Raw genomic sequence first — 72,089 nt, 5'->3', positions numbered from 1 at the left:
CTCTTTGCATGAGGAGGTCAAAGTATTGGAGTTTCAGCTTTAGCATCAGTCCTTCCAAAGAACACCTAGGACTGATTTCCTTTAGAATGGACTGGTTGGATCTCCTTTCAGTCCAAGGGACTCTCAAGAGTCTTCTCCAATACCACAGTTCAAAAGCATCAATTTTTTGGCACTCAGATTTCTTCACAGTCCAACTCTCACATCCATACATGATCACTGGAAAAACCATAGACTCAACTAGATGGACATTTGTTGTAAAATAATGTCTCTGCTTCTGAATATGCTATCTAGGTTGGTCATAACTTTCTTTCCAAGGAGAAAATGTCTTTTAATTTCATGGCTGCAATCACCATCTGCAGTGATTTTGGAGCCCAGAAAAATAAAGTCTGTCACTGTTTCCACTGTTTCCCCATCTATTTCCCATGAAGTGATGGGACCGGATGCCATGATCTTCATTTTCTGAATGTTGAGCTTTAATCCAACTTTTTCACTCTACACTTTCACTTTCATAAAGAGGCTTTGTAGTTCCTTTTCACTTTCTGCCATAAGAGTGGTGTCATCTGCATATCTGAGGTTGTTGATATTTCTCCTGGCAATCTTGATTTCAGCTTGTGCTTCTTCCAGCCCAGCATTTCTCATGATGTACTCTGTGTGTAAGTTAAATAAGCAGAGTGACAATATACAGTCTTGACGTACTCCTTTTCCTATTTGGAACCAGTCTGTTGTTTCATGTCCAGTTCTAACTGTTGTTTCATGACCTGCATACAGGTTTCTCAAAAGGCAAGTCAGGTGGTCTGGTATTCCCATCTCTTTCAGAATTTTCCACAGTTTATTGTGATCCACACAGTCAAAGGATTTGGCACAGTCAATCAAGCAGAAATAGATGTTTTTCTGGAATTCTCTTGCTTTTTCCATGATCCAGTGGAAGTTGGCAGTTTGATCTCTGGTTCCTCTGCCTTTTCTAAAACCAGCTTGAACATCTGGAAGTTCATGGTTCACATATTGCTGAAGCCTGGCTTGGAGAATTTTCAGCATTTGTTTACTAGTGTGTGAGTGAGTGCAGTTGTGCGGTAGTTTGAGCATTCTTTGGCATTGCCTTTCTTTGGGATTGGAATGAAAACTGACCTTTTCCAGTCCTGTGGCCACTGCTGAGTTTTCCAAATTTGCTGGCATATTGAGTGTAACACTTTCACAGCATCATCTTTCAGGATTTGAAATAGCTCAACTGGAATTCCATCACCTCCACTAGCTTTGTTCATAGTGATGCTTCCTAAGGTCCACTTGACTTCACATTCCAACGTGTCTGGCTCTGGGTGAGTGGTCACACCATCATGATTATCTGGGTCATGAAGATCTTTTTTGTACAGTTCTTCTGTGTATTCTTGCCACCTTTTCTTAATATCTTCTGCTTCTGTTAGGTCCAGACCATTTCTGTCCTTTATTGAGCCCCTCTTTGCATGAAATATTCCCTTGGTATCTCTAATTTTCTTAAAGAGATCTCTAGTCTTTCCCATTCTATTGTTTTCCTCTATTTCTTTGCATTGATCGCTGAGGAAGTTTTTCTTATCTTTTCTTGCTATTCTTTGGAACTCTGCATTCAGATGCTTATATCTTTCCTTTTCTCTTTGCTTTTTGCTTCTCTTCTTTTCACGTCTATTTGTAAGGCCTCCTCAGACGCCATTTTGCTTTTTTGCATTTATTTTCCATGGAGATGTCTTGATCCCTGTCTCCTGTACAATGTAATGAACCCCCGTCCATAGTTCATCCTGCACTCTATCTATCAGATCTAGTCCCTTAAATCTATTTCTCACTTCGACTATATAGTCATAAGGGATTTGATTTAGGTCATACCTGAATGGTCTAGTGGTTTGCTCTACTTTCTTCAATTTGAGTCTGAATTTGGCAATAAGGAGTTCATGACCTGAGCCACAGTCAGCTACCAGTCTTGTTTTGGCTGACTGTATAGAGCGTCTCCATCTTTGGCTGCACAGAATATAATCAATGTGATTTCAGTGTTGCCCATCTGGTGATGTCCGTATGTAGAGTCTTCTCTTGTGTTGTTGGAAGAGGGTGTTTGCATTCTCTTGGCAAAACTCTATTAGCCTTTCCCTGCTTCATTCCGTATTCCAAGGCCAAATTTGCCTGTTACTCCAGGTGTTTCTTGACTTCCTACTTTTGCATTCCATTCCCCTATAATGAAAAGGACATCTCTTTTGTGTGTTAGTTCTAAAAGATCTTGTAGGTCTTCATAGAACCGTTCAACTTCAGCTTCTTCAGCATTACTGGTTGGGGCATAGACTTGGATTAATGTGATATTGAATGGATTGCCTTGGAAATGAACAGAGATCATTCTGTCATTTTTGAGATTTCATCCAAGTACTGCATTTTGGACTCTCTTGTTGACCATGATGGCTACTCCATGTCTTCTATGGGTTTCCTGCCCACAGTAGTAGATATAATGGTCATCTGAGTTAAATTCCCCCATTCCAGTCCTTTTTAGTTTGCTGAATCCCAGAATGTCCACATTCACTCTTGTCATCTCCTGTTTGACCACTTCCAATTTGCCTTGATTCATGGACCTAACATTCCAAGTTCCTATGTAATATTGCTCTTTACAGCAACAGACCTTGCTTCTGTCACCAGTCACATCCACCACTGGGTATTGTTTTTGCTTTGGCTCCATCCCTTCATTCTTTCTGAAGTTATTTCTCCACTGCTCTCCAGTAGCATATTGGGCACCTACCGACCTGGGGAGTTTTCTTTCAATATCGCATCGTTTTGCCTTTTCATGCTGTTCATGGGGTTCTCAAGGCAAGAATACTGATGTGGTTTACCCTTCCCTTCTCCACATTCTGTCTGACCTCTCCACAATGACCCGCCCGACTTGTGTGGCCCCATAGAACATGGCTTAGTTTCATTGAGTTAGACTGGCTGTGGTCCGTTTGATCAGATTGACTAGTTTTCTGTGATTATGGTTCCAGTGTATCTGACCCTGATGCCCTCTCCCAACACTTATCGTCTTACTTGGGTTTCTTTTACCTTGGATGTGGGGTATCTCTTCACAGCTGCTCCAGCAAAGCGCAGCCACTGCTCCTTACCTTGGACGAGGAGTGTCTCCTCACTGCTGCCCCTCTGACCTTGAACGTGGAGTGGCTCCTCTCAGCCCTCCTGTGCCCATGCAGCCACTGCTCCTTGGACATGGGGTAGCTCCTGCCGGCCGCCATCCCTGGCCTCGGACGTGGGGTAGCTCCTCTCTGCCGCACTTCTGCAAGGTCCGTCACAGCCAGTGCACTTCTAAATAATTAGCTGGCAGCTAATTCTAAATAATCCTTGAAAATTGTTACATGATGCTATTTATTGTGATCTTTGAAAGCTTAAAACATTTAAAAACCCTGAAAACACAATGACTTAACTTTGATAAAAAGTTTATTTTTCTTTCCCATAATATCATGGCCAGACTAAACTGGTAGAACAGCTAGGTGGAACTTGGGTTCTTTCTAACTTGTTGCTTTGTAATTCTCTGAAGCATTGCCTTCATCTACCTTTAAATATCTAGGTTACTAGCTTGTTCATATTTTAGAATTTGAGAAAGAAAATGAAACTAAGTCAAGGGAAAATTATTGTATGTATATGTGTATGCATTTGAGTTAAGAGTTAGTCCATTCATTTTGAAGATCACTTTGTCTAATTTCCCATGAAGTCTGACGTTCATCTCATAGCCATATCTAGCCAAATGAGAAAAAATAATCTCTAACTGTATGCTCTATATCCAGAAACAAGGAGAGAGTAATTATTGACTAATTTTTGAAGAAGTGTAATATAGGGGATAAATGTGGGTACATGGGAACTGTAAAGAATTTCATGGCTGAGAAAAATAGAAAAACAGAAGTAGAAAAGTAATAGACAAATTTAACTACCCTATAAGTCTGTAGTATTAAAATACTAACATTGTCAGAGTGGTTAAAAAAACTTGTGTAAGATATAGATAGTTAAAAGTAAAAAATGAACTGTATCTTGATCTGGATGGTGATTGTATAGTTCTATCATATGTAATCATTTATTGAGCTCTTACCTTAAAATTAGTAGACACTGGGCACTTCACTCTGTGACAGTTACATAGAAAAGGATCTACATTCACCATTTCTGGATTGCTTAAAACTTGCGTATTTCAAGGAAATACTTACCTTCAAGGGTTGACCTTCAACCCACTCTGCGAGATTGCTCTGAGTCCTTGAAATATTCTGCCTGATAGAGTTTTCACCTGCTTGAAGCCTTGCACCATGAAGTATTTACAAAGAGTACTTTTTTTTTTTTTGGTATGCCTGGGGCTTTGGGCCATGCTCTATCAGTTTGACCAAATAAGTTTACCGCACAACGTGATTTATGGTGAATGCCAGTCTTTTCTCTGGGGTTTAGTATGGGATGTTTAGAACCTGAGAGCTAAGCTCAGTCATATGATGGTGCTTCAAAATATGGTGGTGGTGGTTTAGTCACTAACTTGTGTCTGACTCTTGTGACTCCAGGGACTGTAGCATGCCAGGCTCCTTTGTCCAGGGGATTTTCCAGGCAAGAATACTGGAGTGGACTGCAATTTACTTCTCCAGGGGACCTTCCTGACCAAGGAATCAAACCCAGGTCTCCTGCACTGCAGGCAGATCCTTTACCGACTGAGCCATGAGGGGAGCCCTGGATATATGCCCCACTCCCAATAAAAAATAACCCTGGACAGTAAGGCTTGGTTAACCTTCTTTGATTGACAACAATTTGCATGTGTTGTTCAATATTGTTGGGAGAATTGAGTGTGTTTCTGTGTAACTCCCACGATACAGCAGGAAGCTTGTTCCTTCTTTCTCTTGGGCTTTGACCATGTGCTTTTTTCCTTAGCAGATTTTAGTCTGCATCTTTTTTCCCCAATAGCTTCTTACTGTGAGTATAAGGACTTTTTTTGAGTTCCGTATGTCTTTCTAGCATATCAAGGGTGAAGTTGGACTTTTTAGTGAAAAGATGAGAAAAAAAAAAGGAAGAAAAAAAGAGAGAGTTTCAGAAGTTAGAGAATTAAAGAGGAAAGCAGTTTATTTATATATTTACATAAAGCATTGTTAAAACAAGTGAAATTATACCTTTATGGAATCTATTGTTCTGATAGGTCTTCAGTTCAGTTCAGTCACTCAGTCATGCCTGACTCTTTGCGACCCCATGGACTGCAGCATGCCAGGGTTCCATCTCCATCACCAACTCCCAGAGCTTACTCAAAATCATGTCCATTGTATAGGTGGTGCCATCCAACCATCTCATCCTCTGTCATCCCCTTTTCCTCCCACCTTCAATCTTCTCCAGCATCAGGGTCTTTATAAATGAGTCAGCTCTTCGCATCAGGTGGCAGAAGTATTGGAATTTCAGCTTCAGCATCAGTCCTTCCAATGAATATTCAGGACTGATGTCTTTTTTTTTTTTAATTTTTTTTAAAATTTTTATTTTTGCTTTATTTTACTTTACAATACTGTATTGGTTTTGCCTTACATTGAAATGGACTGGTTGGATCTCCTTGCAGTCCAAGGGACTCTCAAGAGTCTTCTCCAACACCACAGTTCAAAAGCATCAATTCTTTGGCCCTCAGCTTTCTTTATAGTCCAACTCTCACATCCATACATGACCACAGGAAAAACAATAGCTTTGACCAGATGACCTTTGATAGCAAGTAATGTCTCTGCTTTTTAATATGCTGTCTTGGTTGGTCATAACTTTTCTTCCAAGGAGAAAGCATCTTTTAATTTCATGGCTGCAGTCACCATCTGCAGTGATTTTGGAGTCCCCCAAAATAAAGTCTGTCACTGTTTCCACCATTTCCCCATCTATTTGCCATGAAGTGATGGTACCAGATGCCATGATCTTAGTTTTCTGAATGTTGATCTTTAAGTCAACTTTTTCACTCTCCTTTTTCACTTTCATCAAGAGGTTCTTTAGTTCTTCTTCACTTTCTGCCATAAGGGTGGTGTCATCTGCATATCTGAGGTTATTGATGTTTCTCCCGGCAACCTGATTCCAGCTTGTGCTTCATCCAGCCTAGTGTTTCTCATGATGTACTCTGCATATAAGTTAAATAGCCAGAGTGACAATATACAGCCTTGATGTGCCCCTTTTCCTATTTGGAACCAGTCTGTTGTTCCATGTCCAGTTCCAACCGTTGCTTCCTGACCTGCATTTATGTTTCTCAAGAGGCAGGTCAGGTGGTCTGGTATGCCATTCTCTTTAAGAATTTTCCAGTTTGTTGTGTTCCACAAAGTCAAAGACTTTGGCATAGTCAGTAAAGCAGAAGTAGATATTTTTCTGGAACTCTCTTGCTTTTTCTGTGATCCAACGGATGTTTCCAATTTGATCTCTGGTTCCTCGGACTTTTCTAAAACCAGCTTGAACATCTGGAAGTTCACAGTTCAAGTACTGTTGTAGCCTGGCTTGGAGAATTTTGAGCATTACTTTATTAGTGTGTGATATTAGTGAAATTGTGCGGTGGTTTGAGCATTCTTTGATATTGCCTTTCTTTGGGATTGGAATGAAAACTGACCTTTTCCAGTCTTGTGGCCACTGTGGAGTTTTCCAGATTTGCTGGCATATTGAGTGCAGCACTTTCACAGAATCATCGTTTAGGCTTCAAATAGCTCAACTTGAATTTTATCACCTCCACTAGCTTTGTTCATAGTGATCCTTCCAAGGCCCACTTGACTTTGCATTCCAGGATGTCTGGCCTAGGTTGCTGATCACACCATCATGATTATCTGTGTTGTCAAGATCTTTTTTGTACAGTTCTTCTGTGTATTCTTGCCACCTTTTATTATCTTCTGCTTCTGTCAGGTCCATATCATTTCTGTCCTTTGTTGAGCCCATCTTTGCATGAAATGTTCCTTTGGTATCTCAAGTTTTCTTGAAGAGATCTCTAGTCTTTCCCATTCTATTGTTTTCCTCTACTTCTTTGCCTTGATCGCTGAGGAAGGCTTTCTTATCTTTCCTTGCCATTCTTTGGAATTCTGCATTCAAATGGGTGTATCATTCCTTTTCTCCTTCGATTTTCACTTCTCTTTTATTCACAGCTATTCGTAAGGCCTCCTCAGACAGTCATTTTGCCTTTCTACATTCTTTTCCTTGGTGGTGGTCTCAATTTCTGCCTTCTGTACAATGTCTCGAACCTCCATCCATTGTTCTTCAGGCACTCCGTCTATCAGATCTAGTCCCTTAAATATATTTCTCACTTCAGCTGTATAATTGTAAGGGATTTGATTTAGGTCATAACTGAATGATCTAGTGGGTTTCCCTAGTTTCTTCTAGTAAAGTCTGCATTTGGCAATAAGGAGTTCACAGTCTGAGCCACAGTCAGCTCCCAGTCTTGTTTTTGCTGACTGTATAGAGCTTCTCCATCTTTGGCTTCAAGGAATATAATCAATCTGATTTCGATATTGACCATCTGGTGATGTCCATGTGTAGAGTCATCTCTTGTGTTGTTGGAGGAGGGTGTTTGCTATGACCAGTGCATTCTCTTGGCAAAACTCTATTAGCCTTCCCCTGCTTCATTCTGTACTCCAAGGCCAAATTTGCCTGTACTCCAGGTATCACTTGACTTCTTACTTTTGCATTCCAGTCCCCTATAATGAAAAGGACTGCTTTTTTGGGTGTTAGTCCTAGAAGGTGTTGTACATCTTCATAGAACTGTTTAACTTCAGCTTCTTCAGCATTACTGGTTGGGGCATAGACTTGGATTAATGTGATATTGAGCGCTTTGCGTTGGAAACGAACAGAGATCATTCTGTCATTTTTGAGATTGCATCCAAGTACTGCATTTCGGACTCTTTTGTTGACCATGATGGCTACTTCATGTCTTCTAAGGGATTCCTGCCTACAGTAGTAGATATAATGGTCATCTGAGTTAAATTCTCCCATTTCAGTCCAATTTAATTTGTTTATTCCTACAATGTTGACATTCACTCTTGCCATCTCCTGTTTGACCACTTCCAATTTGCCTTGATTCATGAACCTAACTTTTCAGGTTCTTATGCAATATTGCTGTTTACAGAGTCAGACTTTACTTCCATCACCAGTCACATCCTCAACTGGGTGTTGTTTTTGCTTTGAATCCATCCCTTCATTCTTTCTGGAGTTATTTCTCCACTGCTCTCCAGTAGCATATTGGGCAACTAGTGATCTGGGGAGTTCCTCTTTCAGTATCCTATAATTTTGCTTTTTCATACTGTTCATGGGGTTCTCAAGGTAAGAATACTGAAGCAGTTTGCCATTCCCTTCTCCAGCGGACCACATTTTGTCAGATCTCTCCACCATAGGGTTAATGACAAAAGAAAGGATATGAGCCATGTTCTTAAGTGGTTTAGAAAGGAAGAAATAAATTCCGAAGGACAAAAGATAATGAGTCATAATTAAAAAGATTGATTTAGAGTTTGCATATTAGATTTCATTTATGGAAATCCCACTTTGTTTTTTTTTCTAGGTACAGAATAGAATTCTATTTGGTTAAAAAAAAAAAAACAGCTATGTGTGTATATATATATAAGTTCAGTTCAATTCAGTCGCTCAGTCATGTCTGACTCTTTGTGATCCCATGAATCACAGCATGCCAGGCCTCCCTGTCCATCACCAACTCCCGGAGTTCATTCAAACTCATGTGCATTGAGTTAGTGATGCCATCCAGCCATCTCATCCTCTGTCGTCCCCTTCTCCTCCTCCCCCCAATCCCTCCCAGCATCATGGTCTTTTCCATGAGTCAACTCTTCACATGACGTGGTCAAAGTACTGAAGTTTCAGCTTCAGCATCAGTCCTTCCAATGAACACCCAGGACTGATTTCCTTCAGAATGGACTGGTTGGATCTCCTTGCAGTCCAAGGGACTCTCAAGAGTCTTCTCCAACACCACAGTTCAAAAGCATCAATTCTTCGGCGCTCAGCTTTCTTCACAGTCCAACTCTTACATCCATACAAGACCACTGAAAAAACCATAGCCTTGACTACACGGATCTTTGTTGGCAAAGTAATATCTCTGCTTTTGAATATGCTATCTAGGTTGGTCATAACTTTCCTTCCAAAGAGTAAGTGTCTTTTAATTCATGGCTGCAATCACCATCTGCAGTGATTTTGGAGCCCAAAAAATAAAGTCTGACACAGTTTCCACTGTTTCCCCCACCTATTTCCCATGAAGTGATTAGACCAGATGCCATGATCTTTGTTTTGTGAATGTTGAGCTTTAAGCCAACTTTTTCACTCTCCTCTTTCACTTTCATCAAGAGACTTTTTAGTTTCTCTTCACTTTCTGCCATAGGGGTCGCGTCATTCTGCATATCTGAGGTTGCTGATATGTTCTGGCAATCTTGATTCCAGCTTGTGTTTCTTCCAGCCCAGCTTATCTCATGATGTGCTCTGCATAGAAGTTAAATAAGCAAGGTGACAATTTACAGCCTTGACGTACTCCTTTTCCTATTTGGAACCAGTCTGTTTTTCCTTGTCTAGTTCTAACTGTTGCTTCCTGACCTGCATATAGGTTTCTCAAGAGGCAGGTCAGGTGGTCTGGGATTCGCATATATATGTGTGTGTATATATATATATATATATATATATATATATATATATATGTATGTATTTATATACCTTTGTCATCTCATATTTATTCTCTTTTTGATGAATGAGAAGTTTTCATTCAGTAAGTATTCATTAAGGGTCACCCATATTGTTATCTTTTCATGCTTTATGTGAATTTAGACCTAGTGCACTTGAGCAGTGACTGTAATAAGAGATCAGACATGGCCCTGGGCATCAAAATTCACTGTCTCTTTGGTTAAATAGACACACAAATACAGACATAACTCTATAATTACATATGAATACTTGACATGCAAATATGTAAGTCTGTAATCAGGAATTTTATTGACACACACACACTCACAATCTACTTCTACCCCCCAAAGCATACTTTACTAGAAAAATAGAACATGGTGCATGTCTATTAGTTCTTTCTGTCTCTTGACAATGTACTGGTGAGGTATAAGTTGTCGCAGGAATGAAACCTATTCATTATCAGTTCCTGACCTGCTAACAAGGAAACTGCACCAATTTCCTTGACCTCATGGCATCTTTCTGTTTTCAACATATGGTGTTTATGATCATGGCAATTTAGATAATAGAAGAGGAGGATATAATTAAGAAAGGGAAGTAATATTTAAATGTTCATATCAGGATAGTATAGAAGGTTACTTGAATCACTTTATCCCCAAATTCAAGTATAAGTATGATAAAAAAACAAAAAATATAATTACACAAAGCTTTTTCAGATACTAATATGCACGTTTCCATAGTTTTCAGAAGTCAGAGTAAACCAGAAACATTATTTTCAAAACTAAAAATTTTCTATATTATCCCATTGCACTACTACATTCTGGGATTGTTCTAGGTAGAAGGGACATAAAATTAAACAAAATAGATATATTTCTACTTTATGCATACTGAAGGAGGCAGAAAACTTAAAAAAAATAAAAAATTATAATACATTATGTGTTACTGCATTAGAAGTATCCTGACCTCCACAGACTGGGAATAATTACAACTATTACTAAAATATGTAGCAGTAAAATAAAACAATTATCAAAAGTAACATAAATAGGACATAAGTCCCCAGGAAATTCTTCAAAAGGCTAAACACTAAAAATGGGGCTCATTTTATGATTATATTCCATTTTTTCATCTTGTCCATATGCTTTATATGTATTTTAAAGGATGAAGGTCAGTAAGCCTTCCCCCGAGAGCTCTGGCTAAGCTCTGTTTGTACATGTCATCAGAGAGGCAATGTTGTCACACAGATGGCCCCCTGGTCTGGCCAGCTTGAAGAAAGTGCCTTTGTGTTCCTAATTAACTAGTGAACAACTGTGCCAATTGCTTTGATACATTCTAAACCTTCTGTTCTCAGACTTTTGATGAGCTGTTTATTCAGGAGCAATACCTGCCTGCTTTATTGGCCCCAGCACACCACTTTTAAAGGGCAGAGCTTTAGTGCGATTGACAAGGATTCCTCAGTTCCGAGGATGAAGATCATCAGGAAGCATTAACCATATTCAGGTAGTCTGCTTTAGATCTCATTGATGAAAGGATAAAGCCTGTGACTACAGAGTGCAAACATTTTCTGGCAGTAACTCAATAGATCCAGAGCTCACGATTCAGTAATAAGCTGCCACACCAACTCCTTCTTTGATTCTGGGAGTTCCCACATCTCTAGCAGTGTTTAAAGAAGCAAGGTTTCTAGGATCTTTACTCAACACTTGAAAGATTAGTAGTAAATTAAATGCTGACATAGAGAGTAAATTAGAACATCAAATGATACCAGGATAATAAATGTTAAAGAGCATGCCAAATTATATTTAGCATACAAAGAAAAGACATGCAAATGAAGCCCAGAGCCCCAGACCACTTTTGTGGAGATAATTGTGTGAGATGTAATGGGAGGGACAGATGTTAGTAGCTTTTTAAAAATGTTCTTGACTAAGTGTAATGTGTAATGTAGACAGGTCATGTGATGAAATAACTATTTTTTTCCACATCAAATTAAAGAACATGGTATTTTTCAAAATTAAAAATTATAAATCCTCAAGCATATTTTTGGAAAGGTTCTTTGCATGTTATAAAGCCTAAGTTCTGCCGCAGGATCAGTGGTTCTATGGTGAAGAAAGGAAAAAAAGAAATAATACAAATGTCCAATTCTAAAACATTTTAAAAGTAGCTAATCTGTTTGATGTTAATAAAGGAGACTATTTAAGTCAAGATATCTCAATCTTGGCACTACTGATATTTGTACTACATAGTTACTTGCTGTGGAAGAGTGTTCTTGCATTGTACTGTATTTAGCAGCATCTGAGGGCTCTACTCATTAGATACAGGAAGGATTCATCCTTATTTTGACAACTAAGATTTATCAGTAATCATGTGTGGATGTGAGAGTTGGACTATAAAGAAAGCTGAGCACTGAAAAATTGATGCTTTTGAACTGTGGTGTTGGAGAAGACTCTTGAGAGTCCGTTGGACTGCAAGGAGATCCAACCAGTCCATTCTAAAGGAAATCAGTCCTGAATATTCATTGGAAGGACTGATGCTAAAGCTAAAAGTCCAATATTTTGGCCACTTGATGGGAAGAACTGACTCATTTAAAAAGATCCTAATGCTGGGAAAGATTGAAGGTGGGAGGAGAATGGGACGACAGAGGATAAGATGGTTGGATGGCATCACCGACTTGATGGACATGAGTTTGAGTTGGTGATGGAAAGGGAAGATTGGTGTGCTGCAGTCCATGAGGTCACAAAGAGTCAGACATGACTGAGTGACTGAACTGAACCGAACTGAACTGAAAGATTGTCTCTAGACATTGTTAACTGCCATCAGGGGTAAAATCAATTTAAGAACCACTAGTTTAGATTAGAACCAACGGACTCTCTGTCTTCTATATAAAGTGGTGTAGAATCATCTCTGCTAGCTTCTATGCTCTAAATATAACTGTAAAATGTATTAATAACTTAATAGATGAACAATGGATGACTCTGAAATGTAGTAAGAGGAAGGGAGATTTATTTGAAAGCTCAGGAGTGGGAGAACAATACAGCGGCATAACTCTTACAAAACTTCATCCAACAGAAGAAGAAAATCCAAGTCCATGCTTCCTGACCTCTGATTGAGAAACTGAAGCTGGGCCACGTAAGCTCATTCCTTGCCAGTACCCAAGGAAAGTCCTCCCAACAACACAAGATTATCCCCATTAAACCAGCAAGGAGGATCTTTGACCCATATGTCACACTAAAAATAAAGGACCAGTGGAAGAGCTCCCCTTCTGTAATAGACCTGAGGCTCCTTCATTCCACCTGCTTTGTGACATTGCAAAGCCAGGGCACACGGAGCACCAGAAAGGAGGGCCTTGCACAACAAGCCCTGACTCAGTACTAAAATGGAGATGACAGGGAATCAAATTTGTGAATTTGAGGACAGATCAGTAATATTTCCCTAAGCTGAACAATCTATAGAAAATAAACTAGAAAACAACAACAGCAACAAGGCATCAGAGCCAGGATCATAGAAGGAGAGGCGAAATAATGTAGGGCTGAAAGAGCATGTGGAGAAATTACGGCTGAAAATCTCCCAAACGTGTTGAAAGACAGAAATCAACACAGTCAAGAGGCTGCGCAAACTTTAAGAGGATAAACTCAAAGAAATCCAGACCAAGACACATCTTAATTAAACTTCTGAAAACAAAAGACAACACAAAACATTTTGAAAGCAATCAGAGAAAAATAACACTTTGTATATGGGGACACTCCAATTCAAATAGCAGCATATTTCTCATCAGAAATCAAGGAGACCATGAGGAAGTACCACAACATGTTTCAAGTGCTGAAAGGACTCTCAACAGTAATTATGTACCTGAAAAACATTTTTTTTCAGATAGCAGACCAAGCCTATATAAGGTTAAGGAAAAGTCTTCACATATAAAGAAAATCATAAAACAATTGAAAGAATTTTAGAGTATCAGGAAAGAACAATAGCATATCATATGTTACAAAAATGTTTAAAAGATAGCACTTAAAATGTTTCCAAGATGACTAATATATCAGAAATAAATACCAAGACTGTTTTTAATACTTTTATAAAACTATCCATCTTTGTGTCCCAGCCTTTGCAGATCTGAAGTAAAAGCAAGAAATAAAACTAGTTATAATGCAGGAAGAGGTACAATTTCTTTTGTGAATTCTCCAGTGAGCCCTGCTTTTCTTTCCCTCCCACAGTTAGAGGCTTCTTGCTCCCCTCTCTTGCTTCTTTTTGTCCTGTTACAACCACTAGCATCCCATTTTCATGAAAAATTGCAAGTTCCTTCCTTGAACATCAGTCCTCATACAGCTATGAGTTATTTCTCTAACTGTGGACTCTCTCTCATAGGCAAATGTTACTGAACATTTTCATTTCAACTGATGCCTCCATTTCCTCCCCTCTCACAATCCATTGCAGTGTAGATTCTTTCCAAGTCATTTCACCAAAACTATATGTACAAGATTACAGTGGATCTCTTGGTTATGAAACTCATGGAACATTCAAGTGACCTTACCTTACTCAAACATTTGTACGCATTTGATATTGCTGACCCATTTCTACTTCATGAAGTCCTTTTGCCTTTGGTTCCCATGATATGATAATCTCCTGATATTATAGATGTACTTCTATATGGGGATATTCTGTGACAGATCTTTTACCTCTGCTTAATTTGCTGTTGGTTTGCAAATGAGCCCCAAAAAAACAGGACAAAAAGAGACTGAGGAAAAAGGCATATCACTCCAAATTGGTAGGTGGCAGGTATAATAAGCAAGGGAACTCACATAGGAGGCTTGTTTTTGAGCAGTCACAAGACAAGTAGATCTCTGCAGCCATCCACCAAATCTTCAAAAAGTTTATATGGAGGTCTTCACTAGTTTCAGTCACATATACCATACAGGTGTTCTCAACAGGTGTTCTCAGCAACACATTGTCATCTCAAGGCTGTGTCTTTGCAGGGAAAAGCCAAGTGTAAAGAACATTCTAAGCATGGAGAGTGTGTGAAGAACATCAAATTGCCCAAGTCCAGCTCTCAGGTCACCTGCATTCTTGTTTTTTCAACTACCTCCTACAGCACTTGTAATTGATAATGTAACTTCAGTTCAATACAAGTCTTTTCTCTTCTCTTTCTGGATAATTTACCTAGACATTATCAATTGATGGTGGAGTTATCAACAAACTCATTTTCTGCACGATCGTTGTCCCAAGCAAAACCTCTCACCAAATTTATTTCTTCAGTTCAGTTCAATTCAGTTGAGTCGCTCACTGGTGTCCGACTCTTTGCAACCCCATGAATCGCAGCATGCTAGGCCTCCCTGTCCATCACCAACTCCCAGAGTCCATTCAAACTCACATCCATTGGGTCAGTGATGCCATCCAGCCATCTCATCCTCTGTCGTCCCCTTCTCTTCCTGCCCCCAATCCCTCCCAGCATCAGAGTCCTTTCCAGTGAGTCAACTCTTCTTATTTTTGGAATAAAATCACATAGACACAACTACCTAAACAGAAACCTGTAAGTAATATTTGGATCTTATTTCTCCTTCTCTATTCAATGAAAAAGTTCTCTGGCTTCAACCTTGATACTTCGGAAATAGGATTCTCCATATTCTCTAATCCATCCCCATAGATCAAGACATTATCTCTACCTGGATTTCAGCAAAAATCTCTTCACTAAGCTGTCTTCACCTATGTTTGACCTCGTCTTCTTATTCATTAGGTTGTTCTTATCCTACAGAGTCAATGCTGTCCCAACATGTAAATAGGATCATGCCATCCTTTGCATTATGCCCTCAAGACATAATAAATAAAATAAACTTTGCATGGTATTCAGTACTTATTAGTAATTATACTCCACTTACATCCACGGTATTTTCTGTTATCTCTCCCCATGCTTAACAGTTATGAAATTCTTTTATAAAGCAAAAAAAGCAATATTTACATCCATTTTATAATCCTATAATGCTTTTAGATCCTGGATGCCTCATACTGAGTTTTACTCTCAAACAGTAGCATATACTCTGTTTAGAACAACACTTTCTCCCCATCAGATACCCTCTGTCCTTTTATTCTGGTTAATTTTCAGTTGCAAAGACACGTACTCTAGGAATTATTTCTCATCTACTATTTTCTTTGTGTCCTCATGGCACTCTACCCTTTCTGCTTCACCAGTCTTAGTTCGTATCAGTGTGAGTAGGAACTACCTTATTATTTGTACTTATCTTCCTATCAATCTTTCAACAGCTCTTTGAAGAGGGACATTGTCTACATTGTATAATATTGTCTCTCAGTCCTTATATTACTTGACACTCGGTAAATTGTGGACATTGCTTTTTTCAGGAATAAATGAAAGATGACAATTCTAGAGTCATAAAGGAAGCTGCAGTGAGAGAAAGAAAATGGGCTTCTTATTTTTATGAGATGATGATGACAAAATGATAACCAACTAAATGGTATCATCACAATTTTGTGAGCAAATATAATCTAGCTGATGTCCAAATTTATTATTACAAAGCCACATAATCAACAAAGTATATATTTATTGTTACTGAATCAATAAAGTGACTTTTTTTCCTGATTTATTTGAGTACCCCTCTTGATATTCACAAAACCTCATGATTAAGACCAAAGAGAGGAGCAGGTGAAACCCAAAGCCTTCAGGGAATCCACATACTACTTATTGCCTTTTAGAATGCCTTTATTATGTCACCAAATAATTCCTATATGACCCTTTCATTAATATTTTCTGAAAGTGTACATTGATGAGAAAATTACAAGTAGTATAAATTCTATGCCTATTATAAGTGATAAATTTTGTTTGGTATTTCATTTACTTGGTCTATTAACCATTATGAAATTATGAAATTGATGTAAATGCTGTTTCTTTTTTTCATTTTAAAAGCGGGAGACTAGAACTCAGAAAAACAAGTTGTTTAAAAATAAACAAACATCTTTTCCAACATAATGGGAGTTATCAAAATTATTAAATCAAAATAATATAAAAATCAAGTTGTCTTGGTATTTAAGGGTCAAGTTTCAACCTATCTGGCCAATGAAATATAAAAGAGACTCTTCATGATACATTTCAAGTACACAGAGAAGTACAGAAAATAATACAGAAAGAATACTGAAAATGGTGGCTAAAACCTGGCTTCTAATCATAGTAATGTGACTTGGGCATTTGAGGAACTAAAAGGCCATTTAATCTTCATCTAATACTTGAAACTTTTCTATATCAAAGAAGTAGGATTTAAACTTGAAAACCACTAAAGAAAGAGGATTTCCTCTCTTACGCTCAGAAAAGTTTTTTTTTAATATACTTTTTTACTTATAATGAAGTGATATGTGACTCTCTTAAACATGTATCTATTAATGACAATCCTTTGAATGCATAACAAGCGTTAAATCCTAGTTTTCTATAAAAAGTTTCTCTCCTACCCTTCTGTCCTCCTCCCCTTCCAACCATGCATTCATATCACACCAAATCATTCTGTTTCTTAACCGTAGGGTTTAAGTTGAGTTGCTATTTAGGGGAATAACAGGGTGCTGTCTCTCCTCTGCCACTCCCTTCCAGGAGAGAGAATGTTAATTTGAAATCTGTCTCACTAGGGTATTTTTCCAGACTTTCACTGAGTCAGACAGCTCCTGAGAAAGTGGAATCAATTGCTGTGAACACAATAGGAACCATAGCAAGTCATGGGTCTTCAGGTGCATAGCTGCAGAGGTGTATTACAAAGCCAGTGCCTTCCAATCTCTTCGTGTCTGCAGGGATTAACTTAGTTTCCAGTAAGATCAGAAAGTAGTATTTCATATTTTGCACTTGAGGCTGTGACTCTGACTGCAGATATAGCCTGAGTGAACTGAATTCAAGAACATTCTAAGTGGATTAGGATTTCTACTCTGACATCAAACCCAGGCACTTCCTGGTGCCTGTATACAGCCATCTTTCTCCTGTGCCAACTCCCAAGTCTGCTACTCTCAAAATGTAAGGGATGGGGCTACTGAGGCCTCCATTAATTGACAGACCAAAAATCTCTCTCACATACATGCCCTTTTCCCTATCTCCTTCTGAGTTTTAGCCTTTTCTCTCTTTAGAAACTCATATATGAGTGTGTGAGACACCCAGTAAACTCAAGCTATATATTCACTGTCAAGGGCAAACGTTGACCATATGCAAATTTAGGAAAGTTACTTAATTTCTCTTCTACTTCAGCTTTAGTATCAATAAAATAAGAATAATAGCTTACTTTCATAGTTGCTATAAGATTAAAAGGCATAGTTGTAAAATATTTAAAATATTACAAGACACAAAATATGTGCCTTGATACTGATGTGTTCAGCGTACCTCCAACAGTCCATAAACTTCCCCATTTTTATCCTGACCACAAAAGAAACTTTGATGCTACCCACACAGCAAGGGTGTGAGACCTGAAACTTCAGAAGGACACCTGAGTCAATTCTGGTAGTCCTGGTCTTGCCTTCCAGTTATTGAGTGACCGAGCTGTTCCTCTTTTCTTGGTATCCTCCTGGTTTGGGTACCAGAAGTTTGGGCATCCAGAGCATCTCTTCGGTCTCAGTGAGACTGGTATGGTTAGTAAACCTCCACTTTATCTACCACCCCATCTAGTTTCCTGAACCCACTCACATCCTCATTTCAATGATCTGTAGGGACTCAAAATTAGTTTAGATTAGAGGACAGCCATCTGGTGTCTTAATGGCCATTGCAAAGACTCAAGGTTAACCTCACAGAGGGCATACTGCTACATTCACAAACTCCTTCACACATTTGCATAGAGTTCTCAGTCTCTCTCTCCCATTGTGGATTCAATGGTTTCAGTGTTGGTTTCTGATGACCTCTGTTTCTTCCTTACTTATTGCATTCTGTGCTTTTAATAGCCTATTCTAAAAATGAACTTCTGTTTTTTTTTTTTTTTTTTTAGTGAGCTTATCCCCCTTTTGGACCCCAAAAACTAAAGTCTGACACTGTTTCCACTGCTTCCCAATCTACTTCCCATGAAGTGATGGGAGCAGATGCCATGATCTTCGTTTTCTGAATGTTGAGCTTTAAGCCAACTTTTTCACTCTCCACTTTCACTTTCATCAAGAGGCTTTTTATTTCCTTTTCACTTTCTGCCATAAGGGTGGTGTCATCTGCATATCTGAGGTTATTGATATTTCTCCCAGCAATCTTGATTCCAGCTTGTGCTTCTTCCAGTCCAGCGTTACTCGTGATGGACTCTGCATATAAGTTAAATAAGCAGGGTGACAATATACAGCCTTGACATACTCCTTTTCCTATTTGGAACCAGTCTGTTGTTCCATGTCCAGTTCTAACTGTTGGTTCCTGACTTGCATATAGGTTTCTCAAGAGGCAGGTCAGGTGGTCTGGTATTCTCATCTCTTTCAGAATTTTCCACAGTTTATTGTGATCCACACAGTCAAAGGCTTTGACATAGTTAATAAAACAGAAATATATGTTTTTCTGTAACTCTCTTGCTTTTTCCATGATCCAGTGGATGTTGGCAATTTGATCTCTGGTTCCTCTGCCTTTTCTAAAACCAGCTTGAACATCTGGAAGTTCATGGTTCATGAAATTAAAAGACGCTTACTCCTTGGAAGAAAAGTTATGACCTACCTAGATAGCATGTTCAAAAGCAGAGACATTACTTTGCCAAAAAAGGTCCATCTAGTCAAGGCTATGGTTTTTCCAGTGGTCAGGTATGGATGTGAGAGTTGGACTGTGAAGAAAGCTGAGTGCTGAAGAATTGATGCTTTTGAACTGTGGTGCTGGAGAAGACTCTTGAGAGTCCCTTGGATTGCAAGAAGATCCAACCAGTCCATTCTGAAGGAGATCAGCCCTGGGATTACTTTGGAGGGAATTATGCTAAAGCTGAAGCTCCAGTACTTTGGCCACCTCATGTGAAGAGTTGACTCATTGGAAAAGACTGTGATGCTTGAAGGGATTGGGGGCAGGAGGAGAAGGGGACGACAGAGGATGAGATGGCTGGATGGCATCACTGACTCGATGGACATGAGTCTGAGTGAACTCTGGGAGTTGGGGATTGACAGGGAGGCCTGGCGTGCTGCAATTCATGGGGTCGCAAAAAGTCAGATACGACTGAGCGACTGAACTGAACTCCCCCTTTTGAACAATGAAGCTAGAGTTGAGTGTAGCCTCATGTTGACTCCTCTGTGGTTTCTTGCAGTGCTTATTAACTTAAGCTGCTGAAACTCATTGTCTTGAAAACTATACAAGCAACACACTTGAACTCAGATCAACTAGATTTCTTTTTTAATCTGTTTACTTACATTAAGCTGCAATTTCTTTTTCTCAGGATTCATTTTACCCTTCCTAATTGTGAGTTCATTTTTGTAAGAAATTGATAATTACCAATATTACTGGGTGCCTATTAGAAGCTAGCATCTGTGATCAGCACCTCCTTTAACACTCAAAATGACTCAATGGGTAAATAGCATCCACCGTTTCAAGCTGGGAAGGAAATATTCAGATGAGAATAGGTACATTCCCCAGGATTATGCAGTTGAAAATTTGAATTTATGTTTTTCAGACCTTAAAGCATCTGTTCTTCTTAACCATTAATAGAAGAAAAATGTAATTGAGCCATTTCTGCCCTGTAAATATTGGGCTATGTATTTGATGCTTACATCTTACGTTCTTATTAATTTGACAAAATACCCATTTGGCAGCACTCTTCCACAATTATTTTGAAAAAGTTTATGTACCAGTTTAAGTGTATCAACTTTGAAGCAACTTTTTAATCCTTCTGAATTCCTTATTTAATTACATCCTGATTCGAGGTCATTTGACTCTTGAAAAGGTTGCCACATGAATATTCAGATAGCTTAAGTATTAATACACTTATCTATATATGTACAAATATCACAATTACATATAAATTCCTCAGAATACATGCATCTTAAATGCATTTAAGAACATCTATATTTTATGTAAATAAAAAACCCTGATCAACATACATTGAGTCACACTATAATTAAGAAGTGTAAACCAAAAATAACATAATTTTAGGTATAAAAGAGTTATTATCAATATTTTTTTATGTTTAATAATGCAAATCGTGGGGATCAATACTTCCAGAAATGGTTTGAATATAAAATGACTTTTTAAAATTCCCAAAATTTCTCATACAAATTTCCCCTAAATTTTGTCCTGTTAACTGAAATTTAGTCTAATCAAGCCCAAACAGCTGAGCACCTTCTGCAGGAACAGAAGCTGAAGAGAGAGTTACCAAAGGTAAGTGAAGCTGATGCGAACCAAAGCCAACAGGTCACCCTGAAATGGGAATGGCAGCCAGTCTACAGAGTGGACACTGGTGTGGAGAGCATTAGGGTGCTCCTTCCCATCAGTAGTGAGTTTCTCTGCGTTACCTGTCAGCCCTTCTCGATTCTGAGTTTAATTTACACGTGATTCACATCTTTGACTTTATGAATCTACTTTGTCATGTCCTAAAATTCTCTAACTGATTTCCTCGTTTCACCAATATTTGATGTGTCCACTGCTTGGACTATGAAGAACCTTTATTTACTCATAATTACTTGCGTTCCCCCATGTTGATAATTATTTTAAAATCTTAAAAAATATTTACCAGTATCCAAGAGTCAAACCTTTTTGTACAAGTAATTTTCCCTCTTAACACAGTCCTGTTTACAAATATGTTGTACCCTTCTATCCTCTTTAAGCATGCTCTTCGTCTAGGCTATGCCTCGGTTCACCATCCTTTTATTCTGCCCTATCTATAGACAAGTTATAAAAGGAGTTTTCTTCACTGTATCACTATCCTTTCTTCGCTTATTTCTTGTTATTAACATCTATTTGATGGAAAGGGCCATTTAGAATTATGATGGATGATTTATTAGTGTGTATACTGGGTACTGCCATTAATGGTAAATATTCTGTTCTACAACTGCATTTTCCAAGTGCTCCCACTACTGTGGTAAGTAGCATCAACCTAAACTAATAGGAAATTAATAAATAAATATAGCGATTTCCCCAAAAGCTATTTTCCCAACTTAAATTTGGACATCTCATGATATTGTCTGCTTTTTTTGAGAAACGATGTTTATAATTTTTTCCCCAAAATGATAGTTTTGACCTACTAACAGGCAAAATTCAAGTTTTGATTGGGTTTTGTTGTTGTTGTAATTATTTATATTCTGCTAAAATTCTTAAATGAACTGAATTCTCTGTACCACAGATAATTCACAGTGGCATACCTTACTTCCTAATGACTCAATTAAAATAGTAACATGAAATAACACAGACAGAAGTAAACTTACTCACTGAGTTTACTTTCAGAATGCTTGCTTTAGTTCTGTCAAAACAAACAAAAGACCCCTCAAAATGGAAATATCATGTCTTTTCTTAAATATTTTCCTGCTTTCATGAACTTGATTTATTTATGTCTGGTTGACCATCACTTTGGATTCAGTTCAGTTGCTCAGTCATGTCTGACTCTGCGACCCCAAGAATCGCAGCACGCCAGGCCTTCCTGTCCATCACCAACTCCCGGAGTCCACTCAAACTCATGTGCATCGAGTCAGTGATGCCATCCAACCATTTCGTTCTCTGCACTTTGGATTACTTTAACTTAATTCTCTTACCTAAGAAATAAGGAATCAAAAAGTATTATGTCCATCACTTCACACATATGGCTAAAATAAGAAAACGTTTAAAAAATCCTTCATCATACTCATATCTATATGGAAATAAGGTATGTTTTGAACTTGTGTTATATTCAGTGTCCCATCTATGAGAGGCTGATACATCTCAACATTTTTTTGAATTTAAGTGTTCTGTGAGTAATAGTTTCCTCCGGGTGTCACAGCAAGTGACCATGAACTAGGTGGCTTAAAACAACAGAAATGTATTCTTTCACAGTCCGGGGGGCCAGAAATCCAAACTCTAAGGAAGAATCTGTTTCTTGCTTCTCTCCTAGCTTCGGCTGATTTCCAGAAGTCTTTACTGAGCTTTGGGTTATAGACACATCACTGATCTCTGCCTCCCATCTTCATATAGCCTCCTTCCCTGTAAGTCTTCATGTGACCTTTATATTAGGACTTCAGGCTCTGGATGTAGGGCCTGCTCTAATCCAGTATTGGATTGCCTAGGGCTTCCCAGGTGGCACAGTGCTAAAGAATCCACCTGCTGATGCAGGGGACACAGGTTCGATCTTTGATCCAGGAAGATCCCACATGCCGGGGTGGGGGAACTAAGACCGAGTGCTGCAACTACTGTGCCCACACTCTAGAGCCCACGCTCCACAGAGGAGCCACCAGAAAGAAAAGCCTGCACACAGCAGCTAGAGAGAAACCCCCACTCTCTGCAACTAGAGAAAGCCTATGCAACAACAAACAGTCACAAATAAAAAAAAAATTAATTTTTTAAAAGAGCTAACACTTTGTTTGCCATCCTCTCTTACATTTCCGCTGACACAGCTAATTAAATGCATATTAAAATGGACTTTGTGTATTAAAATGAAATCTCCATCAGCCTGGGGAAAATACATCTCATGAATGAGACAATGGCATTATTCTTTTAAGACACTGAGGTTGGAATGTTTCTTTCCCACTCAACCATCATGATTATGGTACAAAATTAGGTACTGGATCAACGGAGGTCTCTTAACAGGCAACTGAAAATATGCAGCACTGGCTTTGAGGCTAGGCATTTTTGAAGCAAGGTTTTCGTTTTGTTTTGTTTTAAATCAGAACCTATAAGGATGGTGATGCAATGAAGAGGTGAAAAACCAATGCTAGTAGCCTGAATTTGTTCCTGTTGGTTGCACTTGCCAGGATAATGCAACAAAGATGAGCTCAGAAAAGAACAGTTTTGGAAGCAGAACTTAAGGAAACTAGAGAGAATACAGAGTGGAATGACTGTCTTAATTTGTACTCATCTCCACTTAATATACAGAACTGACAAAGCAGCTGTAAAAATGGCCAATTAAAATTCAGGCTTAAAGACCAGTATCAGAGTATAGTTATTACACCAATTTTAAAAACTCTTAATGGGTATCATTTTCCCAGAAAATTCTTTCAGTTAGAAAAATATGGTTTAGGCAAAAGAAAAAAAAAAATGTCATCTCTCTTATGGAAGCGTGATAGGCTTAAACTTACCTATATTAAATCTAGGGAAAGAGGCATAGTTCCAGAAGATTGGTGTGTCTGTTGACACATGAGACTCAGAAGAATCAAGTAAAAAATTGATTAACTTTTTGAGAAACTGTATGAATCAACAAACCATGGACCTAAGATAATTGTTTTTTTTAGACTTAAAAGTTTGACCACCAAATTCTATGGACAGGAAACAGGCAGAGATGATCCGCTAAAACAAAGTTCATATAATAACAATAAAATACCTAAGCCTTCTGAGGTAAGGTAAAAATTAAATTACCCTAAGAAATTATCAATCAATTTTAGCTATAAATAAAAATGTATCACTGTCTTTTCCAATAAGAAAATGCATAGAATTTTCTGATAGTACCTGATAATCTCCAATTTATATATATATTTCTACCTGTGCTTCCTTGTAACTGGAAAAGCAATTAAGATAATAAGGGGCATAGAATCAAGCCTCTACTGAAATTTAAATCTTTTGTGTTTTTGGATCACTTGCTGCAAGATACACTATGGAAGAAGTTTCTAATATCTTTCAAGATGCAAATTTAGGAGAAATTTATGAAAGGAATTTTTCTTCCAATGTTTTATTAACTGAAGATTAAAGCAGTGTTTTCCATTTTCTAGTTAATGTTTTCTACTATAAAACATTGCTTCTTTTCAAAGCATGCTCTTATTTTAGCAGCAGGTATATTAGATTCTTTCAGGTAGGATATTTACATAAACATGCCCACAACACAAACTTGAATATGTCTTTTCATGTTGCTAAATCTGACTGAATCAGGCTGTGATTCACTCTTCCTCACAGCAGTAGACATAGTAAGAAAACAGAAGACACTGGTGGCGGGGAGGGGTTACAATACACAAAGCTTTATATCGCATTGTAAATAAAATCAGGTAAATCCAATCTTAGAACAATGCATACCAAAGACACAGTGCTAGCTACTCTAGTAAGAGAAAGTAATTTGTAATAAAACAGAAAGCCATGAAGGAAACAAACCTCAAAGAAATAAAAACGAAATATGGTTTATTGTTTAAATAAAAAAATCTGTTCAGACTGCATTTTTGGATGTTCAGGAAACAAGTGAACTAAACACAAGCTATATGTTCTCTTGTCAAAACAGCAGTATGAAATCCATCACTGTTAAATGGGCACCTTGTGCCTGCGACTGCACTTCCGTGAGACTAATAACTGTGAAGAGCGCCTTCTGACATGATTTTAAGCTGAATACGTGATGAGATTGTTATGTCAATTATGAGTAGCTTATAAAGCAACAAATTACTTAGCCATAGGCATGGAAACACATTTGAAAAGCATGTTCAAGAGTTTAAAATATGCTTTAAAATGTATCCAGAAAAAATTCAGAACAAGTTTCGAATGTCTGCAGAACTGAAAAGCAGACTATGTTTAAAATTCCTTACATTTTAAAAGATATTCCTAATGTGTTTTGCCTATAAAAGTAAATATATGTCAATATAAATTTACACATTATATATTATTAATATCATGTGCCTTACATTAATGTCTTTGTCTTTCTATTCAGTTTTTGCCACATAATAATAAAATTGTGAAATTGCTCATACATTAAAAAAATAGAATCAGAAATTATATATATATATAATATATGAAGGTATATATACTATACATATATATATGTGTATATATTTTAGAGTCTTTACCATTGTAGGTCATTGCAAAATACTGAGTGTAGTTGCCTGTGCTATACAGTAGGTCACATGTTTGGTATCTATTTATATATGCGAGTGTGTACATTTTAATCCCAAACTCTTAATTTATCACCTCCCTCCTCCTTTCTCCTTTGGTAGCCTTAAATTTGTTTTCTATGTCTGTCAGTCTATTTCTCTTTTGTAAATAAATTCAATTGTATCTTTTATTTTTTAGATTCCTTGTATAAACAATATCATATGATATTTGTCTTTCTCTGGCTTACTCCATTTAGTATAATAATCTCTAGGCCCATTCATGTTGCTGCAAATGGCATTATTTTATTCCTTTTAATGTCTGGATAATATTCCGTTATGTATATATAGACCATCATTTTTATCCATTCATTTGTTCATGGACATTTAGGTTGCTTCCCAGCATGTCTTGGCTATTGTAAATAAGGCAGCTATGAACACTTTTCAACTTATAGTGTTCTCCAGACACATGCCCAGGAGTGGGATCTTTGGATCATATGGTAATTATTTTTAGTACTTCAGAGAACCTCCCTACCATTCTCCATGTTGGCTGTGCCAGTTTAGAGTCCCATGAACCAGGCACGTTGTTGATTCCTACCATACTATAAGCTCAGTGCTGAGCAGTGGACAATAAAAAAATTATTTATTCCATTGGGGAGTTTACATAGTTATAGCAGCAAAAGACGAGTATGTAAACTAAAGAGTGTGATAACTTGGATTAGAAGAGCATTAGGAAATGACTCAGATTGGGTCTAACCAAGTGGATCTTCAGAGAAGGCTGGAGGGCTAGTAGTCCATTTGCTTGATGGCTCTAACAAACACAAAGAGGTCAGGGAAAAGGGAGCCAGAAGGGAGGGAAGTGCACATAGGGTGAGTTAGTGCAGGTTACCGACTTGGTCAGCTGGGGTGGTAAAGTTGCATGACATGCCTAGGTTTGCTCATTTCAGGGATTTGGACTCAGCATTTGTCCTTAGTTAGGGTTTTTCAAAGTCTCTAGCTCTGCGACATCCCGTCCAGGCCAGCGCTTGTAAGTTCTTTTGATAAGACATAGCAATGATGCATGAGGACCGCAGGAGAGGTAGGAATATGGGCAGGGTGGCAACAGTGTCTGTTTTAAGAATGGGCCCAAATGCACCTACCCTGAAAGAAGAATTAGGCCAGGGGAGAATTTTATGCCTCTGGCAACATAAAAATTAAATAATCTAAGTTTTGAAGGATAGGTAATTAAGAGTTAAGAAGATGAAGCATAAAGACAACTTAAAAAATGTAAATAACATGCAACACGCCACCTTCAGATCTTAGCTTGTTTAAGGGTTTGTGTCTTTCTGCTTTCGTGTTTGCCATGAATGAGGAAGAGAGAAAAGGGAATGATTGTTTTAAACTTTAAGTTAGTCCTTTCTTTGAGATTCTGTTTTAGTTTAGCTAGTTTGCCTGAAAACTATGAGAAGATTGTGATGATTTTAAAAAGAGCTCTGCTTGCATCCTCCATTCACTCTTCTTTTAAAAATGTATTGAAACTTTTCTCTCTGTCAGATGTTGTACTAGGCACTGAAGATAAATTAGTAAACAACATTAGCATTCTTCTGGTCCTTGAGCAATTTGGAGAAAAAATCATATTTTTCAGTGTAACATTATATCTGGTGTGCTAGAAGCTGTTCAAGTTGCAATAGAAAAATGTAAAAGGGGCATCTATACTGGGCTTAGTAGGGTTCCCTAAAATCCATGCCCACCTGGAACCTCAGAATATGACTTTATTTGCAAATATACTCTTCATAGGTGTAATTGGTAAGATGAGGTCATACTGGGTGGTGGGCACAAAGTTCAATGATTGGTGTCCTTCTAAGATGGCCATGTGAAGGCACAGCCATATAGAAGGGAAGAAGACCACGTGAGGATGGGAACAAAGATTGGATTAGTGCCTCTGCTAGTCTAGGAATGTCTAAAATTGCAGGCAGCCAGCAGAAATTAGAAGAAGGTCCTGGGATGTTTCCCCCCTAGAGCCTGTAGACGAACCACAGCCTGGCCAGCACCTAGATTTTGAACTCTCACCTCTAGAAATGTGAAAGAATATATTTCTGCTCTTTTTAAACCACTCATTCTTTAGGACAGTGTTTCCCTAGTGGCTCAGATGGTAAAGAATCCGCCTGCAATTCACGAGACCCAGGTTTGATCCCTGGGTCTGAAAGATCCCGGGGAGAAGGGAATGGCTACCCATTCCAGTTTTATTGCCTAGATAATTCCATGGGCAGAGGACCCTGGTGATCTACAGTCCACGAGTTACAAGAGCTGGGCATGACTGAGCAACTAGCATGTTCACTTTCACCTTTTCACTTGTTAGGACAGCCCGAGGAATCTAATAAAGCATTTAATTCAAACCTCAGAAAAGTTGAAGAGAATGGGTGTTAAAGGGAGAAAATATTTAAGCAAAATAAAGCAGGATGTATAAATATGTAGAGGAGAGGGAGAAAAATTTGCACTCAAATAACAAAAATAGGAAATGAATGCTCAAAATTCTCCAAGCCAGGCTTCAACAGTGGGTGAACCGTGAAAATCCAGATGTTCCAGCTGGATTTAGAAAAGGCAGAGGAACCAGATATCAAATTGCCAACATCCATTGGATCATCAAAAAAGCAAGAGAGTTCAAGAAAAACATCTACTTCTGCTTTATTGATTATGCCAAAGCCTTTGACTGTGTGGATTGCACGAACTGTGGAAAATTCTTCAAGAGATGGGAATACCAGACCACCTTACCTGCTTCCTGAGAAATCTGTATGCAGGTCAAGAAGCAACAGTTAGAACTAGACATGGAACAACAGACTGGTTCCAAATAGGAAAAGGAGTATGTCAAGGCTGTATATTGTCACCCTGCTTATTTAACTTATATGCAGACTATATCATGCGAAATGCTGGGCTGGAGGAAGCACAAGTTGGAATCAAATTTGCCAGGAGAAACGCAGATGACACCACCCTTATGGAAGAAAGTGAGGAACTAAAGAGCCTCTTGAAGAAAGTGAAAGAGGAGAGTGAAAAAGTTGGCTTAAAACTCAACATTCAGAAAACTAAGATCATGATATCTGGTCCTATCACTTCATGGCAAATAGATCAGGAAACAATGGAAACAGTGACAGACTTTTTTTTGGTGGGGGTGTGGAGGGGCGCTCCAAAGATCACTGCAGATGGTGACTGCAGCCATGAAATTAAAAGACACTTGCTCCTTGGAAGAAATGTTATGACCAACCAAAGCAGCATATTAAAAAGCAGAGACGTTACTTTGCCAACAAAGGTACATATAGTCAAAGCTCTGGTTTTTCCTGTATGGATGTATTTTTTTCATGTATGGATGTGAGAACTGGACTCTAAAGAAAGCTGAGTACCAAAGAATTGATGTTTTTGAACTGTGGTTTTGGAGAAGACTCTTGAGAGTCCCTTCCTTGGAATGCAGGGAGATCCAACCAGTCCATCCTAAAGGAAATCAGTCCTGAATATTCATTGGAAGGACTGATGCTGAAGCTGAAACTCCAATACTTTGGCCACCTGATGTGAAGAGCTGACTCACTGGAAAAGACCCTGATGCTGGGAAAGATTGAAGGCGGGAGAAGAAGGGGACGGCAGAGGATGAGATGGTTGGGTGGCATCACCAACTCAATGGACGTGAGTTTGAGCAAACTCTGGGAGTTGGTGATGGACAGGGAGGCCTGGCAAACTGCAGTCCATGGGGTCACAAAGAGTCGGACATGACTGAGAGACTGGACTGAACTGAACTGAAATTGAATTAAGGATTTTAGGACTTTATCTTCAGGGCTAGAAGGAAATATCCAGTAGTCTTAATTTGAGAAACATAAAATTATTCTTGCAACTTATGAAAATTACTGCAAGTGCATTGTGTTTTCCTTAGAAAATAAGCAAATGAAGGACAAATTGGACGGCAGAAATATCAGCCATGATGTTTTGAAAGTCCAAATGGAAAACAATCATTATCTGAACATGCACTTGGGAATAGAGATCCGAGACCAGATTTGATAGTCAACTATTAAATAGAAGGCCTACTATTTGATAACTATTAGGATATTGAGCGTAAAAAACAGAATGAGATCAAGAATGATCACATATCTACTTGATCAACTAGGTGCAGTGATGCCGGGAGCCAGCGTGAGGAATTCCACCCGTGACAAGTTCATGCGGCAGAGCTCTGATGGCAAGGCTAATCAGACCTCAGGTTTTTCCCCTGGAATTTCCTGAGCATTCACCCCCCAAAAATAAGAATCTGACTCCTTCTCCACTCTTCTGACCTTCTCTGGAAAAAAGTCAATTCAGGGCTTTAGTCTTCTGCATTTGAAAGAGTGTTTCAATCCAAAAACCTGGAGGACTCATACAGCTGCGCATGTGATTGTTTGAGGCCTCCTGACCGCAGGAGGCACAGGAAGCTTAAAACCTCCTAGGAATGTAGGGTCTTCCGAGGAGTCAAAATCACTAGAATAGGACTGATTAAAGGTTTCATTTGTTGAGCCAATACTTGCTGCCAAATTTTCATATCCTTTATTTTTAGATATAGTTGGTATATAGAAAAACAAGTAGTAGACCTGGTATTAGCAACACTAGATCTTTGAGTTAAGTACCTTCTTTGTTATAACCCACTGCACCTTTGTTCTATAGATATGTAACTTTAATGCTTTAATGAGATGCAGATTGAAGAAAAACACTTAGGGGAAACGAAATTAACATTCATTAAGGAAGAGAGCCAAAAAGTGTTAACAAGCCTCTTGGCCAGAAGATAATGTAAATCACCTGAGACCTTTTGTATACAAAAAGATATACAGAAAGAGTCTGGGCTGCTAATGCTACATAATTTTGTATTACCCATTGATCTCTATGTATAATCAAAAGTATAAAAGGCCTTGAAGGACAATAGAAGGAGAGTCAGTCGCTGGACTGGTTTCCCCCGTGTCTCCTCTTTACTCTGATTTCAGGCTGAATTCCCATCTGGGGCATGGAGGCTCACTATGTCTACTTACTTGTCCCGGCTTTTAAGATCCGTAAGAGAGAGAGCCCAAGGCGGGGCACTCTCCGATATTCAAACGGGTGCCGGCGGCCTAACGTAGATGGTGCAAGCTCCTTGTCTGGAACTTTATTGGTTTTCCACGTAACCCAAGTTAATCAGCCTCTTCTCTCCACTTAATCTTCCTACTACACTATTTCTTCCTAATCTAATCTTATATTAATAAATAAATAAGTTTTCCTTGCCGACTCTGTCCACCCTTTGAATTCCCTGGATCCACTGGGGCTGGACCCCGGCACAGTGACGTGGGGAGAGTGAGCAGGCATGTGAGGAAAAGCTGATTTTAGGTTTGGACATACTGAGTTGAGGTGTCCGTGGGACACACCAGTGGACATTTTCTGTGAACAGTTGAATATGTGGGTATGAGCGTCAAAGGGAGGTACTGGTGAAATAGAGTTGGAGGGGGAAATTGATCAGAGAAACAATTCAAAGATCAATGCAAGTAACTAAAATGACAAGTGGGGCTTCCCTGGTGGTTCAGTAGTTTACAAAATAAAAACAAACAAACACAATATGCCTGCCAGTGCAGTTCACAAATATCTGAAGGGTCAGAAAGATCCCCTGGAGAAGGCAATGGCAACCCACTCCAGTATTCTTGCCTGGGAAATCCCATGGACAGAGGGGTGTAGCAGGCTACAGACTATGGGATCACAAAAGAGTTGGACACGACTTAGCAACTAAACAACAACAAAAATAATGAAGGGAAAGGATAGTAGTGATGAGGATTCAGATGAGAGGAGGCATTTAAGAGCTACTAATGATGTGAAATATGCAGGATGTAATCGGAGAGAGAAACATTTCTAGAGGGAGGAGGAGAAATACTCCCTTTTATCTTTGAAGAGATTTGAGCATATGTGTACACTTGGAGAAAAGAGCCAGTAAAGAGGAACAAATTAAAAACAAAGCTGAGTGCAATCCATGAGAATTAAGGGACTCAGATCCAGAAAATAGGTTTGCTGTAGAGAATAATTATGAACCAATGAGACATCCTTGATACCAAAATGATTTCTTAAACTAAGATGTAGCATGGATTTGCTAACTGACAGTATATAAATAAGAGATGGCAGGCACCCTCAAGAATATTGTATCTTCATGTGCAAAATCAAAAACCATCACATTTTTCTCTTTAGTTGTGTTTAGAAGGAACCTTTAGCAGCATCATTTAATGACAGAGATGAAGGGTGATGTTGTGAGAGTTGGAAAAAAAATTGCAACAGGGAAAAATGCTTAAATAGTATAAATACTTGTATAAATCTTTCTAATAGCTTTTCTAAAAGCTAGACTGGATGTGTTTTATCACATATTCCTGGGCAACTAGAGGGTTTGACACCCGCAGTAGAGCTGGACTGCCCTTGGTACTCAGAACTTTATTTAGGAAATTTACAGAGATCACCAGGGGCATGGAAGTGGGGCGCACGTGCTACTTTCAAACATCTCCTGTCAAGAAAGAGAAGGAAAATATTTAGGTGAAAATTAGGACACATTTGAAGGTGTGGGATTTCAGAATGAGAAAGAGGGGTGGGATCTGATGGTGTCTAATTTCTCTGTAAGGCAAGAGCCAAGGTTAATTGCTGAGAATAAGGGAGGCAGGGAGTGAATAAGAAGGTTGGTGAATTCTTAAAGCAGCTCATGAGGGTCAAAAAAAGTTGACATAGTGAACATTGCAGAGCAATTTTTGAAGACCTTGTAATAATTCCTTACTGTATTTTATCAGAACTGTAGTAGCACAGGAAACTATACTCAATATTTGTAATAACATATTAGGGAAAAATTCAAAAATTATAGGAATGTGTATTTGTAACTGAGTGACTCTGCTGTATACCTGAAACTGCACATTTAAATCAACTATACTTCAATTTTTTTAAAGTGAAAAAAATATAATAAATCTTAGAAGAAACATAGTTATTGTTTGCTAATACAATATCGATCAAGATTTTTGGTCATTTACATAATTGTTCAGAGAAAACAGCTCAGGAAATGATTAAGAAAAGTGCAGGGCTTCCCTGGTGGTACAGTGGATAAGAATCCACCTGCCAATGCAGGGGACATGGGTTCAATCCCTGATCCGGGAAGTTTCCACACGCTGCTGAGCAGCTGAGTCCATGCACAACTACTGAGGCCATGCCCAGAGCCCACAAGCTCCTGAAGCTCACACACCTAGAGCATGTGCTCCACAGCAAGGGATGCCACCACAGTAAGAAGCCCACTGACCACAAAGGAGAGCAGCCCTGCTCATGGCAACTAGCGAAAGCCCGTGCAGAGCAATGGAGACCTGGTACAACCAAAAATAAATAAATCATTAAAAAGTAAAATGCAGTTTTTCTTTTTCTATTGTTTTCGGCTCTTTTCCTTTGTATCTCTCCTTTAAAAATGTTTTCTTTATTTTTTCACTAAATGTTCACTTTTGTTTTTTGATGTTTTCCCCAATTTTAATTTTCAGCAAGCAGATGCTTTTATCCTTGCAGATTTTACTCTTATTATATTTAAAATTTACATATTTGCCATTTAAAACATCAAATAATACTTCCAGTCCTGTGTGGGAAAGCAGTTATCTTCTATCCTCACCATTCCTACCTTTACTCCCTTGACAGTCAAACACTTCACCTGTTTGAACCATTGCTTCTGGTATTAACCTGTTTAAAGCTGAGACATTAACTTTGTACTTGTAATGTTGCAGGTCAGGATTTAACTGTCTTGAGCCTAGCACTCACAAGTTCATCCCCATCCCCCTGACATAATTCTATGGCATTATTGGTTGCATTAACATTTTTAAAATTAATTTTTTTAATTGAAGGATAGTTGCTTTACAAAATTTTGCTGTTTTCTGTCAAAGCTCAACATGAATCAGCCTTAGGTATACATATATCCCCTCCCTTTTGAACCTCCTTCCCATCTCCTGTCCCATCCCACCCCTCTAAGGTTGATACAGAGCCCCTGTTTTATATAGAATTTATAATATATTGGCTAGGCAACTATTTTTCAGATCATAAAAAGTCTTTTTTTCCTTGTCCAACTTTTTTAAAAATCATTAATGCGTTAATAACCGCCTACCTACTTCCATGGCTGAGTTTTTTACCTACCCTTGCACTAACTCAGAACTGAATTTCTGGTAGAAGCATACATTTCCTCTCAATATGGTAAGTCATCTAGGAATGTGTGTGTGTGTGTGTGTGTGTGTGTGTGTGTGTGTGTGTGTGTGTGTGTGAAAGTCACTCAGCTGTGTCTGACTCTTTGTAAGCCCCATGGACTGTAGCCCACCAGGCTCCTCTGTCCATGAGATTTTCCAGGCAAGAACACTGGAGTGGGTTGCCATTTCCTTCTCTAGGGGATCTTCCCAACCCAGGGATCAAACCCGGATCTCCCGCATTGCAGGCAGATTCTACCATTTGAGCCACCGGGGAAGCCCCATCCAGGAATTTACTAGTTCTATCTGCATGCTTTCATTCTGCTCGTACTTTCCATCTTTCGCTCACAATGTATTGTATGCTTTCTATCGCTGACAGCTCTCATTTGGGATTTCTTTCATAGTCAGCTCAAGGACTCTGTCTCTTTCCTGTTAGCTATTTTTTTTTTTTTAATGAGGTTTTTTTTTTTTTTTTTTTGATGTAGATCATTTTAAAAATCCTTATTGAACTTGTTACAATATTCCTTCTGTTTCATGTTTTTTGTGTTTTCTTGTTTTTTTTTTTTTTTTGGCTGTGAGTCATAAATGATCTTAGCACCCCATCCAGAGATTGAACTCACACTCCCTGCAATGGAAGGTGAAGAGTTAACTGCTGGACCACCAGGGAGTCCCTAGCTATTCTATTTTGGATGCTATCTATTACACCTTCTTTTGGAATATAAACTATAGCTGTAATGAGGCAAAAATTGCACTGGACAAATTTGAACAGGCAAGGAAGACTTAGTTCATGGCTATTATAACAGGGGAGTGAGACCAGAACTCTGAGTTCAATGCTGCTGAAACCAAAGGATGGCAAGTTTTTAAGAGATGGGATGCAGGAAACACAGGCCATCTGTGTTTGCTATTGGCTTTTCCAAAATAAAGTAATTGCTCATACTTTTAATACAGGGGGTAGTTTTGCAACTTGGAGGATGGTGCCTGCCAAAGTTAGGCTCTAACTCTGCCAGGGAAATGAGAGATTAAGACCATGATCTTCCTTGGTGATGGCATTACAAAGGGATGGCTCCCAAGTCCCAGAGAAAGATATGCCTGATTTGTAAATCTGCCCAGGTCTTTTAGAAAGATTTGCATCCCAAAGGAGCAGAGAAATCATTTATATTTCTAAGCCTTCTAAAGTAAATGCTTGAAGGAAAGGAAGCCAGGGACCTGGAGTTAGGAAGAAGCTTGTCTAAGTTTTAGTACTGCCAAGGGGAATGTTAAGGTCTTCTAGGTCAGCTGCCTTAGGAAGGTACTTGGCTGGTCTTTTGAAATATTTTCAAAACTTTTTTGAAATATTATGTTTCTTACACTTGAGTAACTGTTCATTTTGATAAAGAATTTTAGATTGACAGTCATCTTTCCTCATATTTTAAAAGGCTTTGCTCCAGTACCTTCTAGCTGCAACTCAGGAACTAAAAAATTGGATGCTATTCTTATTTTGGATTCTTAATATAGTCACATTATTTTTTCTCTCTGTAAGATCATAGTCTTTTTTTCCTCCTATAATTCTGAAATTTTATTAAAATACATTTTAGAATGGAGTCTCATTTATTATTATCCTTAATGGCATCACATTATCTCTAATTGAAAATTATAGTGAATTAACCAAACCTGGGCTACTTAACAAAGGGTAGAGAAAAGACCATCAGTTTTTATAAATTAAGTTTTATAAAAATAAAAATAATGACTATACTATATTGGTAGGAGAAACTTAAATTGTGGTTGTCATGGTTGAAATAGGTGCAATTCTAGTGAGTGAAAAAAAAAATGCAAGCCCATCATGAGTAAAAAAGTTACTACTTGAAAATCAATAATGACCCTCTGAAGATCTATTAGCATATTATTAGGAGAAGGCAATGGCAACCCACTCCAGTACCCTTGCCTGGAAAATCCCATGAACGGAGAAGCCTGGTGGGCTACAGTCCATGGAGTCACAAAGAGTCGGACATGACTGAGTGACTTCACTTTCACTTTTCACTTTCATGCATTGGAGAAGGAAAAGGCAACCCACTCCAGTGTTCTTGCTTGGAGAATCCCAGGGACAGTGGAGCCTGGTGGGCTGCCGTCCATGGGGTCGCACAGAGTCAGACACAACAGAAGCGACTTAGCAGCAGCAGCAGCTAGACTAAAAATCATATTAAGACAAGAGAACTATATTCAATATTCTGTGACAAATCATAAAAGAAAAAATATTTTAAAAAATAATGCTTATATATGTATAACTGAATCACTTTGTTGTATAGCAAAAATTAATGCAACACTGAAAATCAACTATACTTTGTAAAAAACTGATAAAAAAGACAAGAAGGCTGATATAACTGTTATTGTAACATGAGCAGTGCTACCAATTTGATTCATTTACGCTCACATCACTTTTAGATACTTCCTATGAGTTCACGTTTTTCAATGTAGAAATTCAACATGAAGACAAAATTTGGCTTCTAGATGAACTATCAGGAAGCAAATTTTAAAATTCCTTCCTGTCTACTCCTCTGGTGATCATTTTGCTCTTGTGTACAAAATCACATACAGCATTCTGGGTTTTACTCTTGACTCTGGCAGAAGAGTTGAGGAGATCACTCATCACGCATTGCCCGCCTGGTGAAAGCTGACTGCGTGACATCATTCTCTCCACGGCTGGGGAGGGGAACACCTCGCTTGTCACAGGCTATTGAAAATCATCAGCTTTCATTAGTGGATCCTGACAATGCGGAAGAATGATTCACCTGAAGGAAGCAGAGGGCATAGTATTTCAGAAGTGATCTCTAAAGACTGATTATTTCTTGTCCTTGACACCTTGCCAAGGGCTAGATACATCGAACATTCGGGATGTAATGGAGCCACAAATCACTGGTTGCCTAGAGTCTCACTGGGCCTACCAGAGGATAGCGTGCTTGACTTTAGTTCAGTTTTTATTACACGCTGTGAACTTTTGATGGCTCTGATATGCCTTGTCATTGATTTGTCAAGATTGGATTCTGACAGGGTGTCTGACCTGATCGAAATCAAGAATGCTCTACTGGATCTTGTAGAAATGATGGGAAAGCTTCTGTCATAGGACCCTGGGCAATGGAATACATTTCGTTATGATGCCACTGAAACAACAGAGAGAGTTATTCTAAGAGCAGTTTAGTTAGAGTGAAGGGGTTTACCTTGGACTGCAAAATGTATAATTTAATCATATATTATAAAAATTCAAGAAACATAAGGATGCACGTTATACATTTTGCTAAGGGCTAGTTTTGGTGGTAGAGATTTGTGCAGCCCATACTTATTGCTAAGTGACATTTTGTTGTTTTGCTGCAGTTGATGTAAATGATTTTTTTGGTACAAAAGAGAAATCACAAAAGACTTGTTATCAACGGAGAGATAAGCTCTGCTTTTGTTATTCCAGTATTCAAAGGGCTCACTCGATAATATTTGAAAATCTTTTATGACTGACTCATGAAATGCAGTTTCAGACAAGACAATCTCGCTCCTAAGACTATCGATGATAGTGGTTTACCCTGTGGAGAAAGGATTGTGGATCAAAATGTTTTTTCCTTCTTCAAAGATATTTCCTATTCAGAAAAACTAGTAAACAGGAAGATAAGGGTATTATTTTAGCTACCCTAAATCCTAATCAAAGTAGCAGAGTGCTGGTGGAAAGGAGTAGCCCCAAAGCATGCGGCAGGTTGATTTTGTAATTTTTTCGATAGGAGAGTGCCCACTTGTAGATTAAAAGATGCAGTCCAGCACTACCTGGAAAAGTTGATATTTTGAAGAAGTTAAGAAAACAATCACCTTCAGCCCATGGGTTTAGGAATATTGCAAAGCAAATAAAAACAATCTTTCACGCAGAGTCCTTTAAAGGTAAGAAGAAAAAACCATGGGGCATAAAATGTCATTTTCTTCAAAACTTATCCCTTTCCCCATGTTTCTCTGTCCTACATGTGAAATATTATCAATAAAATAAAAAACAGAGCCCAACAGTAGTTAAAGTGGTAAAAACAGATTTTATTCAGGAACTATGTGACAGGGGAATAGAGACCTCAGTATCAAATTCAATAAAATAACAAGTGGGGATTTATAGTCAGGGAGTGGAAATGGTTGCTTTATGCATGGAGGATTTTTAAAGAGGCATTAACGGCAGGTCAAGGTATTCAAATATCACCTGGGGGATGGTAGAAGATGAGGAATTTGAGCAGATGTCAAAAGTAAGGGATTCTCTCTAGACTAACAATGTAGCTCAGTCGGTAAAGAACCTTCCTGCAATGCAGGAGACCAGGGTTTGACTCCTGGGTTGGGAAGATCCCCTGGAGAAGGAAATTGAAACCCATTCCAGTATTCTTATAGGACTTCCCTGGTGGCTCAGACGGTTGAGCGTCTGTCTACAATGTGGGAGACCTGGGTTCAGTCCCTGGGTTGGGAAGATCCCCTGGAGAAGGAAATGGCAATCCACTCCAGTACTATTGCCTGGAAAATCCCATGGACAGAGGGGCTTGGTAGGCTCCTGCCCATGGGGTCGCAAAGAGTCGGACACGACTGAGCGACTTTACCTTTACCTTACCAGTATTCTTGCCTGGAGAATCGCATGGACAGAAGAGCCTGGTGGGCTACAGTCCATGGGGTTGCAAGAATAGGACACGACTTAGCTACTAAACCACCACCATCATTCCTGCTAACACTGAGCTATGCAGGCCCAGAGACATGGGGACATAGTCAAGGTCTAATCTAGAAAAGGGCCGAAGGTAGCCTGACGTTTGCTCGAGGAGAGTCTTCATCAGTGGGAAAAGACATTTCCACTTTGGTGCTAAGTCCATGGTGCACATCAGTCGCAACCCTTTTCTTTGCTATTTTTCGTGTTATAAAGTATTATTCTGAAATTAATTTATACTCACCAGAGCTTTCTGATACCTATGATTATCTTTTATGAAGATCTACTATAGTTTTGGAAAAAACTATATTTTATCTAAAGTGTACACTTAATATTTGAAGCAGTTAAGAACTGATTACAAGTTTTTGGAGAAGTGCATGAGTGGAGTCACAGTGACTCCAAAGTGGCTTTGGAGTCAAAATTTCCAATCTTGATTATATTATTTGTTAAGTTATTCTATTATTTGTTAGCTATATAAACTTGGACACATTACTTACATATCATCTATCCTTCAATTCCTTAATATTTAATATGGAAATCATATATCTAGCTTATAAGAATGCTGAGGAAGATATAAAATATGTAAAGATTTTAGTGGGCTAGTGCCTCAGTGCATAAGAGCTTAATTAATGTTGGCAATATTCAAAACAAAGATAAAGAGATTTGTTTAAATAATTTTACTTAACTTGGAAAAAATAAAAAAAAAAAAACAAGCTTTTTAAAATTGAATAAAACTCTTTAAAATTCTGGACTGTGAATCCTGTTATTGCAGAATGCCCTCTCTGTCAATTGTGGTTTTAAATCTGTTATTTATACTTGTGCAGCTTCTCAATGTGATAAATTATTCAGAAATATACAATGTCTGTACTTACTTTAGGTTTAGAGGAGATAAGGTAATAAAGTATCTGAATTTAAATGCAAAATATCAGTTTTGGTCCAGAAATAATGATTATAAGTATTTACGGAAACAAAGGAAGCAAGACATATACAGACGTAAAAGATCTGCTAAGTTAACTAGCAGTCTACTTGCCTTTGCTAAACACAAATATAAGTGTGTGTGTCTTTTAGAGACTTTTGATTCTAATTTTAATTTGCCCATGAAATTGAATTTTTTGTTTCCCTTGGGAAGCAGTTTGCCACACAGTTCTTAATATTTAACATTCAGATATGTTTGTCCATCACACTCAAAATGTTCACCTGTATTCAGCTTTACTTTCCTGGTTTTCAAATCTGATTTAGTCCATATTTTTTTTAGCATAATCTACTGCCATACACTACAACACATTTTTCTGAATTGGCAATGAGGAAACAGAATATTACAGTGTTATGTAATTAGAGGATGACAGTCATGTTAATTTAAAATGCACTTATAGTCAGTGACCCATGATATTTCACTTTTAAAATATGATCAATGATATTAAAGAACATGCTGCATTTCTGATTTATGTTTACCTAATGTTCTTATTCAATTTTAGTGTATTTGTTGTTCAAATCCAAAGTTATGTGATCAACATTCAGAGGTTCTTTGGCATTCTTTTAACACAGAACCACATGCTGAACACTGCTAAAAAAATCTTAATTTTTGGCATAAACAAATACTTTGAATTAAACATAACTACTATCACCTACTCTGTGTGTGGGAGTTTCCCAGGTGGCACTAGTGGTAAAGAACCTGCCAGCCAGTACAGGAGACATAAGAGATGCAGGTTCAATCCCTGGGTTGGGAAGATTCCCTAGAGAAGGGCATGGCAGCTCACTCAGTATTTTTGCCTGGAGAATCCCATGGACAGAGGAGCCTGGCACACTCAGTGCAGTTCAGTCACTCAGTCGTGTCCGACTCTTTGGGATCCCATGAATCGCAGCACACCAGGCCTCCGTGTCCATCACCATCTCCCAGAGTTCACTCAGACTCATGTCCATCGAGTCAGTGATGCCATCCAGCCATCTCATCCTCTGTCATCCCCTTCTCCTCCTGCCCCCAATCCCTCCCAGCATCAATGAGTCAACTCTTCGCATGAGGTGGCCAAAGTACTGGAGTTTCAGCTTTAGCATCATTCCTTCCAAAGAAATCCCAGGGCTGATCTCCTTCAGAATGGACTGGTTGGATCTCCTTGCAGTCCAAGGGATTCTCAAGAGTCTTCTCCAACACCACAGTTTAAAAGCATCAATTGTTCGGTGCTCAGCCTTCTTCACTGTCCAACTCTCACATCCATACATGACCACAGGAAAAATCACAGCCTTGACTAGACGGACCTTAGTGGGCAAAGTAATCTCTCTGCTTTTGAATATGCTATCTAGGTTGTTCATAACTTTTCTTCCAAGGAGTAAGCGTCTTTTAATTTCATGGCTGCAATCACCATCTGCAGTGATTTTGGAGCCCCAAAAATAAAGTCTGACACTGTTCCTACTGTTTCCCCATCTATTTCCCATGAAGTGATGGAATCAGATGCCATGATTTTCGTTTTCTGAATGTTGAGCTTTATGGCAACTTTTTCACTCTCCTCTTTCACTTTCATCAAGAGGCTTTTTAGTTCCTCTTGACTTCCTGCTATAAGGGTGGTGTCATCTGCATATCTGAAGTTATTGATATTTCTCCCAGCAATCTTGATTCCAGCTTGTGTTTCTTCCAGCCCAGCGTTTTTCGTGATGTAGCAGACTGGCAGACAACATGGTCACAAAGAGTCAGACATGACTGAAGCAATTAGCATGCACTCTGTGTAAGGCTAAGTATTCTATTATCATCACTTAATACTATTCCGCATGGTAGAACTGACTACAGTTTTTATAGAGAAAACCAAACTTGACCAGCCTTGACAAGGGAAGGTACAGAATATTCCAACACAATGATCAGTGGGGCTTCCAGGGGTCTGTCCTTTGGATTTCCAAGAGAACAAACGCCACCCAGTTGTAGCAAAAATGGAAATAAGATGGTTTTTCCAGCTTAGAAAAGGAGTAACTTTTAAAATTGTTTAATGACTACCTTTTTCCAGTGCAGCATTAACCATCAGTGAGCAATTCATGACAAATTGACATTAAAAAACAATCCTCATTATGTTAACCTTGCTTTATCTATTGTTTGTTAAAAGAATATTCTCAAAGTTTGGTGGGGACAGAGGTGGAAAAGAAAAAAAAAAGGAAATGGAACTCATTCAAAATACATGTTAGCACTGGAAAATTTTCTTAATTTTATTTTCTAATTTTACTGCAAATTAGGAACCAAATTGGGAACCACAATGAAGTGACTTGGTCACAGCCACACATAACACTTTATAAATCAATTTCTCATTACACTGCAAATTTATATAAAGTGTGCATTCTTATTTCATTTGATCTTGTGGTATAAAGTCTTTCTACCAGATTAGGATGACAGAGAGGTCTTTATCTTCAGCTTTGATATTGTGTATAAGTGTAAGCCTATTGATGTAATACTCCTCTAAGTGTTAGTCACTCAGTTGGGTCTGACTCTTTGCAACCCCATGGACTGTAGCCCACCAGACTCCTCTGTTTATGGAATTCTCCAGGGAAGAATACTGGTGTGGTTTGCCATTTCCTTCTCTAGTGGATATTCCCCATCTAGGGATTGAACCCAAGGGTCCTGCATTGCAGGCAGATCTTTTACCATCTGAGCCATTACTACTCTAGATAGTGATATATTCATTTCTTCATAAAAAAATGTTTTAATTGCTCCACAAAATTTGTACTTTGTCTTTCACTTCTCTAATTTATCACCTTCCTTGCCAGCTGTGCTCTTCTACGTAATCTTGCTACCATTGGTGAAATCAACTTTTACTCCCATCTTTTGGGAGTCATCCTTTAATTCCTCTCCCTCTTCACTTTGGCTTCTATTGAATGAATTGATTAGCAGCATGATCCTCTTTTTATCTCCCTTGGTATACTCTACATTCTTTAGGGAAACACCTTAGTCTTGTTCATCTTTGAATTCATAATATAGGGCAAACTTTCTTGCACAATAAGTAGATCACTTATGAGTATGAAGCCATAAATGTTTCTTTGTTTTTAAGGCAGTTGCACTTATATCCTACTTTCCAAACTACCAATTACAGCACATACTGTGAAGTAATCAAATCTTGCTATAGATCATACCCTCCTCAGGTCTCTTCTGATATCCTTTTGTTCTGCTCTTGAAACAGGAGGGCACAATGTTTAAAAGAATGGCATGGCCATAGGACATGGCAAAGACTTGGTTAGAACCACCTAGGTCCAAATGGTGGAGTATTCAGCTTCCAGTAGACCCTGAACCTCATTATATGCTCATTGTCATACGTTAACATGCTAAATGATATACCCACCAGCGCCATGACGTTCTAAGTCTAACCATAAAAGGCCAAAAAGTGACTGAAGCTCATATTCCCGGAAATACCCACCCCTTCCCCCAAAATAATTGGAATAATCCTTCCACTAATTAGCCTATGATTTTACTCAGCCCCTAAATCCTAACCACACCATCTTTCAAAGCTCTCACCTTCTGAAATGGTATACATTCTGTGAGGTGTGTTTCTCTCTCAATAAATCCACTTCTTACCTATTGTTTTGTCTTCCAATTCTTTCCAATGAAGCAAGAACCTTAAATTCATCAGTAATACCCTGGGCTAAGCAACAGTTTCTTAATTGGTTCTTCTCACACCAGTTTCTTAACTGATTGCATCCACGTTCAAATTGTCCTTGTATTGATATCTGTATTTATGGGTATATATTATCCAGGTGTCCGTTAAATCATTTACAACTCAGGTTTTTCCTCAGTTCTACACACTCATTACTTCCCTAGTTGTTGGTCCTCAGATTGGTCTGAAGGAAAAATAATTCCCCTTGTATTTACTTAGCCAAGCAATCATCAACATGAGAGTTATGTGTCCTAAAGTCCTGGCCTTTAGGAAATCCATATAATCACCTTTCCAAAAAACATCTCCTACTCCAGAGCAAAGGATGATGAAGAACTTACCTCCACACACTCAGATCCTAAATTATGTATCCAAATACTCTCCTCCCCCAACAGCCATGCTACCGCCACCCTGTCCAAGTCCGTGGAATTGTGTCTGTTCAAGACAAAACAACCCTCCAGCCGTTGTAAGTGACTTCATTGGTGTAGATGATTTTGTCAGTCTTCTGGTCTTCCTAGCTCAGAGAGAGGAATGGGATCCCATTGGAAGTGCATCCACTAGCTGAATCCTTCCTGTCCTATAAGGGACAGTGAACTCTAGGTAAGCATGTCCACACTGATAACATCACTTGCGGGGCAAGCCATGCTCTACGGATCCTCCTGGATGATCACCAGCAAGGGTTGCAGCCACATTACATTCACCTTACAATGACCGTCCAGAAACACCAGAACTCCTGGACCACTGACTGCTCCAATCATTCTTTCTTCAACCAACCCCTAACACTTACATTTCTTTTTACTTTAATGTTTCCAGAGAGGTATTTTTGGACATATCATCTAGCTCTCCCTTCAAATCATCGAAGCCACTATCATTATCCACAGAGGTGATGTCATGCAGATGACATGCTGGTGTGCTGTGACTCTGTTCCTCATCTTGTACAGGGTCAACAGAGCTTCATCACAGAACCAAATAGCAACACTGGTGGCTCAGTGTCACTTTGACTAGACAACCCAAGTCTGCGAGTTAAGACTTTTCTATACATGCGACACTCCTGTGTCGGACAAATCTTGATGGTAGCCTAAGTAATGGCTGATATGAATAGAAAGGTATGTTTCTGATAGCCTAAGTACCGTAATTCCTGATGACTCTCGTTAAAAATAATATCGAAAGAAGAAGGGGATTTCACGTTTCCTTCTTCTGGATCTTTAATATGATTAACTATTTCATGGCAATTTTGTTTGCATTGAACTATGATCCTAATACCTGACTTAAGATGAAACAGGGATAAATAGAGTAGGGAGGCTCGATGATCCACAGGCCCAGACCCCTTGAAGGATACATTCTTAAACAACTGAGTCACTTCAGTTCAGTTCAGTTCAGTGGCTCAGTCGTGTCCGACTCTTTGCAAACCCATGAATCGCAGCACACCAGGCCTCCCTGTTCATCACCATCTCCCGGAGTTCACTCAGACTCATGTCCATCGAGTCCGTGATGCCATCCAGCCATCTCATCCTCGGTCGTCCCCTTCTCCTCCTGCCCCCAATCCCTCCCAGCATCAGAGTCTTTTCCAATGAGTCAACTCTTCGCATGAGGTGGCCAAAGTACTGCAGCTTCAGCTTTAGCATCATTCCTTCCAAAGAAATCCCAGGGTTGATCTCCTTCAGAATGGACTGGTTGGAACTCCTTGCAGTCCAAGGGATTCTCAAGAGTCTTCTCCAACACCACAGTTTAAAAGCATCAATTCTTCAGCTCTCAGCCTTCTTCACAGTCCAACTCTCACATCTATACATGACCACAGGAAAAACCATGGCCTTGACTAGACAGACCTTAGTCGGCAAAGTAATGTCTCTGCTTTTGAATATGCTATCTAGGTTGGTCATAACTTTTCTTCCAAGGAGTAAGTGTCTTAATTTCATGGCTGCAGTCACCATCTGCAGTGATTTTGGAGCCCCCAAAAATAAAGTCTGACACTGTTTCCACTGTTTCCCCATCTATTTCCCATGAAGTGATGGGACCAGATGCCATGATCTTTGTTTTCTGAATGTTGAGCTTTAGGCCAACTTTTTCGCTCTCCTCTTTCACTTTCATCAGGAGGCTTTTTAGCTCCTCTTCACTTTCTGCCATAAGGGTGGTGTCATCTGCATATCTGAGGTTATTGATATTTCTCCTGGCAATCTTGATCCAGCTTGTGCTTCCTCCAGCCCAGCGTTTCTCATGATGTACTCTGCATATAAGTTAAATAAGCAGGGTGACAATATACAGTCGTGATGTACTCCTTTTCCTATTTGGAAACAGTCTGTTTTTCCATGTCCAGTTCTAACTGTTGCTTCCTGACCTGCATACAGATTTCTCAAGAGGCAGGTCAGGTGGTCTGGTATTCCAATCTCTTTCAGAATTGAAGATGAAATAAACAAAAAGCAAAACTGTCCAGGACACAGACATAAAAAGACACCCAACAGAAATATCACACTTTGACATTTCTCCTTATTGACCTAGCAGAGCTTAAATACCTTTTTCAATTTCCAGGTGCAGAAGTTGCTGCAGCCAGAAGCTCATGCTGGAGGCTGTGTATAGGCCAGAGAGAGTGAGAAACTTGAGGATGCAGCCTGGTGGGGAGAGGTGATGGGTTCTGGGTTCTGTTTGCTTCCAGGTTCCCCGTCAGGTCCCCAGGGTGAAGATCCTGGAAATACACGTGTGACTCTCAAGACTAGGACTGTGGCTTCCTCCTTCCTCACTGTAGCAGCCATCACAGCTGATTTGGCCCCTGCCAGGCAGCACTGGGCCACTTCAAGGCCGAGCATCACAGAGGCATGAGACGGAGGCAGCCACCGGCTCACCAGGCCCTGGGGGCCTCACACCCCACTCTCACCTTTCTTTTCTCCCCCAAATTGATTAGCAGCCAGGCTCTTAAAATTAAAGAGGAGTTAGGAACATGTCTTGGGGAATAGCAGTCATGAAATTTATACATCTGCTCCTTTCTTGATCTCATTTTGATCTGAACCAAGATTATTTGAAATAGTAAACATAGAGTCAATGTCTACATGGAAACTAGAAGATGGAAAAGGAGAAGAAGAAGGAAAAATGAAAAAATAGCAGTGTTCCAAAGGTAACTGGCTATCAGTTTTTGTGTTTTGTTTTTAAGAAGTTGAAAATCTTCCTTCGTAAAGACTTTATACAGTTTAGTTTCTGTCTTCCAGCATGGAGACTAGTATTTTCCCTGGGGACAAATAGCTCCTTTGATGCCCACAACTGCATTAATAGTATCATTCTTATGCAGAAGTAAGACATTTTATCTAAGCACAAGGCACACTGAGTCAAGATGGAAGATGCTAAATAAACAATTTATTGAATTAAATTGAACAATAAATTTTTGGCTGGTTTTGAGACTCCTTCAGGCTTCCCTAGTGGCTCAGATGGTAAAGCATCTGTCTGCAAACCGGCTTCGATCCCTGGGTTGGGAAGAGCCCCTGGGGAAGGAAATGGCAGCCCACGCCAGTATTGTTGCCTGGAAAATCCCATGGATTGCGGAGCCTAGTAGGCTACTGTCCATGGGGTCACAAAGAGTTGGACAGGACTGAGCGACTTCACTTTCGAGACTCCTTTAAGATTTTGTGTTGACTGTACAAAGTAGCAATTGAAAAATGTAAAATATTATCTACCTCACAGAGTTGTTGGTAGGATAAAGAAAATAATATTTAGAGTGACTTAGTTCATCCTTAGCATACAGTAAGAGCTCAGTAAAAGCTTTTATCACTGTTGTTGAACTGTTATCAGTGGTGGTGGTGGTTGGTGGTTTAGTCTCTAAGTTGTGTCCAACTCTTGAGACCCCATGGACTATAACCCGCCAGGCTCCTCTGTCCATGGTATTCTCCAGGCAAGAATACTGGAGTGGGTTGCCATTTCCTTCTCCAGGGAATCTTCCTGATCCAGGAATCAAACCTGGGTCTCCAGCATTGCAGGCAGATTCTTTACTGACTGAGGTACAAGGGAAGCTTTTATTACTATTATCAAACTGTTTTCAGTAATAAACACAAATGGCGTTTATGTGTATGTGTTTAGATTTCTGTATGTGTACATGTATTTTTATATACTATACTATTATGTTTTACCTGTATCTCTAAATTCACTTAAAATGATTTGTTACTTTATTTTTGAAATCTAAATTCATATATATTTTTAGGACCATGTACATTATTACCACTCAATGTGCTTTTAGGGAATTTTGAAAGAGATATTCTAATCTTTATAGCTTTCAATATTTTTAAAGTGTGGGATTATCCCCTTGAGTGTATGAGAAAAAGCTCTGTTACCAAAATTGAAAGAATGTGTGTCATTTCTACCTAGAGCATTGGAACAGGTGAATTTTACAGGAATAGGGAAGATTAACTAGGGACTCAGTGTGATGTAAAGGCATCTGAGAAGCAGTAGGAGATGATACTTGACCTTTTGAGGCTTCTCAGGGGATTGAAGTTAAAGCAACCCCAGGTGGTCTTCAGAATCACTTGACATTTCCCGTAAGTGATGGGCCAAACGAGAAAAAGCCAGAGAAAGTCAGAGTTACAATAAAGTTCCATGCACCAATTTATTGAACATATTTATTTAAAGTATCTCTTTGGCTCTATGGTGAGTGTGTCTAAAATGCCTCTTTAAGCGCATCACAGCAACCAATGTAGTGCTTATATGTATCAAAGTCCATCCTCAGGTCTTGTCCTTTGCCGTATTCTTCCAGGATCTCGATCAATTCCAGACTTTTTGCAAATTGCACCTGTGTTAATTGCTTAAATCCATGTTCCCAACTCCAATATTTTTCCTGAAATCAAGACTCATATGTTTAACACTTACTTTATATCTGCATTTGAATGCCTATCAGTATCCAAGACTCGGATTCTCCATTTTTTAATACAAGCATCTCCTATTTGATGTACTATAAGTCCACATCGTGGATACAAAGAAGCATACACAATGGAGTCTCTTCCCTGAGGAGCTTGTGACCTAAACCACAGGTCAACAAACTTTTTTTTTTTTTTTTCTCCCTGAAAAAGACCAAATAAATCCAATTCACAGTAGAAGCTAGAAAGACTTTCCCAATCCACAATGACAGTACACTGCTTCTCTCTCCATTTGCACTGTACACATACCCCTGTTTCATCACTTACCACATTTCATTATACTTGTTTCTTTAAGCACTTTAACCACAGGTCAGCAAATATAGACTGCCAAGAAATCCAGCACCTACTGGGTCCTGAAGGATAAATACATTACAAATTATTAGGAAACATCTTTTTTATTTACTTTTCACAAAGCTCTTTTTCTAAATTTAAATTCACCCTGTCTGATTAAAGATATCACTACCCTCTTAGATTAGAGGACTAGAAATGTCAGATTCTCTTACACTGGAGCCTACTTGAATAGGCTAGTTGTGGTATCATATAGACAGAGTCTTGTCTAGGCTTTGCAATTTATATGATATAGGGGTTTGATTTAACAAAAAAGTTCCAGATTGTTCATATAAAATTTGGTAGAGGCCTGGGAGGAGGCTACAGAAGTGAGAGTCTCAGGCACATAAACTTTCCAGCAACCTGTGTGTCCATATGCTGCCTCCTGGTTCTGCCTTCTCTCTCCGAAGACCTTCATTAGGCTGCGCCTGGATGTCTGTTTTGGTTTCTTCTGTTGGGCTTCCCTCGTGACTCAGATGGTGAAGAATTTGCCTGCTATTTGGGTGACCTAGGTTCAGACCCTAGCTCTGGTAGATCCCCTGGAGAAGGGCATGGCAACCCACTCCAGTGTTCTCACTTGGAGAATCCCACAGACAGAGGAGCCTGGCGGGCTACAGTCCATGGGGTCACAAAGAGTCAGACGCGACCGAGTGACCAACACCATAACTCCATTGGTCTTCCAGGGCTGTTATGACAAATGACCACAACTCAGGTGGCTTTTTTGTTGCTGTTGTTAGAGCTTTAACCATTTTATTAATAAAAGTTACATGATTCCAGTTTTGAATTCTTAATGCAGTTTCTCACTGTGTATTCAGTCCTGTGTATAAGCCAAGCAGCATTCAGTTCATTCGGTTCCTAGTCCTTCTGTCACGGACAGTGTAGTGGGAAGCATATCTGAATAGCTGGTTTGAGGTGGAACCTTGGCTGTAATTGCACCTTCCTGGATCATAACTTCCTTATATGTGAAACAATAGTGTTGGTGATGATAAAAGTGACGTAGGTAGCAAGTAGTAAGGAAGTAACAAGGTAACAGTAAGTCATGAAGTGAGGATGAGAACTGTGCTCAGGTCTATGCTGCACCTCTGTGCTATCCTGAGTCAGGTGGACTAGCAACTCTAAACAGATGTAAGACTATATTTCCATTTTCCGCCAGGCAAATGCCTACCCAAACCATTAAGCAAGGTGGTTTCTTGGGTGGCTTAAAACAGAGTTTATTCCCTCTAGTTCAGGAGAACAGAGCTAGAAATCAAAGTGGCACCAGGGTTAGTACCTTCTGGAAGCCATGGGGAGGGAGGGGACCATCCCACAGCTCTTTCTCTCTCTCTCTCTATCCCAGCTTCCGGTGGTTGCAGTCAACCCTTCAAATTGTTTGACTTGTGGTCACATTTCCATTTTCACATCACCTTCTTTTCTGTGTCTCTCTGTATCTTCTCCTCTTCTTAATAAGGATACTTGCTGGTCATATAACTTAGAACCTATTCTGAGTCTGAGAGGTTTCATTTTGAAATCTTTAGCTTACAACAATCTTCTATATAAGGCCACATTCTGAGGTTCTGCACGGCCATGTTTTTTTAAGACACATTGCAACATATGACATCTCTTCACTTATATTCCACTTTGGTATGCCTTCGCTATCATGGTCCCAAAGTTTCATTATTGATTGTCCTGATAGTGCTACTTCCTTTCTCACTAGTATTTATGATTTATCAAAACTCCTGAAATGGAGTATAAACACCTACTCTTGGTATTCAATAACACTCCCTTATTTCAGGATCCATGCTTTGCTTCCAGATGTATTTTTGTATAATTCTAAACTCTAGCTAAACTGGCTTAGTTTGCCTTTCAAAACAAACCTTATGCTTCCCTGCTGCTATGTCTTGGGTCATTCTTTCCTTTAAACTAGAACATAATTTCCATTAAATATTAACTGATAACAAAAAAAGATCTATCATTCGTTAAGGTCCCAAATATATAAACAATGTAATTAACTAACTATCCTCTACCAGCAAAATCAGTTATTCTCAAATACCTATGTTAGTTTTCCCTTATTAAAAGAAGGGAAGGATGGTTTTATTTATTTATTTTTGATTTATTTGATTTGATAATTTATTTATTTTTGATTATTATTTTGGCTGTGCTGGGACTTTGCACTTTTCTCTATTTGTGGCAAGTGGGTGCTACTCTCTAGCTGCAGTGCCCAGGTTTCCCATTGCAGTGGTTTCTCTTGTTGCAGAGTATGGACTCGAGGCATACCAGCCTCAGCGGCTGTGGAACACATGCTCTGCAGCATGTGGGGCCTCTCAGGACCAGGAATCAGATCAGTGTTTCCCGCATTGCAAGGTAGATTCTTAACCCTGAGACCCCCCAGGGAAGCCCCTAAAGTCATTTTTATATATGTTTGATTTTCCTTAGATTCAGAGGTAGGCAGCCACAGTGCTGTATCTTGGTCATTTATAACCCCTTCAGTGAATAGTACAGGATCTTAGTAGTAATGTAGCACCACCGTACAGGAATCGTTGTTCAACAAGGATGTGATAAACTGGTGACATAGAACTTTAAGATTATGAGCATAACTGCATGTAGAGACCCACTTGCTTGAGGATTCGGTCTTGAATGATAATCCAAGGTCATTTTAAAAGTCTCAGGATGTAGTAATAGTAATTATGAGCCTTCTTTGTTCATCTTTATTAGTATTAATACATCCTGAGACTTTCAAAATTGACTTTGGAGTAAAGACAATCAAATAATTAAAAGGTAATATCAAATTTCATATTGTATTGCTAAAACTAAATATAATTTGTTAAATGGCATTATGCTTGATCCTCAAAGAGTTGTTTCTGAGGTTTTATCCTTCCAGTACCCAACATACAATGATGCGTCCCTTTTAAGAGAATAGAAATTACCTCTAAATTGTAGTCGATGTTCCAATTAAATTAACACCCTTCCTTATAGGATGCAGGCACTGAAGAAAAATAAATAATGGCAATGGTGACCCACTCCAGTACTCTTGCCAGGAGAATCCCATGGGCGGAGGAGCCTGGTAGGCTACAGGCCATGGAGTCACTAAGAGTCAGACATGACTGAGTGACTTCACTTTCACTTTTCACTTTCATGCCTTGGAGAAGGAAATGGCAACCCAGTCCAGTGTTCTTGCCTGGAGAATCCCAGGGACAGAGGAACCTGTTGGGCTGCCATCTATGGGGTCGCACAGAGTTGGACATGACTGATGCGACTTAGCAACAGCAATGTACTTAGGGAAGCATGTCCCTTAGTAAGAAAAGGAATTTTGCCTGAGAGGGGTCAGTTGAATCTATCAGTTGAAGTTGTGGGTCGAGTTAAGTGATGTTCATACTTTCTCTCTGAGATACAAAAATAAGAGTAGATAAGAGACCCTCTCCATTTAAGAAGGAGAAGAAGAGTCGCTCAGTTGTGTCCGATTCTTTGCGACCCCATGGACTGTAGCCTACCAAGCTCCTCTATCCATGGAATTTTCCAGGCAAGAGTACTGGAGTGGATTGCCATTTCCTTCTCCAGGGGATCTTCCTGACCTGGGGATTGAACCTGGGTCTCCCTCACTGCAGGCAGATTCTTTACCATCTGAGCCACCAGTGAAGCCCCATTTCACTAAAGCAGCAGCTCAGATAGTTTCTTCCAATGCTTTGTTGCTTTTCTCCATTGCCAGCTCCTGTTTACAAAGGAACAATGCCAGGCTGGCGGCTCCAAGTGAAATATCCTCCTGTCACACAGAATGATGAAAAGAGTATAGATTTTATTTAAATATATTCTGTCTATTGAAATTAAAAAAAAAGGGCAAGTACAACCCTTTTGACAGGTTTATGTCTCTTAATATTGTGGAATGTTCCTTTCATTACAATTAAAAAGATTCAAGGCCTAACTTCAACCAGAAAATAGAGGCACTCTGTTTGTCCTAAGAAGCAAACATCGTTAACACAAATATGAATTAGTGTTTGAGTATATTACATAAATGTTGAAAACTTAAACTCCCATCTTCACTCCTCAATGGGAAAAAAATGGATATAACAAAAAAATTTCAGACAGAATGCCACTTGTTATCATTTTCTGTAAGTAGGTTTGTAATGTAACCTGGAGTAAGGAGGAGACAAATGCACTCCAAGACCAAGTTTTTTTTATAGAAAATGGGTCAAATTTGACAATAAAAGGTAGAGAAACCTCTGATACAGAGAAGATATGTATCTTAAAAAACACAACAAAACAAAACATGGTATTGTTTTGCTGTAGCCAACGTGCTTGATTGATTTCAGATATCTTAGGATAGAACCAACGATGGCCCAGAAAGGAGATTTGCTCTGTTCATCTATACCTTTTTCTTTGCTGAAGGTCATGATTTCTTTTCTTTTTCCCCAAATTGTTAAGCCTTTGTGCCATTATTCTGAACATTTTTGTGAAGAATTATAACTTATATGCAGAGTACATCATGAGAAATGCTGGGCTGGAAGAAGCACAAGCTGGAATCAAGATTGCCAGGAGAAATATCAATAACCTCAGATACGCAGATGGCACCACCATTATGGCAGAAAGTGAAGAGGAACTAAAAAGCCTCTTGATGAAAGTGAAAGTGGAGAGTGAAAAAGTTGGCCTAAAGCTCAACATTCAGAAAACAAAGATCATGGCATCTGGTCCCATCACTTCATGGGAAATAGATGGGGAAACAGTGGAAACGGTGTCAGACTTTATTTTTTGGGGCTCCAAAATCACTGCAGATGGTGACTTCAGCCATGAAATTAAGACACTTACTCCTTGGAAGAAAAGTTATGACCAACCTAGATAGCATATTCAAAAGCAGAGACATTACTTTGCCAAGAATGGTCCATCTAGTCAAGGCTATGGTTTTTCCTGTGGTCATGTATGGATGTGAGAGTTGGACTGTGAAGAAAGCTGGGCACTGAAGAATTGATGCTTTTGAACTGTGGTGTTGGAGAAGACTTTTGAGAGTCCCTTGGACTGCAAGGAGATCCAACCAGTTCATTCTAAAGGAGATCAGTCCTGGGTGTTCTTTGGAAGGAATGATGCTAAAGCTGAAACTCCAATACTTTGGCTACCTCATGTGAAGAGTTGACTCATTGGAAAAGACTCTGATGCTGGGAGGGACTGGGGGCAGGAGGAGAAGGGGACGACAGAGGATGAGATGGCTGGATGGCATCACTGATCCGATGGACATGAATTTGAATGAACTCCAGAAGTTAGTGATGGACAGGGAGGCTTGGAATGCTGCCATTCATGGGGTCACAAAGAGTCGGACATGACTGAGTGACTGAACTGAACTGAACTGATAAGTTAAATCATACAAAATTAGCTGAGTAGAATCTAATTCTATTGGATCTCATCTAATATCTGAGCTTTCATCAGAGTGAAGTGTGGTTTTCATTGGAGAATAAGTGAGAAGGTAGAGAAGGGACAGATACCCAACAACCTTCCCCCCACCTGCCTTGGCTGGCCGTCTGAGAGGTATTTGCTGTTTCTTCATGGTGAACCTCAGAAACCAATTAGCCTAGAGAAGTAGGTTGATCCCTCTGGTAAATTTTCTGTTGTTGCTGTTGTTGCTCAGTCTTTTCTGACTCTTTGTGGCCCCATGAGCTGCAGCATGCCAGGCCTCCCTGTCCATCACCATCTTCTGGAGCTTGCTCAAACTCATGTCCATTGAGTCAGTGATGCCGTCCAACCAACTCATCCTCTGTCGTCTCCTTCTTCTCCTGCCTTCAATCTTTCCCAGCATCAGGGTCTTTTCCATTGAGTAGGCTCTTCATATCAGGTGGCCAAAGTATTGGAGCTTCAGCTTCATCCTTTGTCCTTCCAATGAATATTCAGTGTTGATTTCCTTTAGAATTGACCGGTTTGATCTTGCAATCCAAGGGTCCCTCAAGAGTCTTCTCCAACACCACAATTTGAAAGCATCAATTCTCTACCTTACCAATACTGGAGATATACCGCGAGGGACAGAAAAGCACAGGATACGTCATACAGATTGTATTTTCTGATGTCATCCAGAACCGTTGAAACTCCATGCAGTATCCCATGAGCCCTAACCATATATGAGCCAGACCCGAGAACCTATAGGTGAGCTGGGGCATAGCTCTTTCCCTTCCCCTAACCCCACTTTGTGATTCACAGCCACAGAACCGAGTATAATAGTTGAGCCATGAAACAAAATCGGCACTTGGAATATCCTTCCTGAGTAAGGAAGATGTAAAGCAAGTGGAAATGACCAACCCTAGAGTTGCTAAAAAGTGGAAAGACCTGGCGTTTTTCATGGGCCAACTATTTAGTGCTGTATTCAACTGTATTCAAGTATGCAAGGCCCATAAACCAGGTGCCCACAAGAGCTATCAGCAAGGCTAGGCACAGGGCATGCTTAGAATTGTCCGATTACTAAAAAAAAAGGAATAGTCATATTTCTGCATGAGGAAGAAGAGGCAGTTCCATATCTAATAAGGAGAGTTAGGAAACAGATATCCAGCCTAAGATCCTGGACTATTGACCAGATCTCAGGTCCTGGGGAGGTCATGAGGTAGACCACACAGTCTGCTATTGATGGCGTTTTATTCAAGAAAATTTTAGTATGCTTTGAACTGAGTATGTCTAATTGTTAGCAACAAGCAGATTTTCTTTTGTTTTCTCAGTTCTTTTTAAAAGCCTCTTTGTCGGTTCCATTCTGTTTTACGATGGGGTTTACAGCAGGTTGCCCCAGAAGGTGTCACTTTGCCATGCGGATTATTTTGAGCTAAAAACAAAGCCAGACTCTAGACTATCTTTTAAGTTCTTTCTAAACTGCCCAAAATAATTTAGATGGGAGCTTGTACCAGGAAGAGAGCTAATACCAATCATCAAATTTTTACATCAGACTTATCTGCATAGCAGGGCACACATTTGTTTACCAAACATTTGCTCTTCCCATCTTTCTGTGATTTGTCTTTCTCTCCTTTATAGTCCGGACTTCTAGCCCCTTCTCAGCACAGCCAAATTAATCAGTTAATTAATTTTTAAAAAAGAAGCAGAATTGTGTTTGTATTCTGCTCAGGATATCATATAAGCCTCAACCTCCTGACTGTCAGGAAGGCTCATATTTGGGGGTTGCTGAACCAGGTGGCTCAGTGGTAAGAAACCTGCCTGCCAATGCAGGAGATGCAGATTTGCTATCTGGTTCGTGAAGATGCTCTGGAGAAGGAAATGGCAAGTGAAAGTTACTCAGTCATGTCTGACCCTGCAGCCCCATTATACAGTCCATGGGATTCTCCAGGCCAGAACAAGAAACAGACACAGAAGCATCTGGAGTGTGTGCTGCTGCTGCAGCAGCATTGGTCCTTCCAATAAGTATTCAGGATTGATTTCACTTAGGACTGACTGGTTTGCTATCACTACTATCCAGGGGACTCTCAAGAGTCTTCTCCAGCACCAAAATTTGAAATTGGAATTCTCCAGGCCAGAATACTGGAGTAGGTAGCCTTTACCTTCTGCAGGGGATCTTCCCAACCCAGGGATCGAACCCAGGTCTCCTATATTGCAGGTAGATTCTTTACCGACTGAACTATCAGGGAAGCTCTGGTATCAGGAAGGAAATGGCAACCCACTGCAGTATTCTTGTGTGGGAAATCCCATGGACAGAGAAGCCTGTGCTACAGTCCATGAGGTCATGAAGAGGTGGACATGTCTGAGTGACTGAGCACTCACACATATATGTATGAATTAAATTTGTTTTCTCCTGGTAACCTAGATTATGTCAATTTAATTATCAGATCAGCCAAAGAACTTAGAAGGAAAGAAAAGTTTTCCTCCTCTACATCTACAATAGAATGAAAAAAATCCCTCATTTTAGATAATGTATGAATATGACAATTCTTAGTCTGATTCCTCCAAGATGCTCCACAGTGTCAGCAAGCCTTGGGCAGTGTTCAGGAATTACTCAATATCTGTACATGGAAGACTTAAACTAGAACGCTACTCATACTTCCCATTCCACATAATCTTTTATGAGATCAAGAATAGTTGATGAGCTTTAAATGACCCTCCTGAAAGACGTAACTTAATTATACCCTGATTAAAAAAAAAGAAGAAGAAGAAGAAGCAGGGGACTTCCCTAGTGTCTTAGTGGCTAAGACTCCATGCTCCCAAGTGCTAAGGACATGAGGTTGATCCCTGGTCATGGACTCAACTAGATCCCATATGCCATAACTAAAGATCTTACATGCTGCAAAGATCAAGGATCATGTTTGTCACAACTAAGACTCAGCACAGCCAAACTAATCAGTTAATTAACTTTAAAAAAAGAATCAGAATTGTATTTGTATTCTCCTGTTCTACTCTATTTTATATCAGTGAGAGGGTTATGTACCATTATTCTACTATGGTTTTGGAGAGAAAAAGAAACTTTCCTCAGATGAGTCCAAGCTGTAAACTTCCCACTAGAAATTTGCCAGTGTTAAGACACTCACAGTCCTTTTGCTGGTCTTGTGTTTTCCATTCCTCACTCTGATGGCTGCATTAAAATGAAGGATTATCACTATTTAGCATTTCATAATTGCCATGCCATATGTGTCTATTTAATTGAATTAAGTAATGTCTGTTGTTTATATCAACAGTAAAAGCATTCAGATAAACACCAAACCACAGTTTTGATAAAACCCACCACTAACTTCTACTTAGTAGTAAAATGTATGTGTCATTTCATGATATAGTGATTAAAATACTGATTTGCTAATGGCATTCTATGACTAATTTTAATAAAACTTTTGTTAGATTCTACTTATTGATACAATTCTCATTTCTCAGAAGCTTTATGAATTAGGAAGATGTAATAGAAAACATTGAATGATCCTCTTGAAATGTATTATTGAATTATACTCTTAGAATCCTTTTATATCATTACTAATTGTATTTATTTTTTATTCACAACTGACTCAACTGTAATGACAGGTTCAGAAAGTTATGATAATGAAGATAAATAGGATTTCTATCTGTCCCAGCAAGTTTCTTGATGATAGAGATTTTATTTTCCTTTTCTATACAAGTTCTTCATTATCCATAGACAAGACCTTGAAAAGACTGAATAAACTTATTTCAGGAGACATTTGAGTCTGTTATATTTTTCTAGGTTGATTGCTACATATACTCATTTTAAAAGGTATCTGTTTATTTTAAACTACATTTTGTTGGGGAACCATTTTTAAAATCGAAATGTCCCAACCCAGAAATCCTCTCTGCAAAGGTAATGAAGAAAGAAAACATTTTTATATTGAAGAAGCATTGCTAAAAACAAGATTCAACTGAGTAAATTTAAATAGCTAATTAGTTTTATTCAACAGTTTCAAAATGGGGCAGGATCCTATCCAACCCACTTCCCTAGTGGTGCAGTGGGTAAAGAATCTGCCTGCCAATGCATAAGAGACACAAGTTCTGTCCCTGGGTCAGGAAGATCCCTGGAGAAGGAAATGGCAATCCACTCTGGTATTCTTGTCTGGAGAATCCTGTCGACAGGACAGCCTGGTAGGCTGTAGTCCATGGACTCACGGAAGAGCTGGCCACGAAAGAGGCTGAGCACTCAACCAGGCATCCCATCTAACAACTAGAAAGGGGCCGCAGGGAGCTGTACAAAATGAGGGGCTTTTAGAGGCAGAAGGAGAGTGAAGCAGGGGAGCTTAAATAATGGATAGTTTCCAGCAAGATCACCCTTCCCTTAGGGGAAGGCAAGCCTCTTATCCAGGAGGTTACCTCACTAGTCTCGATCAGTAAATTCCGAGTTGATTGGTTTAAAATTCTCCTTGTGGGAAAGACTGAAACTGCAATCAGTTTTGCTAGTAAGTCTTGATGGGGATTAACATAGGGGATTCCATTCGGAGGTTGTTGTTTCTTTATAACAGCATTAAAACAGAATGTGATGTGCATCACAGGTCTTGTTCGAAGAGACTGCAAAGATGGAAAGAATGCTCATTCCCTTACATAGCTGGTGGATGCAATTCATTACATGCATGTTTTTTTAAGATAAACAATAGAAAAAAAGAAAAGAAAGTGTTAGTCACTCAGTTATGTCCTGTTCTTTGCAACCCCATGGACTGTAGCCCATTAGTCTCCTTTGTCCATGGGATTCTCCAGGCAAGAATACTAGAGCGGTTGGCCACTCCCTCCTCCAGGAAATCTTCCTGACCCAAGGATCGAACCCAAGTCCTTTACATTGCAGTCAGCCTGAGCCACCAAGATAAACAATAACTAGTTCATAAGTAAGAGGACTTGACGACACCATTTGTTACACATGTACATACATGGTATATGGGGTTGCCATTTGTGTTAGCTAATCGGCTACTGGAGAGAAAACAAACCTCACATCTTCATAACAGCAGATGGTTTTCCAACTCAGAACAAGGTTCCCACAGAAGTTAAACTATCTTTTCACAGAAACTGGAAAATAGCGATGCAGTCTCCCTTACTGTTTGGGCTTCCACGGTGGCTCAGTGGTAGAAGAATCCGCCTGCAAAGTAGGAGATGCGGGTTCGGTCCCTGGGTCAGGAAGATCCCCTGGAGGAGGAAGTTGCAACCCACTCCAACATTCCATGGATAGAAGAGACTTGCGAGCTAGAGTCCATAGGGTCCCAAAAGTCAGACATAACTGAAGGGTCTGGGCAGGCAGGCAGGCACTCTTAATATTTGCATTTCAAAGAGATGGTTCCTAGGTCTTTGAGAAAACCAGTTCTACATCATAAAAGGTGACAAAAAGCCAAATAAGAAATATTTACAATGACAAGTTTTCTAATGTAAATACTCTAAGAAAATTGGGGAAGGGAGGAGTAGTTTCTTCATTTATTTTCACAGAAGAGAATTAAGACATATATATATATATATATATATATATATATATATATATAAAGTAGAGAAATTTATTTATTTTTGGCTAAGCTGAATGTGGGTTTCTCTAATGGTGTTGCATGGGTTTCTCGTGGCAATAGCTTGTCTTGTTGCCGAGCATTGGCGGTAGGGTGCACAGGCTTAAGTTCCCCTGTGGCATGTGGGATCTTCCAGGACCAAGGAACAAACCCATGTCCCCTGCATTGGCAGGCAGATTCTTAACCACTGGACCACCAGGCTAGTCTTATTATTAATTTTTATTTGTCCTTATAATCATTCCTGTAGCATCTTATAGTACTCATGGGTTAATTATACCAGTGTTCCCTCCAAAACTCACTAGTTTTCCTGAAGAACTAGGTTGACCTGAAAGAAATAGAGAGGTATTTCTCCAACAGAGATAGATTTATTCAGAATCAGCAGAGAATTGCAATTCAAAGTGCAACCATGATGAATCATGTGCAAGGCCCTGCACAGAAAGGGAAGGAGAACTCTTTTACTGAGGGGAAAATGAAACTGAGAGGCTCTCATCCAGTGGCTTTTCACTGGCCCAGTCCTTGCCAGGAAATAAGAGGACTCTTTCTTTTTCCTTTTGGACTCTGTTGTATTTGCTTCCCAGGTGGCGCTAGTGGTAAAGAGCCCACCTGCCAATGCAGGAGACATAAGAGATGGGTTCGATCCCTGGGCGGAAGATCCCCTGGAAGAGGGCATGGCCACCCACTCCAGTATTCTTGCCTGGAGAATCCAATGGACAGAGGAGCCTAGCTGGCTACCATCCATTGGGCTGCAAAGAGTCAGACACGACTGAAGCGACTTAGCATGCATGCGTGTAGTCTCAGGACTTGAGAGCACCCCCTTCTGGTCTCCCGACCCTATATAATTGACAGTTTTGTTTATTAATATTTTGCAACTACCATTGAGGGTGTTGCTGTACATATAAAGACAAAATGAATAAGAAAGAAAACCTGAAAGGCAAATGGAGTGACTAGTTTCTTAAATGAGGCAGCCATGGCACACTAAGGGAAAAATTACCCCCTGGTATATTACTGGTTTTCCATTTTTTTGGTTCTACCGTTGATTTTGTCATTGTAGAAATCACTCTAAAGCTGTAAATGACAGGCCCAACCACATGACCTTGATGTATGGCTCTTAGGTCTATTATATGACTAGATTTTGACTTGTAAGTAAATGTGTGCACTAGCCTTTCTCTCGGAGAAGGCACCCCACTCCAGTACTCTTGCCTGGAAAATCCCATGGACGGAGGAGCCTGGTAGGCTGCAGTCCATGGGGTCGCTAAGAGTTGGATATGACTGAATGACTTCACTTTCACTTTTCACTTTCATATGGGGTCGCACAGAATCGGACACGACTGAAGCGACTTAGCAGCAGCAGCAGCAGCAGCCTTTCTCTGGTATCCATAAAGAAATTGATAGGACCATTCCTAATATTTCAATAAATGCATTTTTCTTTTTTCTTTTCAACTTTCTTGGAAGGCACAAAATACTTTTTTGTTGTTGTTGTTCTAAGGACAGTAGATGTTAGACTTCCACAGCGGTACAGGCACAAATCGGGACTTCCCTAGGGGTTCAGGTGGTAAAGAATCTGCCTGATCGAGACCTGGGTTCAATCGCCAGGGCGTTGAGGGGGGGATCCCCTGGAGAAGGGTACAGCTTCCCACTCCAGTATTCCTGCCTGGGAAATCCCTTGGACAAAGGAGCCTGGCGGACAGTCCATAGGGTTGCAAAGTGTCAGACACAGCTGAGTGACTAACACACACACACACACACACACACACACACACATCACAGTGCTTGGTTTTCATGTTTGTGACATTTTACTCTGTTATTAAACATGCATGTTTTTACATGATACTGGGAAAGGATGGCTCATTTGCAACCGGGATTCAACAGAGGCAAAGAGGGAAAATTCCAAAGGTCAAGGAAGCATTGGGCCACTATTCTCACCAGAGAAAAATAGACAGTGGATCCTTTTACCAAGGCCAGAGCTGTCAGTTCCTGTGTAAAACACAATGCAAAAGAAGAATACCCTAGAGGTGCAGATCTAGATAGAAGACAGGAAATGACAAGAACCAACTATGTAAATGTTCCCTGAGGGAAAAATATAAATGCAAAAGTACAGGAATTGAGGTTTAAAGAGCTTTTTCTGACTGTTATTTTAGAAAAGCAAAAGTGAAAAACAACATGTCCATTCCAAAATGGTTCCTGACAACACTTAAATAATAAAATGCTTGCTGAAGAACTGTGAACACCTTCCCATGGTATTCCTGTTCCCCTTAAAAACAAAGTCAAGTTATCTTGACACCTAAGCAAGTTGTTCCTTAAAGAGGATACAAGAAGGCTCACTGTGGTTTCATATACCTCAAAGTTTATTTGACTGAATATTGGAAAGTACCTTAAAAATCAAGCAGTTATGCTAGCTTAGTAAAGAAAATCACAACAGATGTCACATGACTAATTGTGTTTTCCATGCTTTCAAGAAAAAAAAAATGTGTTAATAGGGATATGCCTAAGGTCACCTTTCCTCAAATTAGAGATTAAATTATGTATTAAAATACTTGAACATCTGTGTTCTAAAATATATACATTCTAGTTCTCTTAAAAACTAGATATATGCTAGCATGTAGATATATGCTACTGTTTGGTCTTATTTGAAAGAAATAATTAGCTTCAAAGACATAAAATTAAGTTTTCAGGTTAGCCTGTTAAAGTCCAGTCACAACTGACTTGAGTGTGAACAATATTCTTTCAACTGTATCTCGGTGAATGATATCCAGCTCCTTGTGACCATGGTTCCTCTGTCCATGGGGCTTCTCAGGAAAGAATGCTGGAGTGGGAAGTCATTCCCTTCTCCAGGGGATCTTCCTGACCCAGGAATTGAACCCGTGTCTCCTGAATTGCAGGCAAATTCTTTACTGACTGAGATGCCAGAGAAGTCACTGAGTCTGTCTGGCTCACAGCTAAACACTTTTTCTGCAGCACAGAGCATTATATTGGCTAAAAGACTTTGTAGATGAATAAATGCATATATAAATCTAAAAGTAAAAATTTTGACTCAAGACCACACATCTTTAATTAACTAGGCTTACCATGTGACAATTTCTAGAACAAAATCACTTAGCTTACATGGAAACGAGAAGCATAAATCTAATTCTAGAATGAGTTCCATTGCTCCCGGGAGATTAAGGCATTCAGAAACACAATCTTGGTTTTAAAATATCATTATGTCAATGATCTCCAGTGTAAATAATTCCTTAACTTGGGGTGAGACAAAGATTACATTAAGTTAGTAAATTCATTGTTGTTAATACAAGAAGTTCAGAGAGGTTCACATTTAGCATGGTGACAAACACTCTTCCAGTGGTTTTAATCTCCCATTCAGAATAAGTTTAGATAATCCAAAAGGGGTCAAATTCTTTGGAATTATCTTCATTTTTGTATAGTACAAAAAATGCTTACTATCGTAGGGATCCCCACTTGCCAATGTTGGAATAGTGAAATATATTTTAATACGATCACGGAAGGATTACGTGTAACTAATCACATCAGGCTGTAAGCGTAGCTTGTGCCTTTTCATAAGACTAGCCTGTGTACAGTCATTTGCTGTAAACTGCATCACAATTTAGCATTTGAAGACTAAAATAAAAACTAAAACAAATCAAGACATAGATGTCAATTTTTATATGTAATATCAATAAAAGCCAAATATAAAATTCATATAAGGTTTGTAGAATTTAATTTACACTGTTTCTGACAGCACAGATAAAATTATATAGAACAAAGGTGCTATCAGTTTCAATTTGGAGGGAAACCAAAAGATCTAGACCATCAGTAGTATTCACCTAAATGTTTTAAAATGCTGAAACATTTATAATTATTTTTATTTTTTATTTCATATTGGTTATAACACTTACATGCTAAATATATGACAGAAAAGAGTAATTTAAGTTGTTTTTAATATACAGTAACAACACGGTGAGATAGCTTGTATGTGTGTGTGTGTGTGTGTATGTGTGTGTGTGTTCTGTGCACTCTCAGTCGTTTCAGACTCTTTTAAGACCCTCTGGACTGTAGCCCACCAGGCTCCTCGGCCCATGGGATTTCCCAGACAAGAATACTGGAACGAGTTGCCATTTCCTTCTCCATATGATGTGCATGGCGGTTATCAATGTATTGTCTCACAACTCCACATTCACGCTTGGGAACACCTGCTCTAAGTGATAAGCTCCATTTTCTGTTTTATAGTGAGCATGATTTTAGGCTGTGTCGGTAGAGGGCGCTGGAGAAAGGCAGAACGGGGCTGCTTTAAGTGATACTTCTGGGGGTTTTTTGTACCTGCCACACTGTACGCCAAGGAGCAGTGTGTGGGAACATGTAGCGTCACTCAGTCCCGTCTGTGCACCCAGAACCCACAGCTTTTGGTGACCACGCAGCCCCAGCGCAGAGGTTTTCTTCCGTGCTTGCATCATATCGGTAAACGAGCTTTGGCTCTGACAACACAACAGATTTCACTCTTCTCTAGGCCTGAACCCTGTCCTGCCCTGAGGGATGGAGGGGTGGGAACCCTGTGAAGGGAAGTATGTCCTTACTTATTTGCTCTAGACAAAGGCAGATAAACCCTTCAGAGTACACTTTAGAGTCTTCTTTCTTTTTATAGTTATCATTTTGTCATAGCTTAATAATTCTTTATATGAACTCCTACTTAAGTTACTATGTGTCTCTGTCTCCAGATTGGACCCAGGCCAATATAATGTGTGTGTGTGTTCAGTATCTCAGTCGATTCTTTGAGACCCCATGGACTGCAGCCCACTAGGCTCCTCTGTCTCTGGGATTTCCCAGGCAAGAATGCTGGAGTGGGTTGCCATTTCCTTCTCCAGGACATCTTCCTGATCCAGGGATTGAGCCCATGTCTCTTGCATCTCCTGCATTGGCAGGTGAATTCTTTACTGCACTGCACCACTTGGGAAGACACTGTAATGAAGCCCATTAAAACAGAAATTGTAACATTTTCCCCTTATTTTGTAAATGATTACAATAGCTGATATGAATATTTATTTTTTAGTCATGTTTGCTCAGGAAATCAGTTTAGAATAATAAACTTCTTCCCCCCTAGGGAAAAACCATCATAAACATTACAGTCCTATGCTTTATTTCAGTGCATCAGAGAGAAAAGTTATGACTTTATATATAAATAGGTATGTCATATTTTCCACTGTGAGAATACTGTTTTGAGAAGCCAGTGTAAAAACTATCCCTTTCCCTGAAACAGTAGGTGATGTGAAAGTCAGAGCTTTTGTACAATGTACACATGAAAAACACTGAGATTCAGTTTCTAAATTTATGGCCTTCAGTTATTATTTTTGTCAAAGATGAGGAAGAAAGCCAACAGAAGTATTTTTTCAATGTTATGAAAAAAGGGAAATATTTAATAAAATTGTATTAACACAGCTGATCCACAATGTAATTTTAGTTATTAGAGTGATATGATTTCCTGTTAGCTGTTGTGTAGCAATTGTTCTGTAACTAGTCTGGGACTTAATACTGATAGAAAGAGTTTAGATTGGATAGAAGTGGGAGACTAAAAACTAACACTGACATAAAATCAGCTCTTGGAAATTGCATAAGAATCAAGTGAAGGAAATCTCAGCAAAGAGACAAAGTATTTCATCTGAAGATTACAACAATGGATACTAGGCAACAATGGAGCAAGGCAGCTGGACAGACAGGCAGGCCATCACAGGCCATCTGCTGTCTAGAAAGACCAGCAAGAGTGTAAGTTCCATGTTAGTAACTTTAAGGTAAGGCAGCTAAGGACTAAAACATAGATTCTAGACCGAATTACAGAAACAGCATGGAAATTGAAGAGGACAAGCATAATTCTTGCTTCAGGGCTAAAATTTTCAAGACAGATTAGACTGAAGAATCTACAAGAACATGGTGGGACTAAAAATCCTAGTTATAGAGAGGAAATGTGCAGGAAATCTAAACCAGGATCGTGGCACAAGGTTAAACAAAGGAGGGAGATACAGCTACTTGACATAGAATATAAGACGGCTTCATCTCAAAACCAAATCTAGGAAAAAGGAAGTTTCTAAAGGAAAGTACTAAAGTTTCCAAGAGATCGTCTCAGTGTTGAAATGCTGATTTATTGGACTGGAGCATTTAAATTCTATCTGATGAGAATCTTTCTTGATCCTGGGTCTGGATTAAGCATTTCTAGTTAAAGTTATAAGGGATGACAGTGCATGAGGTAAAAGAATAAGTCTGGTCATAAATCTTCATCACAGAAATAAAGAATTTCTAATTTGAAGCCCTATAAGAATTAAGAATTCACCTATGTTTATTTTCTTCATATGTGGGCTGAGCTTTAAAAATATCAAATAGTAAAAAAAAAAAAAATGTTAAATAGCAGAAGACAATGAGATTAAAAGTAACACAGAAAAAAGAATAATAAATATTTGACTTTCCTAAAGCTGATTAATTTCTAAACATTTTAAGATAGCACTGTGTATTAAAAATGTACTTTGTCAGGACAATGAGGTATAGTGGAAATAAAAATACGACATAGATCTTGGCTTTGCATCCTTGTTCTCCCCCTCATCATTGCATGAACTTGTGCAAATGACTCCATTCCTTCTTGCAATAATTCTTCTGCTAAAGATCTATTTTGTAAAAGGAAGGGTTGGTGATCCAGTTATCTATTGCTGAACAAATGACCACAAAAGCTAGTGGTAAAAACCCTACAATCATTCTACTGTAGTCTATAAGTTTTGTGGGTGAGGACATCCAGTAGAGCTTGGATGGATAATTCTGCTTTTCTGTGTGGCCCAATAGAAGTCTTTTGATCATATTTAATTGTTAAAACTACCTGGACGGGAAGGCAGAAATCTGTTACTTATACGGTGACTTGGTGGGTGTATCAGAAAGGCTGAGTTCAGCTGGAACTGTCAACAAAATAACTAATGGTGGCCTCTTCAAGTATGGCCATCTCAAGGAATCTAGAATTCTTACATGGGTCCAGGTACCAAGAGAAATTCTTCTAGGGAAGAAGGTGAAAGTTGTGTGAAGTTTTACAATCTAGCTCCGCTTTTTTCCTGCTTAGTTGGTTGAAGCAGATCGAATCAAGTGCATATTCAGGTGGGGGACCACAAACCCTGAATATCAAGAGAAATTTCAAATAATATGCTTCGATGTTTGAAACCACCTAAGTTCTTGCCCTGCCCACAAAATTACTAATCTTCCTTCTTCATCCAATAACCACCAAAAGGCTCATGCTATTATTCTATAAAGTTTAGGTGCAAGGTCCTGGATCTTGTCATTGAAATCAAATCTAGCTACAGACAGATCTCCTTAGCTTTTATTCCTTGGATAAAGTTGCTCTTGATCTAAAGACTTATGAAGATGAGAGACAAATTATCTGCCCCCTTCCACCTAATGTCTGAAGATGAGAAAAGCATAAGATAAGAAGAGTAAACATTTCTGTTCCAGAAGGGGAAAAATGAGAAACATGTAGCCATCACTGTCCTATAGTAATTCTTAAATATAATCAGGAAGAAGTTTTTATTTCCCTAATTAAAGCTCAGTCTTGATCTCTGAGCATAATTCTACATGACTTTTAGACATGCCATCTGAAAACTTCCTTGTCCTTATAATGTAACTGTTCCTATAAACTCTAGGTTTCTTAAAATCCATTTTTCTTCAATTTTTTCCTTCTTATAGAATTTGGGGCTTCATAAAATTTAAAATTCTTTCTGTCCCTCTCAATCTATGCTAATATAATCCTTACAATGATATCCGTAAATCTATTTAAGATATAAATAAATTTCCTCTAACTTGCTGTTAAAAGAAATTCTCACATATTGGATATGGGGAAATCATTCTGGCTTATACTGGGGTTAACTTAAATTTTATGCTAACTAGAATAGCCTACTTGTAGCCTATCAAGCATATATTATCTATCAACTTTAATTATTGAAGAAAAGAGACCATTGACCAGAAGTAAAAAATGACCATAAGAATAAAGATTAAATACCTCCCTTCTTAGGATGCCAGTGCTGGCATTCCTTCAATGATAAGACTGCCTTCCTAGGTACCAAGTTCATACTAACTTGCTGGGTATGGGTTGGTCCTTTTTTCTTTTTTGAAACCTTGAAGGAATGTATCCCTAACCTCTCTGATGTTCTATGTTCTGACAAGATACAAAAGTGTTCTGAAAACCATGCTTCTATGGAGCAATTTCTTGGAGTTACCTACAAGGCTGTTGGCTGGGCTATAGTCTTCAGCTGGACTCCAAAATAACGTTCTTCTATCACTATCGCTGTTCAGCCACTCAATTGTGTCTGACTCTTTGTGACCCCTTGGACTGCAGCATGCCATGTTTCCCAGATTGTTTATTCATTTCATTCATAAACACTAGGTTTTCCTTTGTGCCCTAAGCACTATTGTGTGTCTGAGGCCATCTATATGGCAAGCTTTTTTTTTTTTTTCTTTTCCCTCTCTTTTTCTCCTTTTTCTCACAAAGATAAAGACTTAAGTCCTAACAAAGGACCTTATGACCACAGCCTGCATTCACTGAGACTGGGTTCTCCTCAAAGTGCCTCAAATTTAATCTTTACCCTGAGACTGTCTCTTACTTTCAGGAGAACTTGATGCATGGAAAGATTGTCCAAAATCTTTTACATTCACTTCATATTCTATTAACAGTTGATTTATTTAGTTCATCTTGCTTTTCTCTTGTTTTAGTAGACAGCTGGAAGAAACCAGGTGGCATCTTCACCACTTTGCCCAGAAAATCATCTTAGAGACATTATCAAGTTCATTAAGTAGAATTTATATTTCTCAGGTTACCTTGAGTGGCAGTATTACCATACTTTCTGCCAACTTTCAATATAGTATTTTTTTTCCAATCTTCATTAAGTCATCTATGCCAGTCACTTCTAGGCTTGTCAGGCTTTTTCCTATTGTCTAGCCATCAAACCAAAGTCACACATTTTAGACTTTGTAATGTTAGTATCTCACGTCCAGATACCAAATTCTATTTGCCTATTGCTGCATTAAAAACAAAGAGAGAGAGAGAGAGATAGAAACCTGTCCAAACTTAATTGCCTAAAACAATAATTTTATTATGTATATTTAATAATTTTAGGAAACCATAAATTGGCAGCATTCAAATGGGTGATTCTTTTTTTTTTCACATGACTTTGATGGAAGTCACTCAGAGGTATTCAACTGGCAGATGGGCTGGTTTGGAGGCTGCAAAACCAATTCTAGTCATATGATGCTTCTTTGGGAATGGCAGGAAGGCTAACAGCTTGGATCATCAACTAGAAATTTTCTGAGTGGTTTCTCCAGCATGGCAACCACTGCAATGTAGTGGAACTTCTCAGAGGGTGACTTAGAGCTTGAAGGACAAGCCTTCTAGCTTTCACCTCTTGATGGGAGGAAGGAAAAATATGTGTGGTCCCGGTTTAAAAATGCAGAAACTGGGCTAGGTAATCGTTAACATATTTTTTTGTTTGTTTCTAAAGGATCTGTTTCAAGAGCAACAGTAAAGACTTAACATGAATATGAAATAAAGGAAAAACATTTTAACTTTTTACAAGTTATAAGCATCTAAACCTGCTGAAGCATTAAATAGTCTACAGCATTCATCTCTCAAAAGATTTAATTCCAAAGATAACTGTAGGTGATAAAGACATTTATCCCTGAGATTGGCTGGAAAATATCTAAAAATATATAACTTTGTCTGAGTTTCTATAAAAATGGCTCTATTGCTTATAACCTCTTGATAGGAAATGTGGCTTTTTTCCCCATGAAAGCCTATAAACAAAACTGAAAAACATTATTTTTAAAGGTTGTATTTTCAGTTATTTTGATAATATGAAAGATTTCCACCTGAGAAATTTTTAATGTAATTCATTTTTAAAGATAAAGTACAGAAATCAATAAATGATATTCTCCTCTTGATATGGTACAATGTGGTACCTAAAGTAATAAAGTCATAGAGATTGGGATCATCTTAGAGATCATCTTGACTGAATCCTTTTAGTCACAGATGAAAGAATTGAGCCCAAGAGGGGCTATGAAGCTTGGCCAAGGTCTTTTAGCTGGTTAATGGGTAGAGTCAGGGGCTCTTTCCATGACCATTGTGCCAACAGTTACAACAGTACTCTTGAGAGAAATAAGCTTCTCAAATGATATGACTATTCCCTTACAGTTTTTGCTTTTATTAATTTTAATAACTCTTCATTCATCTGTTGTACATAATTTTTAGATCCACTTTACCGAGCTGAAATAAATTCTAGTCAGGCTGACTTAGTTTCATCACATTTTAAAAAGAAAAATATGATAAAAATAGACAACAATGTAAGCATATTTCTAAAAATAGTGAAAAATAGTAAGGAAGAATAAGTTTATTGTTTTATTTCTTCTTTTCATTGTTTAGACAATCGTAGATTTTCAGTATGAGATGCTATCGTAAAGGCTGTCTCACTTCTGACTGAATTTGGAAATAAGCCATTCTGCACAAGTGTACTGTTTGGATTTGTATTTCCAGTGATCAGTTACTCATTGTTTCTGGGGAGGAAAAAGAGAAACCTTTGGTATAGCAAGTATTATTATATTCTATCTTATGTATAGCATATCTGTCTCTAAGTAATGTTTAATCTATTTTTTGATCTACGTGCCATCATGAAATATGTCAAATCTTTTTTTAAAGACTAACATCTCTAAATATTTGAAGAAAAGCATCAAGTTGTGACTAAGCACTTTATAATTTAAATATACAGTATTGCCCCTTTATCTAGGGGAATGCAGTCCTAGACTCCCAGTGGATGCCTGAAACTTACAGGACTGACTCCTGAAGTGAAGGGAAAGTCGCTCAGTCGTGTCCTACTCTCTGCGACCCCAAGGACTATACAGTCCATGCGATTCTCCATGCCAGAATCCTGGGGTGGGTAGCTGTTCCCTTCTCCAGGGAATCTTTCCATCCCAGGGATCAAACCCAGGTCTCCTACATTGCAGGTGGATTATTTACCAGCTGAGCCACCAGGGAAGCCCAAGAATATTGGAGTGAGTAGGCTAACCCTTCTCCAGGGATCTTCCCAACCCAGGAATTGAACTGGGGTCTCCTGCATTGCAGGCAGATTCTTTACCAGCTGAACTACCAGGGAAGCCACTGACTTATACTCAATTTTTACTGTACATACATATCTATGATAATGTTTAGTTCATAGATGAGGCCCTATAAGAGAATATCCAAATTGCCAAAATCATTACTCTTGCACTTTGGGGTCATTATCAAGTAAAATAAGGGTGACTTGAACACATGCACTGTTTTAGCAAGATAGTTGATCTGATAACCAAGATGACTCCTAAGTGACTTATGGGCTGGTAAAGTATACAATGTGGATATGCTGGACGAAGGGCTGATTCATGTCCTAAGTGGCACAGAGACAGCACAAGATTTCATCCCACTATTTAGAGTGATGTGCAATTTAAACATAAATTTTATATTTCTGGAATTTTTAGTTTAATGTTTTCAGACTATGATTGACCTTCAGTAACTGAAATCAAAAAAAGTGCAATGATGGATAAGGAGGGATTACTGCAAGCGATTTACTCAATTGGAAAAGATTCTAAAATAGAATCTATGCACAGGGATGAGGATGAGCTAAACTGGGTGCCCAACTAAGAAGACAGTGTTATGGACTTCACTGGCTCTCCTTCTCTGCCAATTCTCTTTATTCTTCCTATAGTGTTATTTTATAATTTATATGCTTCAACTTACTTTTTGTTTTAAATACCTTCATACTTTGTCTATAGCTACATAAAACTGACATAAACATTTAAGTGTACATATGTAAAGATGCATTTGTTTGATATTGCACATTAAGAAGGCAATATTTTTTCATAACAAGTATGAAAAACAAGGACTTTTAGAATTCTCATGTTTAGATAGTGTGCCTCAAGATACCAAGCTTCCACGAGATTGTAAATCACTGAAAATAAGACTATTTTGAATAAACAGTACAAACTGGGGATAATGCTTGAATGTGTAAGACCACATTTATAATTACTTCTGATGACTTTTTTTTAATAAATGAATTTTCATTTTGGTGGAAGGAAAGAAGTTTTGAACTGAGTGTAACTCAGTGTACTCATAAAATCTAGGCAATTATCAGTGAAAATTTTTCCTTTGAGTAGATATGAGGTGTTTGCATTGCCTGCTATCTTACTACGACCAGAATTGTGGAGTCATTCTCTTTTTGCGTGTGTGCACTTAGTCACCAAATTGTGTCAGACTTTCCCGTGACCCCATGGACTGTAGCCCACCATGTTCTGTCCACGGGATTTCCCAGGCAAGAATACTGGAGTGAGTTGACGTTTCCTCCTCCAGGGGCAATTTCCTACCCAGAGATCAAACCCCGAGTCTCCTTCATTGCAGGTGGATTTTTTGCTGCTGGGCCATGTGGGAGCCCATTCCCTTTAGTAAGACTTTGTAATACTAACCAAACTTTGTCCGCACTGCATCACTCAAGGACATCAAGCATGAGTTCAATTTCAATAATACCCTCATTTACTCTATGTGTAGTATATTTTCCAAAGTCAACTACATCCATTTTTGATGTATATACTCTTATTTTTTTTGACTAGTTTTTCATCAGAGTATAGTTGGCTTATAGAGTGTTAGTTTTTGCTGTACAGCAAAGTAGATCAGTTATACAGAAACAATATATCCACTATTTTTTAGATGCTATTTTCATATAGGTCATTACTGAGTATTGAGTAGAGTCCCCTGTGCTTAGAGTAGGTTTTTCTTTTTTTTTTTTTTAATCTATTTTAAGTGTCAGTTCAGTTCAGTCATTCAGTCGTGTCCTACTCTTTGCGACCCCATGAATTGCAGCATGCCAGGCCTCCTTGTCCATCACCAACTCCCAGAGTTCACTCAAACTCGCGTCCATCGAGTCAGTGATGCCATCCAGCCATCTCATCCTCTGTCAGTCCCTTCTCCTCCTGCCTCCAACCCCTCCCAACATCAGAGTCTTTTCCAA

The sequence above is a fragment of the Capricornis sumatraensis genome, chromosome 12 (assembly GCF_032405125.1).
Source record: "Capricornis sumatraensis isolate serow.1 chromosome 12, serow.2, whole genome shotgun sequence".
Lineage (NCBI taxonomy): Eukaryota > Metazoa > Chordata > Mammalia > Artiodactyla > Bovidae > Capricornis > Capricornis sumatraensis.
The sequence above is the reverse complement of the archived record's forward strand: the minus strand, read 5'-3'. Positions refer to the sequence as shown.